Genomic DNA, 61335 nt, shown 5'->3' with positions numbered 1-61335 from the left:
AGTCCCCCCCCCCCCAAAAGACCTTCCCTTTTTTTCCTTTTCAACTAATGAAGAAGGAACAATCGGTATCGACCATGGCTATTATCTTATCGATATTATTAAAGCAAGGAAGGGTAAAGCAATAAAAGTATTGAACCAATTAGTTTGAAAAAGATTGATAGGTAAGTGTAAGGAGTGATAGTAATTATATGAGAAAGAGAAGCCTAAAAGGAAGGGTGGCTCTTGCACCGAAAATGCCATTGTTGTTGATTCTTCCATGCGCACTCCCATTGGTCTTTGTGCTGGTGTGGGAGCCACGCTGCCTTTTAGGGAACTTTGTCCCTAGAGGATGGCCATGCCCTAGCTCCACTTCCCATATGTGTGTGCCTAGGGTACACTAGGATGATATACTTATCCATGAATAAGATAAATCACTTCTCAAAACTGTATCAGATTTTCTTGTTTGTCCATTTTAAATTTTCTAATTGTTCACAATCCACTGATGATGTTGTCATATCATCATATGAATTTTCGAAAGGTTTTAAAGGAAAACTACACCAACACAAAATGGGGGGAAGGAATAGGTATGTCATCAATATACGATAAACTAGCGGACAACACCAATTGGAGTGCCAAATGAGGTATCATACAAGAGGGTAAGAAGGTAAGAGGGGTAGGAAAAGAGAGAAATAAAATAGATGCTAATTTATGATATACCAACCAAATGGGGATATAATATATATATATATATATATATATTGTCATTCCAATCTAACGACAGAGAATGATAACCTTTTATGAATGCTTATCATTGCCTTGAGAGTCAAAATAGAACCGCGTAAACCCTAGGCTAAAGTGGAAAAGAAAAAGATAATGAAAGAGGAAAATCAATTGCTAAAGATTCAAAAAGGCCGGAGGAGACGTCTCCCAATCCTTTATTCCGCGTCTCCCGCGCTCTTTGACGTTTTTCGAACGATATCAGTGGCGACCACATCCATCAAATTTCTCGGGAGTTCATGGGACCCACAAAGAAATGTAATGTCTTTATTTCAATACCCAAATTAAGAAAAGAAGCATAAAAACTGTATCTAATCAACCCGAGATTGATGTGGGGTGGGGAAGATGGAACCTACGGCGCTAGCAAACAGAAAGAGGAGAGAGAGAGGTTTTGACTTTTGAGTTTCTTGATGGGCAAAACAATTTATTTAATGACCCATGTGTCCGGAGTATTCCCATGGTTCATAGCGGACGAGATTTACTTAGGTTGTGTTTGATATGTATTCTTGGAATGTATTCTGGACCAAGAACACATTTTGGACTGTTAAAAGCATTTGTTTGGTAATTTTGGAATGGGATATTTTTCCATTTTGTATTCAACATTCTTCATTCTCCATTCTCCAGCTCTAGGCACAGTCCTGATGAAAATAGTTCCACCATTAATCTTATGAAAGGCATCTTCTTTCCTAAGAAATAACATCTCATTCTTACAAATCTCTAAAAGTTACTTTTCTTTTTCTCTCTAAAAATCGCTTCTCTTGCCCCAAATTTCTCTCTTTTCTCCTTAAGATCTCCTCTCGAATCCAAAATCTTAGAATCTCTTGTTTTCCTCGCAATCTTTATGAGTCTGATGTAAGCAATACTATCTAAGGAACCAATCAAAATTTAATATTTTTATTTGTGAGTTATGGATGTAATATTGTTTGGGATTTTCGCCAAAGAGATTCCTCCCATGAGGTGTTTGATAAAATGTTTGAGCATTCTAACATAAAAAATGTATTTTAAACAAACATTTTATCCAAACAATGCTCTCATTCTCAGTTAAGAACAGATTCTGTATTTTCAGAATGGAAATGCATATTCTCATAATGGGAATGCATACCAAACACAACCTTGGTTTTAATTATGCTCTCAAATGGCATACGAGGTGGGGCTGAGTTGGTGTGTGTTCTTGGAATGCGTTCTATGTAAATAAATCTTAATAAAAAAAATTATCAATAACTCATTCTAAGAAATCATATCAATCGTAATTTTAATTTTTCCCCTATAGTCTTAAACATATGAAACCACTGTCTATTCAACTTATAATCATCTCATCTTTTCAACCTCGATATTTTGTAGGTTTTGAATACCCCACCCCCTGAAGATATAGCTCTAAATCGCAATTAAAGAGAATGAGTTGTATAATTATACTTTAAAAGCATATAATGCATACCAAACACACTGTTAATTTACCGCCAAGGTTGCCAATAAGGTAGTCTAACATATCACAACGGTGAGATTCTCCAGTTGCCTTGGTAAATCCGTAGGAGCTTAATTAGATAATTGAATCATGAATTATATATGATAAATTTGTTTATCAGATCATAGTGGAAATTTAGGGGTGGAATCAAGTATTTAGAACATAGTAATGGAGACTGATCTTTGCCTTCTTCTAAGGTATATGCATGTATTGGTTGGATTAATGTTCGCTAATCTGATACCGGTACTCTCAGAATCCTAGGTTGGAATCTAGGTTTTAGGTGGCAATTTTTAGATATGTATTAATTAGGGGATATGTTTTCTGTCCTCGTGTGCACTCTGCACCCAGACACAGGGGATGCGAAATGACCACCATATCTCTCCTGGTCGATGCTTGAGCGAGTGCTCTTTCATTGGCCGAGATGTTGGTGTAGAGGCTATGTTCCTGGGCAGAATATTTTTTCAATTAATTAGTATTACTTCTCAGTTTGATGTGATTGAATTTGAGGTTAGTTTATAGTAAAGGTGTCAATCTATTCGGTTTCGATTTTTTTGTTTGATTTCAGTCCAGTTCATGATATAATATGCATAAATCGAAATGAAATAATTTTCATGAGAAAAAATTCTCTCGAAGATATAGCATGGAAAATGCCTAATCACATGAGTTTTTTTTTTTTTTTTTAATTGTCTTTTCTCTCTCATCAAAGAAAATATTTAAAAATGTCATATAATTAGGCATTTTGTACGCCTTATGTTCAGAGAACCCTTTCTCTTTCCACAACTACAAAATCGAATTTGATTTCGTTCAATTTGTATATGATCTCAGTTATAATTCAGTTTTAGTGGAAATAAACTACTTAAACAAATAAAGTTGGGAAGAGGATTACAACCCTCATGAAGATACAACCCCAAAACATCAAATCTGATATATATATATATATATATATTTTATCAAAAAAAAAATTAAATCTAATTTTTAACCATTTTTACACAGTTCAAATTATATCTGGTCCAATGCACCCCGGTTGGGTTTTGGTCTCTTTCGTGTTTGATTGGTCGAGGATCGACATCCTTAGTGTGTTTGAATTGGTCAGTTTAGGTCCAAACCAGAATTGAAGAGTGGGTGTATGAGATTTCTTCTTTCTTTTCTTTTGGAGTTGGGAATCATGATGACACTCCAGGGTTGCCAAAATAGAGAAAGTCCATATTCCTCTTGCTCTTATTGAACCTTTCTAAGCTATAATGGCATAGAGTCTTAACTAATTACCAACTCCCCATCACTCATAACTTTGATGAAGAGAAATATATATAAGCAACAAATGGGTTAGGAGAACAGATCAAGTCCTTGTACGAGAACTATTCTCGTAAAGGATTGATCCGCAGATGGAATCCACCTAATAATCAACTCTGTAGTGGATTCTGTTGCTGCACAATCCCGAGTGTCTAAGATCCTGCAAAACAAGAGTTAGAGGCTGGCCCGGAGAGAGCTCCGGGACCAAGCTTCGACGATCAAGTTAGACTCAGATATGCTTATTCTTGTGTAAGGGGTCTAGTAAATTCAGAGTCTTACCTCCTCTTCCGTATAACCCTCTTTATATAGGTATTAAAGGTCCTCCTCATTGGTCGAGAGGTTTTGGCATATGAACGCATGTCCTTACCTCATTGGGGAGATCTTCTTCTATGGTGGTTGAGCTGGTTAAAATCACAACGGTTAACTTGACCAGGGTTAGACATCATAACCGCTAACCTAACCGTGGTAGGATCCCCTAACCGTTAACCTGACCATGGTGGGGTTCTCCAACGGCTAACCCGACCGTAGTAGAACCCAAAGTCAAGTAACCGCCTGACTCCGGTTATTTTTCCTGGCCTTAGTTTAGGTTGACTACAATGCCTTTGTGGGGCGTAGGTTGGATGCTCGAGAACCTTCACTGATGCTCGAAGAAGTTGGTCCGCATCTATGCTTATGTTGATCAGGTCTGAGTATAGTTACCCGACCATTGACCAGTCAATGGTGTATATATATATATATGTATTTATGGTATATCAGATTCCATCTATGTGAATCGAGAATGGTTCTTATAGGAGAATCTGATCAACACTCATGGGTTAGTGTTGATTGACCTAATCAATTATCCCACTTCTCACGTTTCTTCATCCCATCTCTGAACATAAACAGGAGACACATGAAGAGGTCCCTTGTCAACTTGAAACTTATATATAATGGTTTAATAATGGATTTACAACCAAAACATCTATAAGTTGGATTGTCTTTATCATGGATTTGGATTTGGATTTTGGTTTATTTGGAAAGCAAGAGTAACAGTGACAGCAGAATGAGTCTTAATGACCGATAACTAAGCTTTCACATGAAATCTTATACCTTTCACATATAACTTGCGGAGGAAAGGCTTTGTCTAAAAGCAATAGTCACAGTGACAGCAGAATGAGTCTCGCATGCATCAGGCTTTTTCTCTGGAGAGCTCCTTTCCCCTCTTCCTGTTTCCGTTCCACGTGGATTAACTAAATGAGTTAAGGTGATAAAAGGTGACCTGAATTAGGAAATCAAATTAAATAAAAGATATCTCAACAGGTCAGTGAAGTTGCTACACAAGATAACAATTTTGTGGCACAAAAAACAAAGGAGGAGGGGGAGAGGGAGGGGAGGGGGTAATTACCTAATTAAGCGAGATCAATGAAATTGTTATACATATAAGTATTTTATATTTAAAGCAAATTTCAAAGTAACAAATCTCCTTATTTATTTTCACTTTTTACCCTTGAATTTGAGATTAGAGCTTAGAATACTCATATATGAAAAGACATCATTCATAGCGTATACATTTCATACCCATACATATAGGCATCTATACGTGGACAAGTAGTACCTATACATATATATATACAGGGTACTATCATTGGATACTATCACTGATAGTGTATATATAACGTTTCTCTCTCTCTCTCTCTCTCTCTCTCTCTCTCATATTGTATTCTGAGAAATTCTTCTTTGTAACGTGCCTAGCTTTACTGCTCTATTAAGTTCTTCCTCTATTTTGTCTGTATGCATTAAACATTTTTCAAAACCATACTTAGTGTGCCTGGCCTATCCCTCCCAAAGAATCAACATTTGTGTACAATCCGACTGTGATCAGTTGGTTGTTTTATCTTAGAGGTAAAATGCAAATAACCCCAATTGTACCTCTATAGAGGGTGTTTCAAACATTAAGGAGAGTAGATACTTCTAATACGATTCAACATGTTTGGTTCATTGGCTTCAACATCGTTGCGGGTTTGCTTCAACAATTCACCTACTACAATATAAGAATACATCTCAACAGTATCAGTCTTGTAATTCTCAACATCGGGTACTTATTTTCTAACAATGGATGTGCAATAATCTGCTTTGGCTCTATTTGTTTCAAAGTAAAATAGATGAAACTAAAAAGGAAGTAAAAACTTTTCATTATGAAACTTATTAATTATTGGGAATAATTTTACATTGGTTAAGTTTGTGGGTACCGTAGGTGTCTTCATGTACTAATTGAGCTCCTTCAGCTAATACTTTGAGCTTTTAGTTTTGATATGTATCAAAACTCATATCTTTATTATCCTCTCTAATTGTCTGTCCATAACACGTGTAGAGCCATATATGCCAAAGCTACATGCGTACGGAATCGAATATTAAGGTGGTAGGAGTTATAAAGTTATTGTACTACTTCGTTTGTTTATGTCCTTGTTATTGTACTACTTCGTTTATTTATATCCTTGTTTCATCGTGAATAAAATAAATGATGTAAAATTGTACAATGTAACTCACCATTTCATGCCATTGATTCCTTTTACATGTTAAAGTCCAGCTTTATACCCCTTTAGATGCATTGATGGTTTGGAGTTTGGACTTTGGACCAATGAGTCGGTGGACTCGAGAGGGGTAGGATTGTCCTATCCAAGGGGATGCGTGAGACAAATACAGCTTAGTAGCGTATCCAAACTTTTCCCTATATATAAGGAAAAAGAATATGGGGAAATGAATACTTCTTGGTCGTGCGGCCTCTGTGTCTAGACAAAGAGCACAATCAAAACGCTCCCTAGTCGCACGGCTCTTGTGTCTAGATGCAGATGGTGACGAAATGACATACATGCACCCTTGTGAAGCTCAAAAAACCCCATCCTCTCTTGATACCCATATGTATTCTTTTATTGGCTCATGCTGCACAACCAAAAAACGTTCTTTTCTCATTATATTATTTGTCAATTTTTTTTTTTTTCACCTGCTTAATTCAAACTTGACACCACGTCAAGTCACTTTTCTCTTCCCTTAAACTACTTCCACTTTTGTGTTCTGCTTATTTTGTAGATGGTTCCTTGGGGGAAGTCATCTTAGGCACTACCTTGATTTTATATTGTGCATAGAAAATATTTTTTTTGGGCAACCTGAATAGAAAACATTACTTCGTGAAGCCTTGTCAACCCTTCAAAAGGGTTGACCGCCATAGAGCCATGTAATTGTCTAGCTGAGCAATACCAGACGTCTGATCTCTGATCTTTCCAAACTTCTGAAACCCAAGTTATAAAATTTAAAACTTGTCATGATTCGTTCTTATGCATCTGGTTGTCAATATTAAATTAGGCAAAGAGATCGGGATTAACCCCTACACCAGCGTGGACTAGTGACAACGTATAAAACATCGCCATGAATGGAATTTTGATTTCACATCATAAGAGCCACCTGATCAGACAATGGACATATGAGATTGTTCTCGTACTTACACCTGGTCCGATCTCTAATTTTTGCATGGACTCATTGTTTTATTTATTCCATCTTTTAAAGATATAAGGGTCATACTGCTTCCATTGGAACTTAGGCCATTGGTCTAAAATTTTAATGATAAACTAATGGATTTATTCAACTTTGTTAATTCATATTAGTACATCAAGAACAATGTTGAATATACTATTAAAAAGTAAGAATGATTTTGGGGAAAGGTTGGTTATGCTCTCAGGGTGCTCAACATGTTATCCTCTCTCTCCACCCTTTGGAAAAGATCCCTTGCCTTCCTATGAGTTCTATGTCCAATTATGTGATTAGTATATCTCGTTAGCTTACCAAAAACTAGCGGTATACCAACCCTTTACTTATTCAAATTATTTTAACAATATAATGGGAAGAAGAATGCTTGGCCTCTGCACTAGTGCATGGGACAATATGACGTCGTATGAGGGCATCAACATGGGTGAAATTTTCATATTGAATAACGAGTCATCATTTCACCCTCCCCTTCTATGTTTGGACGTAGGTACTACACAACCTGGTAGGGATCTTCATCCCCAATATAAATCTTAGGCCACCTAAACACCTACATTTTGTGGACTTACCATTGAAGAATCAAAGGATACTTTACATATAACAAATTTCTTTATGATCAAAGTTATATTTATGTAGAGAACGTATATAGATACTTCTACAAAAATAGATTCTAATTATACAATAATATTTAATTTCATATTAAAAATTTATTTTCCATTTTATGTACCTCTATATGTACCTAGAAGATTGAGGTAAATAATCCAGGCTTGCATCTCTTCAGTTTAGACTCTAGAGCTTTTTCTATTTTACGTTTCACGTCAGTATGAATTTTTTTTTTATTTCCATTTTCAATATAAAAATAAGATTATTATTTTTTTTTGAAAATATAAAAATAAGATTGTCATGCCATATAAGTGGTGGAACATACTTACAATGTCAAAGACTTAAAGTCTCATTTATAATGGCAACTATCTCTTTACCAAAAGAAAAAAGAATGACCACTGGCTCGTTCGAAATTACTACCAATAGTACCATTAGTCTTAAATTTGACATATGTCCAAAAAAAAGTATTAAGACTTAAAAGAATATAAATGTCACAACAACCTTGCAATTGTTATAATGACAAAAGAACCCTTGATGTAAATGTTTAATAATAAATTTCTAAGATTCCTTTTATTATAAACTTTTAACTTTTACTTATTCTTCACATATAAACGAGTACCATTGTAATTTTCACAAAAAAGAAAAAAAAAAGAGTACCATTATAATCAACAATTTGTTGCCTTTTTTTCAACTCAAAGAAATTTATCTCTATATATATCTTGCCGTATCAGTATCTGGTCTAATTGATATAATACCGACATATACTTAGAACCATGATTGTAAAGCTCTCCTAGGTTAGATTTCAATTTCACGTTGGTATTTAAAAATACGAAAAGAGTTCTTTGTCCGTGAGCGTGGTTCCTATATCAGCACAAGGGGCTAATGAGAGCACACATGGAAACATTAATATGGTAGGCATTTTCACCTTCCATGGGGGTATGGTGGTTATCTCACCCACCTCTATGTATGGCGCAACCCTTGCACTCCTCGACAGTATTTTTTCCTTTAAAAATAAGTCAATAAATAAGTTTATGACAAAAAAAAAAAAATCAAAATTGCTTGATTACTTAAGGAATGCATTTTGGTTGGTGGAATGGGATGGACGAAGAAGGGAGGGAGAAGGGCTGAATAACAATTAGTTGCCAGGGGAGAGCTCATCGACAGCTGGTTGCATAAGAAGTAGGGAAGGGGGGTTACCAGCAAGGCAAGAATAAGTTCACAGGGAGCGAGATGGGGACATGGGAGAGGAAAAAATTTCACTGCTGCCTGCGTGCAGCCAATTAGCTGCAACCCCATGGTAGCAACTAAGAGAATGGAATCTCAGGGGCAGATTGGTATTTTCAAACCTACCCCTGAGATTCCATTCGCGTGCAGCCAATTAGCATGCAACCTACCCCTGAGATTCCATTCCCCTGACTAGTACTAGAGGTTGTAACTATTTGGCTACTAAGAGAATGGAATCTCAGGGGCAGATTGGTATTTTCAAACCTACCCCTGAGATTCCATTCCCCTGACTAGTACTAGAGGTTGTAACTATTTGGCTATAGCTACAACCCAGGCATTAGCCAAGTCTCATTCCATGGGCAAGGGTGGGCAAGGGTGGGGTGGGTATATTACTTTCAGTTTCCATAAATCTGGGTGCACAAATCATATTAAACATTTTCAGAAATTAAAATCATGGGGAGAGGTTGGCCAAGTTGCTAGTTTTTCCACAGCTAACGGCTCACCTAGTGAAAAACCTAGAACAGAAAGAGAGGCAGACACACTGCTGGCACAACGCAATCCTGCCAACATTTTCTCTAAAAAATCACACCTGAAAATGAGGAGTCAAAATTTATCCTTCCAACTCAAGTGGCTAAAATGGAAGGAGTCACAGAGAAGGAAAGATCATGGACCAGCCACCAAAAACAGGTAATACAGTTCAGCAAATAATAGAAGCAAAAATCACTTGCAATTGGGTTTTAGGGTTTTGCAAATTGAAAGAGGAAGTTTTACCTTTCTCTTTTTACCCACTCCATTAATAGATTTACCATACTACCATCTCCTTATTCCCACTGTGATTTAAGGCATTAAGCAATTAAGTAGGGTTAGATTAGTAATTTCATAATAAAGTAATTATTATAAAGAAATAATTATTTTAGAAAACTCAAACGAGATCGGGGGAGAAGACAACGGGACATAAACATCTATGAGAAAGAGGCTCACACGTCTAATCTCTTCATCACGTAAGGCCACGTGGAGTATCCAAGAGACGTGGATCCCACGATGACGTGGCAGGGGAAAGGCCTGTAAGAGTAGTAGATATAGAAACAGGCGAAAGAAGGCGCGTTGAGGCCATTCTTTGCCTTTCTTTCTCAACTGAAGTCGCGTTTTATTAGCCAAAATCCAATTCTTTTTTTCCCACTTCGAAGAAAAAAAAACCTTAAAACTACGTTAAAGGGGTGTAAAGAAAAAAATAAAAAATATAAACAGAGGAAGAAGCTCAAGAAGAGATTATACAGAGCAGCAGATTGGAAAACGAACAATCAGATCGAGCTGATTGCTGATCAGTCAATTAGAACGATCTGTTTGTTGACGAAGTAAGACTATTTATACGCAATTTGTGAAGTTTTTGGTGGAGGATTCGGATTGCGGAGCGGAAGACAGAGATTTTGGGCTTTGAGATCCTTCTAGATCGTGCTAAAGGAGCCTGATCTAGGGTTTCTGCAAGTGGAGATGAATATCCGGAGGAGGAGCTTCTTCGGATGACATTCTCATATGTTTCAGTCGTCTCGGTAAACGATGAAATGGGTTACATTGCTTAAGGACTTCAAGGAAAAGGTCGGTTTTTCTCAACCACCTACTACATCGTCGTCTTCACCCCCTGCCGCCACTGCTGAAGCTTTTGCGTCGTCAAGAAATGACTTTGCTGCGTCGTCCCCTTCAAGGTTCAAATTTTTTTTTTTCTTTTTGATGCACATTTTGTTATTTATCTATGGGAGGATGTAATTTTTCTTGATCAAATACACATTTGCAAGTACTTTGCCTTCTTCTCGGTTTATGTTTTGGACATCAACTGTTCAAGCGTTTATGTTGAGCAATGAGAACGTAATCAATAAGTTTAGACCATCCTGGGCGTAGGTTTGCTAAAAATTGAAGCAGGAATGGTGATTTTTTTTTTTTTTTTTTTTTTTTTTTTTTGGTACGTTACTTGATGATAAATTGTTGGAATTTGTTTCTGTTTAAAATATAGCCCATAGGCGGGCATTTATTAGTTTGAGGAGAGAGTAGAATAACTGAATAAGAACTAGGATTTGGTTCTTGTTCTTACTATCATTCATTCAGTCTTTGTTAAAGAGTTGATTCGAGAAAAAGAAAAGATAAATGAGGCCTTTTGGAGCTCAGCCAAAATGCATTGGGTGGAGGAGTCGGGAAAGGTGTGATCTTGAGATAGTCTGCCTTACACTGCCAGATTTGAGTTTTATTCTTGATATTGTAGATATGGCTTTTACTTGTATAGAAATGCTACCACCTTTCCCCCATAAAATATGCTACTTGCTTCAGTAACAGGAGGTATTTAAGGTCTGTATAGAAGTAAGTAATTTCACGAAATTGTGTTACCCTTATTATATATATGAAGAAAGCTTCCTGTCCGGGAGCCTGATTCCCATGCCTGCACTCGTGTATGTCTCTCTCCTCCTCCCTATGAATCACCTCCCTGCTCCCCATAGATTGATCCAAAAGGGAGGGTGCTGACTGGGTCTCGCGCAGGCATAGTAGCTACACTTCCGGACAGAGAACACTTCCCCATAAAATATATAAAAAAGGGTAATAAGTTAATGGTTAACATAACTTATCAACTTTCACATATTTATCAGTGGAGGGGCGTGATGGGGTGGGGGGGGGGGGGGGGGAAGAAAACACATACTTGAAGAACTACTGACTTTGCTGTCATTTTGGCACTTTGATGGATTCTAAAACCTTCCTTGGGTTTTCACGAGTTTGTGTATGCTGTGATAATGTTATAGGCATTGATCGAGCTGAATGGAATAGAATTATGTAGAAGTCTTCTTGTTTCTTAAAATTTATTTTCTCATATAATCTTTTTTACTTGGTAATCATATTTGAATATTCATTTTGCTATGTTTGAGTTACTGATAGTTGGCCTATACGAGAACCTATGTCTTTGTTCTTCTGCACTCTAGGATGATGTAAATTGTGCCTGTGGTTGTTCATGTGGCCATTTCCCATGAAGTTGATATTTCCTTTGGTTGGCGAGCTCATGGGTTCTTTTTGGGGTATGTAGTTGTTGTCCTAACAAAGTAGAGTGTCAATAATCTCTTAAGATTTTGTTAGGGATTAAGGTTGCCATAAGTCAGTGTTGCCCCTCAAGTTCTTTCAGGAGGTGGAGTCTTCTAGTGGAATTTCATAGCGCAGTTCACATCCGGTTGAAGCTGATGGTCTTGGAAATTAAATCAAGAAATTTGCCCATTTCAGAGTAATAGATTTTACTTGCATAATGTTTCCAAGTCTTTGTTGGTTGTAGTTTTCTTGGTCCTGGGCATAGTGCGGTTGATGGAATGATGGTGATGAATCTTTTCTTCTGCAGTGATTTTATGGTGCTGGCGTCTTATCCATCTTTATTTTAATCTTAGGGAGGGATGTTTCATGGAAGATTTGGGACTGCATTCATCACCTTTATGTTATGGTAGCAGGACTTAACATCATTGTTCTTTGATTTGACTATGTGTTCATTCTGGACTATCTTCCTGTGGTGTTATTTGTTTCTATTGTACTCAGAGTTGGGGTCACCAACTGATTTTAATTTATGCCATGTTCTCCAGATTTTTTGGTACTGGTCTGGTTGTGCTCTGTTTTGTTTGTTTAGGGCATGAAGTTTCGACCCTTTATCTGGGCTATGAGATTGTTTCGAATTATGTTCTTTTAACTTTGCAAACTCATAATTTGTTTTGTTCCTGCTACAATCTATTATCTCGTATCTGTGAATTCAAAGGTTCTGACATCTTTTGGTTGTTTGTACAATTCTTATGCGTTACATTGGAAGCAACTTATTTATTACTTTCTTTGTTAACATGCAAGTAGATAGACCATAGACTTAAGATTTTGTGTTGGAGTCTTTTCGCTTAAACGTTCATTATAGATGCCTAATGTTGTCAAGATTTTTATGTTTCCACGGGAGCAGAGACAAACATGAATTGGAGTTGGACTTCAAGAGGTTTTGGGAAGAGTTTCGCTCGTCCAGCTCCGAAAAGGTTTTTCCTTTAGACATGTTGATTGTTGACAACCTTTTGCCTCCATTATGTCTTCTACCGAAAATTATGGGTGCTAATGGCTTGTAAATATTCCTTGCAGGAGAAAGAAACGGCCTTGAACATGGCTGTAGACGTTTTCTGTAGACTAGTGAAGCAGCACTCTAATGTAGCTCAATTAGTTAGCATGTATGTAAATGGTTCTTCCCTTGCTTTATTGACTCTGTTTCTTACACTACACATGAAAATAGTTTCTTGTTGTGGAGCAGTTTTAGCTTTCACCATCATACATGCACATGCATACATAGATACAAACAGGTATAAATACACATAAATATGTGTATGCATATACTGATACAACAATAACAATTCGGACTTATCCCAACTAAATGGGGTCGACTACATGGATCCTTGCCCTCCAATCAGCTTTATTTGTGGTCATACTTGATCCAAGACCTTAACTATGCATGTCTTTCCTCACCACTACTCCTAGGTCTGCCCTGGATCATTTAGTTCCTTCAATCTGAATCAAATAACTTCTCCACACTGGAGCATCCAAAGACTTCCATTGAATATTGCCATGCCATCTCAAACGACTTTCTCATAGCTTATCATGTATCGGAGCTACTCCCAAATCAGCTCTAGTATTATCATTCCTTACTTTTAAAGTTGTAAGCATATACTGGTAAGGGTTGAAAACGGCATTTGTAGGATTCTGTAACTTACGAATATGTAATTATGTTCGTTATGTCCCTTTTATTCCCTCTGGTTTTGTACTATTCATTTGATGTCTTTTACATTTAAAGCTTTTTTGGTCTCTCATTATAAGTAAACCTATGATTTCCCACCCTCTCTATGCAAGAAAATGTTAAAGACATGAGCAACATCATAGTTGTCAAGGCATCGTCTGAGTGAGACCTTGGTGACAAGGTGGTCCTTGAGGCTTATGAAGACTAGTTCCTGTATTGTAAAAGTAACCAGAAACCTAGGGGAAAAGGTATAAAGTGGGGCGAAAAGTGGAAGAGAAAGGGAAGAACAGAGGGTTGGAGTAAGGAGGAATTACATATTTTCTGGATGTTGTCTGGGTTTCTCTCTCCATCATTCGGCAACATGAAGAAAAAGAAGATTCTGTGTAACATCTTCCCTTTCTCTGCTGAGCCTTAAGCCCTTCGGGTTTATTTCGTCCATCATATATTGATATTCATTATACTTTAAAGATAGTGAGAAACATATTTTTTTATATAGTGGCCTCCCATGGTTTAAACATACAAAAGGAAGGTTTTTATTTTTATTTTTAAATGTAATCCCTCACATATTAAGACTGAAAGGAAAATGCTTGCTATCTTATTGATAAACCCCTACCCATATGCTATGGTTAGGAAAACATGGCACCACCAAGGTGATGAGTTGTTGGGTCATCCTCTTGTCACCATAAAAATTATGAGCACAACTGAGTTACATGCCAACTGATATTTTGTGTGGGTAGTTATCCCTTTCAGTACTTTGGGGGAGGGGGTGTTGTATACACCACTTTTGGGCCCTATTTTTTGTTTTAACACGTACCCATTCTTTCTTGGGACTTTTATCCACCTTAATGAATTTAAAAGAGGAAGAAAAATAGGAGAATATAACTTTGTAGATTAGGCTGTGAGAAGATGAGGTAATTTGATTTAACCATGAGCTCAGTTTTCTGAGCCATGTGTGAGCTGTTGTGTCTTTTCGAGCTCTGCTCAGTCTGACCTCATCTTGTCTTGTTCAGAAAATTGTCCAGCATCCACATTCATGCTAAGCCTGAGCCTAGCCCATTAAAATATTAATGGTCTGGCCCTGAGCTTGGCATGCCAGACTTGTGAGGTGGCTGACTGAACCTTCGCCTGGCCATATAATGGCGAGCTGAGCTGCGCAATCTCAGTTGAGCTCGGCTTTTTTACAGCTCTATTATTGATTGGTCTACCAAGTATATAAGTATATTATCCACTTCTCCTGTCTAGCCAAAGATAGGTCTTATTCATGTTGACTGGGCTTTTTGTGCCTTGTGTGATGGGGTCAAATACTGCTATTACTATACTAGTGATGCAGCTGACAGGCTGAAAAAGGCTAGAAAATCCTAATTGATTTTCTATTCAGTCCTTTTCAGCAATATTCTAGTAGATTCCAGCAGCTGTAGCTTAAATTTTATTTTCTAACTTTGTTTTTAGAATTTTTTTACTTGTAAATCAAGCTATTGAGCTTAATTCGGCCCCTACAAGTAGGGATCAGTCTCTGTACTGTAATGCATAGTTTTTAACAACAGAATTGCTGTTTCTGTGTGAATTCATAGTGTTCGTTGTGGGAGAGGATACTCTTTGGTCTGTGCATGGAGGCCTTAGGTCTCTCAAGAGGGATTTTGTTCTTCCATTCTTCTGTATGACAAGTTCTGCTACTAATTGTTCCAGAGCTTAGCCACTGAATACTCCAATAGCTAAGTTAGTTTTCATCTTTTCTCTACACCCTGCAAATACTGTTTTCAGACATATTTCCAGCCACCTTCAAGCGTCCAAACTCTTTCAAATCAGACCAGATCGTCAAACTTCATCCAATGTCCCTGTTTACCAATCTCTCAAATACATCCATAAAAACTTGTTTCCAGACCGGTTTTCACACCTTACCAGAAACCATCCCTGTTCTGTCCCAGAATAACAAAACACCTAGTTGCACTCATCAATCCTTCTGTGATCCCAACCATAATAACATGGGATTTGAAAGGTCCCATCCAGGCCTCCACTTGGTGTAGTGGTGATGTGGTTCCAGCCCTTGGTGGTGATTCCATTCCCACAGGCCAGGTGGTGAAGCCTTGATCATATCATTTCTTGTTTCTCTTTTAATATGCAAAAAAATTAAAAAAAAGTGGAAAAAAATTTGTCTGACCCATATTGCGATGTTGCGATTGATCTCCCACTGGTTCTTCACTGGTTTGTGGTCGATTCTGCATTAATAATGATACAATCTGTGAATATAATGTAAAATGTAAACTCTGGCTTCCCAATGTTCTACTTGAATTGTGATTATGTCAATAACCTTTTGGAGAGAGCCTGCCAGAAATTCGGCACATAGATTGCCAACCTATAGTTCTATACAGCTGGGATGTTTCTGGAAAATGTTAAAGTTTAACTTCTTCACTTTCTTTCTTGCTTATTGTGGGTGTATCTAATTGATCAACAAATTGCTGGCAACTGACAGGTTAGTTGAGACACACATTTTCTCCTTTGTCATTGGAAGAGCATTTGTAACAGATATTGAAAAGTTGAAAATCAGTAGCAAGACTAGATCATTGGATGTTCTGAAAGTTTTGAAGTTTTTCTCAGACGTCATGAAGGTGTGTTTTTAAGCACTTTTCCCTACTTGTCTCTGAAGTTCTGAAAATGAAATGTTTTTTGAATTAACATTCATAGATACTCTTGTGCAGGATGGCATCAATCCGGGTTCAAATTTGTTATATGCGATTGAAGTTCTTGTATCTGGGGTATATATATTGTCTTTATTAAATTAAAGGAGATACTTTGCTGATGTTTTCCTTCAATAATTATTTTTTAAAAGCAATGGTGAATGTTTTGGATGCCTGTTGACTGCACTATTTTCAGAATTATGGATTAATGGGAACCCTAAGAAAGCCCCAGCATTTCCCTTGTGCTGTTCTAGACTTCAATAGAGACGGATCAAATGGAGTTCAAGTGAGAAACGTGGTTTTCTTAGCATCTCTTTTCTCCTTGTCTGAACTGTGAACTGGAAATGATCCTGAAAAACCTGTCCATTTTGTGAAAGTGATTGTGTATAACAGGCTTTGGCTATTTATAAAGCGCAAATGAGTGCTTTTACCCTCTCAATGGGAAACTTTTATGTCCTTGGGGTCATGTTCTTTTCTCATTTCTTACCGTTGTTGCCTAAGGGAAGAAAAGTTTTTCTGAAATTGTTGACATTTATAACTTCATGTTTGAAACATGCTTTCTTGTTATTTGTAATATTGCTTTCTTTATCCCCAAGTGGGAAAAAAAAAAAAATTTAAGAACTGAAGATGAAAAAAGAAAAAAAAGAAGAAAAACATTGCAAAAATTTCTCGAGCTTGTCTAGGTTGTATCTCTTGATCGGTGGCATGGACCTGTCATGTGGAGGGCTAATGTGGCAAAATCCAACTATTGGATGGATTAAGATCACTGTGCATTTTCTACATGTCAAAAAGTTTGTAGCATAGCTCTATCATGTCTTTCCCTCTACTAGGTTTTTACTCCCTTTGTGTTTTTGGCCGTCAAATCAGTGGATGACTTATGTGTCAAATCCAGCTTGACTTAGATAAATTGGCAATCTATGTGCCAATTCTAGGGCCCATTGGATTGTACATCTGTCACGTTTCAAAGACAAAATAAATCATATGGCCCACTATATGTTGAAACATTTTTCCTGGGTGTCCAAAATTTTATCAAAATTGCCCCGTTGATTGTACTACATGTAGTGCTTTGGGCTGAAGCTTACCACAAGTCAAGGGTGATCTGGATATTGGACACCTTGTCCCGAAAACTTGAGCTTCTATTCTACCATGTGGTAGATAGCATCCAGGGGTTCTTTCCTGGATATACTATTTAAATGAGCTCATGTAGAGAAGTTGTGCCAAGAGTAGACATATTGCAGTATTACTGCTGATTTGCTGCATTTTGCATTAATTGTATTGTATGAGGTTAGTTACATTAGTAACTGGTTGTAGGCGGAGGGAAAATGTTGCATAGACTTTCCTATTAATAAATAAAGTTGATCTCTCTTCCTTTTCAAACTTTTTTATACCGTTGTCTTGTTTACAGCCAATTGATAAACAATCTCTCCTTGATTCTGGGATTCTTTGCTGCCTTATTCATGTTCTCAATGCTCTTCTTAGCCCTGATGAGGCCAATCAAAGACAATTAGCAAATAACTCAGAAGAAAGGGCATTTGAAATGGGTGATGATGGAGGTATAGGCCATGTTCGCCAGCTTGAGGTAGCTTTCATTCTTTCACTGTTTGCATTACCAAATGCTCTGTCATTTGGCTTATGAAGCTCAAGCAGCTATGCATCCTAAGTTATGTAGCATTTTTTATTGTGGAAGTGTTTGTCTAACATTCGTCTATGTCTTAGTGATCATGTTGTTTGCCTCTATTTTTGTATTCTTTTATTTTAGAAGAAGTAATGTTCTTAGCTTTTAAAACACAATTGAATTGGAATAATAAGTTGTTTAGGTATGCATAAACTTTTTGTTGGGGAAATTATGAGATCTGAACCTTTTTCCTTGCTAAATCTAACTACAAGAGGTTCTGCTACTTAACTGATAAAGGCAATAAGTTTGCATAATTGTTTTTTGGGGTAATTATAGATCTGAACCTGTTTCCTTGTTCCAACTACAATCAAAAATAGATTCTGCATGCTCAGTTTGGCAATGGATTTGAAAGGAATTTTTGATTTTCCTGGGCAGTGCAGTGACGTAAAACTCAAAATATTGTTTCCTAAGTGAGGCAAACTTAGTTGCCATTAAGCTTGGAAATTGTAACTTGAGTCCCTAAATTATGAGTCAGTGCTGGGTTCTAGGTGCCCCTGGAAGCTAGATCTTAAGACATGGAATTAGAAATGCGATCGTTCTCGACCGGTCCTTATTCGAGTCCGATCAGAATTGGTTGGGGAAGAAGAAGCAAACATTATCACCTTTTTTTTTTTTTATCAAAAAGTTTGGCAAAATCTAGCTACAAGAGGTAAGTTTCATTGATTTTTTGCTCCTTAACTGATAAAGTCAATAAGTTGTTTAAAAGAAAAAAAAGAGCAACCCAGTGCATGAGGCTCCCACTATTGTAGGGTCTGGGAGGGGCAAGTGTACGCAGCCTTACCCATAGTTGTCACGGCGTCAAGGCGAACCAAGGCGGTGGAGGGTTGTCTAAGCGATTAGGCGAGAGAGGCGCACGCCTTGAGGCGAACAATTTTTATTTTTTATTTTTCCTATATTTTAACATTATTTAGTAAGCTATATATACCTTGTATCATAAAAAGTCAAGATTAAGCAACATCAAGTCATTAAAAATCAACATTTAGCCATATTAAATCATAAAAAATTAACATTAAGTCATATTAAGTTATAAAAAATAAAAATTTCGAGAAATGCTCTGGTTCTATAATAAGTTTGACTGGTCAAATGATATTATTTTTACATGAGACTTTTTGTATCAGTTATAATATAAAACCAGCTTTCCAGCAAGTCTAAGATTACTTAAATCTGAGTTGTAATGACAAAGTTATGCTCCGGTCAAACTTATTTTTAAGTGTGCGAATGTTGTTAAAATCGCTTGAATGAAAATAATTTTATGGATGTCAAAACAAAAAATTATTTTACCGGACTTTTGGTTTTTAGCAATGTTTTAATATGATAGAATTTATAAAATTTTCATAATTGAGAAAAACTCCAGCATTTAAAAGTTGAAAATCGCCCCTATAACCAAAATACAGTTTTTCTTCTTGGACTGGGGGGTTATTTTTTATCCTTTTGGAATTTGATTTTTAAACTAATTTTATTGGATTCAAATAGGGGGTATTTGCTTATTTATGAATAATATCTTAAGTAAATGAAATAACAAATAAGGCGACATGCAGTGCAATAAGGCGGCATGCAGTGCAATAAGGCGACTGTCGCCTAGGCCCTAGGCAAATCGCCTGGACGCCTAGGCGACACCTTGACAACTATGGCCTTACCCCCTGCTTCGCAAAAGAGGCTGTTTCCAAGTTTTGAACCTATGACCAACATGTTGCAATAGCACAACTTAACATGTTACATAAGTTGTTTAGGTATGCATAATTGTTTTTTGGAGTAATTATGAGATATGAACCTTTTTCCTTGTTCCAACTATAATCGAGAATAGATTCAGCATGCTCAGTTTGGCAATGGATTTGAAAGAAATTTATGATTTTTCTGGGCAGTGCCAGTGACGTAATACATAAAAAAAAGTATTGTTTCCTAAGTGAGGCAAACTTAGTTGCCATTAATAAGTTTGGAAATTGAAACTTGAGTCCCTAAATTATGAGTCAGTGCTGGGTTCTATCTGCCCCTTGAAGCTAGATCTTAAGACATGGAATTAGAAATTGGATCGTTCTTTATCAGTTCCTTATTCGAGTCCGATCAGAATCAGTTGGGAAATGGCTGAAATCCTAAAAAAATGGAACGGGGAAGAAGAAGCAAACATTTCCATTATTTTTTTTTTTATTCTAAAGTTTTGTAAATCTAGCTACAAGAGGTAAGTTTCATTGATTTTCTGCTACTTAACTGATAAAGGCAAGGCACGGGCCTTAGGGATTCGAGGCACACTATTTTACAGATAAATATTTACTCAAAATATATTGTACCATCTAAATATCAAATATTCATTAACAAATTGGCGCCAAGGTATAGCCAAGATCAATTAGAGGTGCTGAATCCTAAATGAGAACTTTAACATGTTCCACATTTGATTCAGAATAAAGAGAAGGGCAGAGTTTCTTAAATAGACCCTGGCTGTTGAGTTCAAATTAATATACATACTAAATACTAGAATGGTAGTACCGTAGAAGGTATAGTTCACATAATCATAAAGATAACTTAGAATTACTTATAAACACTTGAAGTTAATGTTAGAGTTGTGATAGGTCATTGATGACTTCCATGAGATGATAAAGAGTAAGACTAAGATGCAGGCTTTGGGGGGTAATTGAGAAGCTTTTGTTTTGCAGGTTGAGGGAAGTGTTGTGCATATTATGAAAGCATTGGCGAACCATCCTTCAGCTGCGCAGAGTTTAATTGAGGATGATTCACTTCAGTTATTATTTCAGATGGTTGCAACTGGCTCTTTGATTGTTTTTTCTCGATTTAAACAGGGCCTCATTCCCTTGCATACAATTCAGCTTCATCGACATGCCATGCAGGTGGTTACATTACATCAATATTCAGCAGATAGTTGTTCAGTAGCAATTAAATTCAAAGTGGCAAGTTGCATGGATGCTCATGTTTTATCTCATTGTGCATCACTTATTGTTGCAGATACTTGGCCTTCTTTTGGTCAATGACAATGGAAGCACGGCAAAGTATATACGGAAACACCATCTAGTATGTTGTTTGATCTGTGTGTGTGTGTGTGTGTGTGTGCATATATGAGTATCGTGCAATGCTGTTCAAATCTGACAACTTTTGATATGATCCATTTTCTGATTTGTGAATCAAAGGAATCTCACTCTTACTCTTATCCTTGGATCATTTTCTGAACTTCTTTCGCTTTTCTTTTTGAATCACCTTATATATTGTTCCTTATTGTATGCATGGGTTCTTCATTTGAATAGATTGGATTGTTGATCTCGAAGACCGAATGTCTGATGTAGTGAAAGGGGAATATTTCAAAAGAAGAAAGTTGCGATTTAGGGATACAGAGTTGATATGGTGAAGGGCAAAAGCCGGATCAAAATAACACAAACTTAAAGAAACAAACTTAAAAATACATGTACTAGGGATTGTCACCTCATTCGGCTGTAGGGTCGATTTTTCACCATTCCTATGATATGAAATGTGGCCGATATGGATGGATTTCTTAAATGATAGACCTACTTCTTCATTATAAATGTCCATTGGTCTGCAAGGAGATCAATAGGAAGCAATAGTTTGCGAGCACCATTAATTATGGCTTAAGATCTTGGCGTGATCTCGCTGAGATCTTGCTAATATCTCATTTTTTCAAAAAGGCGAGACGAGATGCATGGCGAGTTATAAATTGTACAAAAACTCGACCGAGATCTCGAGATTCGCCGAGATCTCGCCTCTCTACTTTTTTGAGGAAAAAAACAGTAAGGAGCAAGGACTTTGGTGCCTTTGCTTGAGGATCTCCATTCCTACACTCATTGTAGCTTAAAGAGTAGAGAATATTACCTCATGATCCACATTTGGAGTTACTTTTCCTCTCAAGAACCATGTTAGATAAAAAAAAAAAAAAACATCTTCTCAAACCCATTTTTTCATGGAAACATCATCAATACGTGTTGGTTAAATTGGGTTTTTTTATATGTGATTTATATGCCATTGATCTATGGATTCATGGTGGGAAATATATTTTTCTGTTTTTAATTTTTTTTTAATTTTTTAGATTTCTGTTTAAATAAATGATGCATATAACACTGACCTTATGTTGTCATGTAGCTTATCTCAATATGTCATTTCAAATTTTTAATGTATGTGAATGTGACTCATCATCAATGTTAATTGTTAAACAATTAAGTAATTGTTTATGATGTCTTTTAAATTCTTATGATTATGTTGTGCGATGTGTTGATTGTGGAATGTGGATTGTAGAATATAGCATACTAGCCTAGGGTCCGAAGAGTCGGAGACTACTTACATAAGGTACGAAGTCAAAGTACCATTTTAGGTTTGATTTTTAAAGAACTGATCTCTCCATTGTGTTTAGAAGGCCTAAAGTAGGGTAAATACCAAGTTTCTGGGGTTACAAAGACCATATGGGCATCGAGACCAACCACCGAGTCGACCGGGAAAAAATAAATGATCTTGGCTAGATCTCTCTTTTTTGGATTAGCAAGATGGGGGGGGGGGAGAGCGAGATCTTAAACCTTTCCATTAATCTCAACTGAATTAGTGATGGAAATAGTGCTTGAAAGACGAATTCAAGAAGTTGATTGATATGGATCAGTGCCTTAATTATCGCAGATAAGGATTTGAAGAAAGTTATGAAACACATTTTGTGATAAGAGGGAACTAGAAATCAGATCCGGAAATGAGTAAAGGATTAGGACAATAGTCAAAAAGTTGCAGGTCCTATAGGTTGAAGTCATGAAAATTCAGATCAAGAAAGAATTGGGCAACGAACAATAATGGGAGTATGAAAAGAATTCACCTGGAACAGATATTATCACTTAAAGTGAACACAATAAGTGATGCAGTTGGGTGATGGAAGGGATCTCTTTGATTTAGAAATATCTTTTATTTACTTTCCTTTTTTAGAGTTAGTATTAGTATGGTAGATTTTCAATTGAGTGAGATTTTATTTCTATCTTAGTTTAGATGCAATATTTGTTCCAGTTTCAATTAGGAAAGTAGGTTTATTTTCAGTCTTTAAATAGATGTATTGAACTCAACTAAGAATTAGAATTGAATGAAATTGATTAAGGTTTTTTTTTTTGCTTTGAACCATGGATGACAATATGCCTGCAACTCCATTCATCTCTCTCTTCTGATATTTCTCCTCTCTTTATCTCTTCTATATTCTTCTCCCTTCCCCATCGATCTGTTACAGCCTTTTTTTTTTCTGTTCGGTTCCTCTAACTAGCGACAACACAGCTTGAGAGGAGTGGTCAGATCTTCTTTGATCCCCTTCCTTTCCTCTTGGGATTTTGTGTGGTGGTTCTCCACCTGAGGGCGACTGAAAATCCAGAGTTGATGGTTCTCCACCTGAGGGCGACTGAAAATCCAGAGTTTTGGCTCTAGTTGATATTCCTAAGTGAGAATCGAAGACAAGAATCAGATCTGGTTCTAGGTCGCTTGCAGTTTGAGGGCCCTATCTGCCGGAATCAAGAGGTCACGGGTTGGTAGCCTTCGTCTGGAAATTCAGGCCAAATCGTGAAGTGTTAAAGGAGCTCTCTCTCCCTTTCGTTTCCTTGGTTCAACCGCCCCTATGATGGGTGTCATGAGGTTGAAGATAACCTCTTTAAGTGAGTGTTTTAAGTCTTTTCTCACTTATTTCCTAACGTGCCCCTACCTCTTATGTTTAACTTGATTTGCCCTTATTTTAGTTTAAATTCCTAGTTTGTCCTTGGCCATACGTTTGCTCTCCACCCAAGTCATTTTTTTTTGCTTCCCTTGGTTAAGTTCCAGTCAATTACAAAATTGCCATTCTGTTAATTATTTGCAGAACTGCCATTATTCTTGGTTTTATTTCAGTTTAACCCCACTACTATTTTTATTTCCAGAATTGCTCCTTTCTCTTTGAAGTTAGTTCCTGTTAAGTCCTTAGTCACTTATTTCTCTCTATAAAGCTCCTAAATTTTACCAGAAATTACATTATTGCCCCTGGTTTGTCTAAAGTGAACTATTTTTTTTATTGGGCCTTAAATGATTCGATTTCAGTCCTTGGGATCCGGAACTGCATCAAGTGGTATCAGAGGAAAATTTCCTACACTTCTCTAACCATGACAAGTAACGTTATCAATGATGAGTTGAGCAAATTGTATCGTGAGGTGCTTGAAAACCAACAGAAAACTAATGCTAGGATTGAGAAGAATGAGGCCAAATATGACAAGTTCATGGACGACACTCCAGGTGCCCTCGCTAAGATTCTTGCCTTTATGCAAAAGTCTGAGATGCAAGTTGATGAAGGACCATCTACACCACCTCCTCAGTTTTATGCCCTACGGATTGAAGATACACCTCACCAAGTGCAACGTGATCCTGTTATACCTCAAGATGTTACCCGGCAATTTTCTGACAGAGATTATGGCATCAAAGTTGACGTTCCAGAGTTTAGTGGTGAAAAGGGACCTGAGGAATTTCTTGACTGGCTTACCAAAGTTGAGAGGATTTTTGCATATAAGTCTCTTCCAGACGTGAAGAAGTGTGAACTCATCCTCACCAAGTTTATTGGGTATGCATGTTCATAGTGGGATGATGTACTGCATGCAAGGTTTGTCAGAAGACTTGGATCCATTACCAACTGGGAGGTTATGAAGCAGATCCTGACTGAAAAATTTGTTCCTCTTAATTATGAGAAGGTAATGTTCCATAAACTGCTTAACTTGCAACACGGTAACAAGGATGTGGATTCCTATACCCTTGAGTTTCACAAGCTGTCTTCAATGTGTCGACTTCAGGAAACAGACCAGCAATGGGTGATGCGATATATCAGTGGGTTAAGTACTGAGATCTGACTCGAGTTGGCTAACACTGATTTCAAGTCTGTTGATGTGGCAGCGGCGCATGCCAAGACGGCTAAAGGCAAGTCCATTTATTGAAAGAGTGTTATGAAGACTCCTTCAGTTTATAGACCTCCACCACGTATGGAGGAAAAGAAGCCTGAAGCTCGCAAAGTTGAAGAAAACAGGTCAGAGTTCAACAAGAATAGTGATGGCTTGAAGAACATCAGATGCCATAGTTGTGGCAAGAAGGGTCACTATTCCAACAAGTGTTCCTACAGGACTCGTTCTGTGAACGTAGCAGAGAAGCAACCGACAAGAATAGTGAAGATGAATCTCATTTATATCCTTATTCCCTTGAGGACGATGATATTGTCGATGATGAAGATGAGGATATCGAAGCTCATTCAGCTAGCCTTTCATCTTTTTCAAATAGACTAGTTGATAAAGCTCCTCTCTTCAGACAAAAGGGTACTCTTCTGTACGGTTCTGAACCTACTGATGTTCATACAGTTGTTGATACTGGGGCAAAAGCAAATTTTATATCTGCTGAATTTGTTCGAGCAACAACCTTTCACAGAAGCAGCTTTTTAATAAGATTCATGTGCGAGGTTTTGGATCCACAGCTCGAGAAGAGGCCACTGCAGTTGTTTGAGTACACTTACAATGTGGGCTAGTATGGTACCGTGTAACTTGCTTGGTCACCCCATTGGCACACTACGATATTCTTCTGGGGCGACTTTGGCAGCGACATGCAGGCATTCTCTATGATGGTGCACGGAACACCATCAAGGTGAAGCAAGGAGGTCGTACGTATTTGATGAGGCCTCACGCATTATCAGACATGCCACATCATCGATTGACTCATGCTCCAGACATGCCACATCGTCGATTGACTCTTCCACTACTCTCCCTCCTCTTGGAGTTATGTTTCCGTCATCTCCTTCGAGATACATGCCACCTCATCGAAGAACGAATTTCAAGAGTATTTTGGGAGCACAACCTAACTCGACGGAGTCGAGATCTATTAAGACCGAGAGAGCTGATGCAGTTGGGCGATGGAAGGGATTTCTTTGATTTAGAAATATCTTTTATTTAGTTTCCTTTTTTAGAGTTAGTATTAGTATGGTAGATTTTCAATTGAGTGAGATTTTATTTCTATCTTAGTTTAAATGCAATATTTGTTCCAGTTTCAATTAGGAAAGTAGGTTTATTTTCAGTCTTTAGATAGATGTATTGAACTCAACTAAGAATTAGAATTGAATGAAATTGATTAAGGCTTTTTTTTTTTTTTTTTTTGGGTTTTAAGCCATGGATGCCAATAGGCCTGCAACTCCATCCATCTCTCTTCTGATATGCCTCCTCTCTTTATCTCTTCTATATTCTTCTCCCTTCCCCATAATCTGTTACAACCTTTTTTTTTTCTGTTCGGTTCCTCCAACTAGCGATAACACAGCTTGAGAGGAGTGGTAAGATCTTCTTTGATCCCCTTCCTTTCCTCTTGAGATTTTGTGTGGTGGTTCTCCACCTGAGGGCGATTGAAAATCCAGAGTTTTGGCTCCAGTTGATATTCCTAAGTGAGAATCGAAGACAAGAATCAGATCTGGTTCTGGGCTTTGCGCTGAACTGAGTTGCAGGTACAGATGTCCAGGTCGCTTGCAGGTTGAGGGCCCTATTTGTCGGAATCAAGAGGTAACAGGGTTGGTAGCCTTTGTTTGGAAATTCAGGCCAAATCGTGACGTGTTAAAGGAGCTCTCTCTCCCTTTCGTTTCCCTGGTTCTACTGCCCCTGTGATGGGTGTCGTGAGGTTGAAGATAACCACTTTAAGTGAGTGTCTTAAGTCTTTTCTCACTTATTTCCTAAAGTGCCCCTACCTCTTATGTTTAACGTGATTTGTCCTTATTTTAGTTTAAATTCCTCGTTTGTCCTTGGCCATACGTTTGCTCTCCACTCAAGTCATTTTTTTTTGCTTCCCTTGGTTATGTTCCAGTTAATTACAAAATTGCCATTCTGTTAATTATTTACAGAACTGCCATTATTCTTGGTTTTATTTCAGTTTAACCCCACTACTATTTTTATTTCCAGAATTGCTCCTTTCTCTTTGAAGTTAATTCCTGTTAACTCCTTAGTCACTTATTTCTCTCTATAAAGCTCCTAAATTTTATCAGAAATTACATTATTGCCCGTGGTTTGTCTAGAGTGAACTATTTGTTTTTTTATTGGGCCCTAAGCGATCCGATTTCAGTCCTTGGGATCCGGAACCACATCAGTAAGGCATAATAGGATTATTAGCACAATAATGATAACAGAAATTAAACATATTCCAGAAATGTATTGCAGTTTTCAGAAAATGGATTATTCTGGATTTTTTTAAACACTACCCAAAGATTGCAAATAGCTTACTGATTTTATAAGTTAGAAGGGAGAAGATGAGATAGTAAAACATGGATTTGAAATGGTGACTGTAACTTCCTGAAGGCAAGTCAAAAGAGCTGTAACTTGGAGATTTGAATCCCCCATCCCTGATGATTGTTCAAAAACCAGAAAATAATAGTTCAAACGAATTTTAGTTTGGTTGATAGTTCTGTTGCAGAGAATTCCAGGATTGGAGTGTAGTTTTCAAAATCCAATCTATAGAAGATCAACCTTGGATCTGAACCGCAACACTATATCTAGCAACATCATTCTGTGTTTGAGCATTAAAACAACATTGTTTAGAGGGTAAAAAAGAAATGGAAGTAAGAGAAGTGAAGTAGTGAAGATAGATTTCTTTTATCTTTCTTAATTAATTAATTAATTTATTTTGGGTACTAAATGATCCCATGCTTCTCACCTATACACAAACTTGTGCACAAGCCAATCAAAATGTTAGAAAAAAAAATTTTCAGAAGAGGTCTTTTTTTGTTCTCCACGATGCTCTACTCCAACCAAGGTTCGAAATTTCGTTTCGTTTCAGTGTTTCGATGGGTACAGAACATAGTTTTTAAGGCGATAAGGCGATAGAGGCGTTTGAGGGTCTTTCGGAGCGCCTTAGCGATAAGGCGGGCATAAAGCGTCGCCTTATCGACTAAAGCGTTTCTGTGTAATTTGTTTATAAAACCAATCTATTTGACTCAAATCCTAATTGAATCCTATTACTTATATGTCAAATAAATATTAAAGGTTCATATTCATACCAATGTAAGATATCAAGAAAACAAATCAATAAAGTGAATAAACTAAGTTCATCTTCATCAATCATCAATCATCAATCATTATGACATATTAACATATAATATAAATACATAATTATGAAACAAAATTATAAATATAAAGAAAAAAAGACAAAAAATACAAGTATTTATATACGTACCTCTATGAGCCAAAATGAGTGCCTAAGCCCTAAGGTCATCCACTATTTTTCACTCCTGTCAAAGAAGAATGAAGCTCACCGCTGCCGGAGCAAAATGGTCGCCTGGATCAATGGTTCTTCCTTGTTTTTTGATTTCTTCTCAAAGCCCTTTCTTAAAATCCTTGACAAAATCCAAACCCTGTTTGTGATCGTGTTTTTGTTTTGTTTGTTTTGGTTATTTTTGGTGGAGTAAAGCTGATCCCATACATCTCAAGTGTTAACAAAACCACACCTACCAATAAAAAATCTATATTTGGAATCTTCATCAAGTAATTTTAAAATATGTTTAAAAAAAAAAAACCCATAAGACGCCACTTCACATAAGGCGGAGCATTGCCTTACCATCTCTATACTGCATCAGCGCCTAGCAGCGCCTTAAAAACTATGGTACAGAAACTGAAATTTCGTTTCGTTTCGGCCAAAATAGTGTATTTTTTTTTGTTTCGGTTGACTGTTTTGGTGGTCAAACGGCCATATTTTCACCTGAAACTTGGTGGGTAACTTATTTTAAGGTCAATAAAAGAACATAAAATTGCAAAAATATTAGGACATGATATTGTTTTAGAGTTGCACCTTTGTTTGGTAACAACCGTCGAAATGTTTTGAAAATTTTACCTGGTTTTGGAGAAAGAACTTTACCTTTCCTAAGCTTTGAATGTGTAGATCTTGTAGGAGTCCAGTGGAAGTCAAAATGTGTGATGATGTGGCTAATTACAGTCTTGTTGTAGTGTTTTTCCTTCAAAATATGAAAATGGAACCAAAACCACCGAGACAGGCGAGACAGTCGAAATTTCGACCGAGATATGGTATTTATAACACATGGAATGTACCGAGACAAGTGAGATACCGAAATTTTGTACAAATGTTATTTCGGGCGTTATTTTGTTTCGGCAAAAAAAAAAAAAAAAATCTAAATTCCGAAATTTCGGCGAGATTTCGAACCATGACTCCAACAATATCTATATTTGTCGATGTTATGAAAGAGATATCTTCTATGGAAGAAATAGATAGATAAAAATCCGTTAAAAAAAAAAAATGGCCGCTCGGCCACCTAGGCATCCGAAAGTGCCTGCTTTCTTAAGTTAGAATAAGGTCGGCGACCGCTTAGCCCTTGGAAACCTGCCTGGACGCCTAGGCAGCGCCTTGACAACTATGGTGGTATATACAAACAAAATTCATGAAATATTCCCTGTATTATTTGTATAGTAGCAACAGCTACTTTTGGGCACCACATGTAGGTCTGTGCAATTGCATAATATATATTTGCCAGTATTCATGCATATACCACCTAATATCATGATTCTAACATCAAACCGCTAAAGCTTTGGATAAATTCAGATTTCCTTTGTTTGAGATGGTTGTACTCCCCAAAGGTTGGTTTGATAGCTTGAATCTGTGGTTTTATGCAAGTAGAATGACCTAATCAGGTAAGAGAAGTACTTTTTAACTGGTATTTCTTTTTGATTGGGAAAATTTCTAACAAATTTTTTTGGGGTTAAAAAGAGAGAGCAGACTAGGTGTTTAGGGTGATTATGGTTGATGTGGTCCTTCATGCTAAGCATGATTTTGGTTGGAATGGTGATGTTTCAATTGAAACAATGTATTTTATATGACGGTTTGTTACTCTTCCCTACCGTTTCACCAAAAAGTTCGAACTGTTAGGGGAGGGATTAAGGGAAGCATCAATGTATACATCAACTTTAACATTTCTACCATGGCCACCAAGATTACTGAAATGCAGATTTTTCTCTAAATATTTGGAAGTTTGGCTGGAACTTTGTGGCCTTCATGTTTTTGAGATTTTCCTGTTGGCCCTGAAAAACATTTTGCTTGAAATTTCAGCCATCAAGTAATATGGAAAACCACAGATGGTAGAATGCCAATTATGTTAGGGACATTGGTGAGGGTGATTCTTCTACGGTTTAACTACTCTCCTCTTGCACAGGTTTGAAGATGACATTTAGTGAGAACCACAATAGCTTTTAAGGTTAAAGGGGACTTGGGAAACTCTGATTGGGCTCCACAAGGTGGAGAATGTCCGGGGAGATTTTCACATATTGTTTGCCAGATTGTCTTAATGTCTGCCTCTAGCTCCGTAGTTTATGAACCTGCTACATGAGTAGTTAGCGTGGGACTGTTAATATATACCTCTTTGTTGTTTGTGTTGGATTGTTAGTCTTAGTCTCAGTTGTTCCTGTTCTTGCTAATTGGTTTGCACCTTGTTATTTCCTGGTTACAATGTGGTTAGATTTTCCTTGATATATCTATTTCAGAATTTTATTATCAACATCGGTTTCTTACTTAGTATGGGATCTGTTTCTGGGTTTTATAGCTCATAATGGGTTTTATAGCTCATAACTTGCTTCAGTATCTTTTTTGTCTATAAGAAATATTTCTCACCCTCATGGTTTCCTGATGTTATGACCATTGACCAGATAAAAGTTATTTTAATGGCCGTTAAGGATTTCAATCCTGAATATGGTGACTCTGCATATACGATGGGCATTGTGGACTTACTACTTGAATGTGTGGAGTTGTCATATAGACCTGGTAAGTGCAAAATTATCTTCTTATGTGGATTGTTTGAAGGTGCCATAGTTCTAATGACGAAGATAAAATTTTTTCATGTGTCTGTACCAAATTCCACAGCTATGCATGATTACCTATACTATCTTATACTCCCCCAGATTCATTTCATGTGTCTGTACCAAATTCCACAGCCTTGCATGATTACCTATACTATCTTACACTCCCCCAGATTCACAACTATCTTATACATTCAATGCATCTAGTTGTATGAATTGATCTTATGTCCATGTGAAAGTAGTTACGGTTAGAATTACTGCTAACTAGGGTTCAACTTTTTTTGATGTGTAGAGGCTGGGGGAATCAGGCTTAGGGAGGATATTCACAATGCCCATGGCTATCATTTTCTTGTTCAATTTGCATTAGTACTGTCGAACTTACAGAAAAATCAGGGGTTTGAGTCTGTCCAATCCCACTATGGTTCTGAGGAAAATTCTGCTTCAGATGGTTCTTCTATATCCGATTCTTCCAGAAGTCAGTACTTCACTGGAAAAGGTTGGGCTACCTCGCCACCACATCTTTCCCCATCACTGTCCAGGTTACTTGATGTGCTTGTTAATCTAGCACAAATTGGCCTAACTGAACCCACTATATCTGCTGGAGGCAAAGGCACCAAATCTTCACACAGCAAGGCCAGTGGCCATGGTAGAAGTCGTACGTCATCTTCTGATAGGCTTGGTGATGAAATGGGGGAAAAAGGAAATGCCAAAATTAAAGACCTTGAAGCGATTCAAATGTTACAAGATATTTTTCTTAAAGCAGACAGCACTGAACTTCAGGCAGAGGTTTTAAATAGAATGTTTAAGATATTTTCAAGCCATCTTGAGAATTATAAGTTGTGCCAGCAGTTGCGCACGGTGCCTCTCTTCATCCTAAATATGGCTGGGTTTCCTCCTTCATTGCAGGAGATAATCTTGAAAATTCTAGAATATGCAGTAACTGTTGTGAATTGCATTCCTGAACAAGAATTACTTTCACTTTGTTGCTTGTTGCAGCAACCAACAACATCTGAATTAAAGCATACCATTCTCTCTTTTTTTGTGAAACTCTTATCATTTGATCAGCAATATAAGAAGGTGTTGCGAGAAGTTGGTGTTTTGGAAGTTCTCTTAGATGACCTGAAGCAGCACAAGTTTTGTTCTGAGCAGCATAATCAACTGGAAAGGAAGTCCAGTTCAAGCAGCTTCAAGAAACATATGGACAGTAAGGATGCTATAATTTCTTCTCCCAAGCTAATGGAATCTGGTTCTGGAAAGTTTCCTCTTTTTGAGACTGAGAGTACGATAGCTGTTGCATGGGACTGTATGGTCTCCTTATTGAAGAAGTCTGAAGCCAATCAATCATCATTTCGATCATCTAATGGTGTCACCATCATTCTCCCATTTTTGGTAGCTAGTATCCATCGACCTGGGGTTCTTCGGACATTATCCTGTTTGATTATTGAAGATGTTGCACAGGTTTGTGGAGCAATTAATTTTCTTTCTGTGTTACACTGCTTGATAGATTAGAATTCAGAGGGCTATTGTTTCCAGAGAATTGTTTTTTCCCCTTTACTTGTATTACCAATCAATTAATGTCATAAAGGTTGAGAAGATTGACTTCAGACTTTAAATTTTCCTTTTTGGGTGATGGATTTTGAAGACCTATCTTTACCACAAAGATCACATTTTGCTTTAGTGTACTTTATCATATCTTGATTATTTGAACATACTTATTTTTCTGATGGATGATTGGATTTTCATTTTTTCCAGGCTCATCCAGAAGAATTAGGTTCACTAGTTGAAGTTCTAAAGAGTGGTATGGTTACTAGCATTTTGGGTACACAGTACAAGCTTCAAAGTGATGCAAAATGTGATACTTTTGGAGCCTTATGGCGCATCCTGGGAGTCAATAGTTCGGCTCAAAGGGTCTTTGGCGAAGCCACTGGTTTTTCTCTTCTACTTACCACACTCCATAGTTTCCAGAGTGATGGTGGACCAATTGATGGTGGACCGGTTGATGATCAATCTTCTTTACTTGTTCAGATGAAGGTTTTCACATTTCTATTGCGGGTTATGACAGCTGGAGTGTGTGGTAATGCTGTCAACAGGACAAGATTGCATACGGTTATATCATCTCAGACATTTTATGATCTTCTGTCTGAATCTGGGTTACTTTGTGTGGATTGTGAAAAGCAAGTTATCCAGTTGCTGCTGGAACTTGCTCTTGAAATTATAATTCCACCATCGAGTGTGCCAACAACAGATAGTGTTCCATCATCTGATTTGGTTGAAGCTGGGTCTGCTTCTTTTCTTTCAAGTGCTTCATCAGGTTCTTTTAGTCCTTATAAGGAGCGGGTATATAACGCTAGTGCCATTGGTGTTCTGATCCGCTCATTGTTAAATTTTACTCCAAAGGTGCAGTTAGAAGTGCTAAGCTTCATAGAAAAGCTTGCTCAAGCTGGCCCTTTCAATCAGGAAAGCCTGACTTCTATAGGTGCGAGGTGGAGAGTTTTGTGATTCTGTATTGTTCCCCTCTAATGTAAATAATCCTCTTATTATTTTCTATTTATATGTGTATAGGTTGCGTGGGCCTTTTACTGGAGGCAATCCTCCCATTTCTTGCAGGCTCATCACCATTTCTTAGCCATGCATTGCTAATTGTGCAAGTTCTAGGTGCTTACAGGTAGCTACTTTTGTTCATTCTACGTGTATAGGTGGGAGAACTAAATGTCACAAGGCGTAGTGGCATTTAATGATTCACAATCTCTCACATGGTAGGACATTGGTGGGTCCATGTTATACAGGGCCCCACTCATATCATTGGTAAAATTTCAGCCCAAAATGAGAGTAGGTGCTCAAAGTATAGAGGTAGCATTTTATAATTTTTATATTTTTCTCTTGTGGCAATTTCATAGTTTATGATAAAACTATGAATCACTTCGCTTACTCATTTTTGGCTGGAATTTTATAAATAAGATGGTTACATGGTCCCTCTATCACATGGACTTACCCATAGCCCAGCTCATTGCTGGTTATGAAGTGCTAAGTATCATTAGGCACAGGGACATTTAAAAGGTCTTTTTATTGATTTGTGTACTCTATTATCTCATTATGGTTGCTATGAAATCCGTAAACTGAAAATCATGCTTTTTTGGAACAGGTTGTCGTCATCGGAGCTACGTGTGCTTGTCAGATATGTTCTGCAAATGAGAATGATGAATTCAGGTCATATTCTTGTTGACATGATGGAGAGATTAGTTCACTTGGAAGATACAGCTTCCGAAAATGTTTCTCTGGCACCATTTGTAGAGATGGACATGAGCAAGGTCGGGCATGCTTCTATTCAAGTTTCTTTAGGGGAAAGATCATGGCCCCCTGCTGCTGGTTATTCCTTTGTCTGCTGGTTTCAGTATCGAAATCTCTTGAAACCCCAAGCAAAGGAGCCAGAACAACTGTCCAAGACTGGCCCTTCTAAAAGGAGGAATTGTTCTAGTGCACAGAAGCTTGGGGCCCATGTTCTCCGGTTGTTTTCAGTAGGTGCAGTCGATGATGGAAATACATTCTATGCAGGACTTTTCCTTCAGGATGATGGTGTTTTAACTCTTGCCACTAGCAGCTCCAGTTCGTTGTCTTTTTCTGGGTTAGAACTTGAGGAAGAGAGGTGGCATCACCTTGCGATTGTTCATAGTAAACCTAATGCATTGGCTGGACTTTTCCAAGCTAGTGTAGCATATGTATATGTTAATGGAAAGCTGAGGCACACTGGGAAGCTGGGATATTCACCATCTCCAATTGGGAAGTCATTGCAGGTAACCATTGGGACACCTGCTACTTGTGCGAAAGTTAGTGAGTTGTCCTGGAGGCTCCGCTGTTGCTATCTTTTTGAGGAGGTGCTGACTGCAGGTAGTATATGCTTCATGTACATTCTTGGTAGAGGATATAGAGGGCTGTTCCAGGATACAGATCTTTTGCAGTTTGTTCCTAACCAGGCCTGTGGTGGGGGTAGTATGGCAATATTGGATTCATTAGATGCTGAAATACCTTCTTCATCATCCAATGTACAAAAGTTTGACAACACTAGCAAACAAGGAAACCCTAAGCCAGATGGCAGTGGAATTGTTTGGGATCTGGAGAGACTTGGGAATCTCTCATCACAGCTCTCTGGGAAGAAGCTTATATTTGCATTCGACGGAACATCTTCGGAAGCTTTTCGAACATCTGGGAGCCAATCCTTGCTCAATCTAGTTGATCCATTATCAGCTGCTGCTTCCCCTATTGGGGGTTTGTAAAATCTCAACTTCCTTTTTTAATCTACTTTTCTTTTTACTCAGAAAGTCAGTTCCTACTAAATCTCTATTTATTTTTTTCCAGGTATACCTCGATTTGGTCGTCTTCATGGGGATATTTATATCTGCAGACAATATGTGATTGGGGATAGCATCCGGACTGTTGGTGGAATGGCCATTGTCCTGGCTCTTATTGAAGCTGCTGCGACCCGGGATATGCTGCACATGGCTCTGACGTTACTTGCTTGTGCACTTCATCAGAGTCCGCAGAATGTGCGAGATATGCAAGCTTACAGAGGGTACCATTTGCTTGCTCTCTTTCTGCACCGTAGAATGTCATTGTTCGACATGCAGTGTCTTGAGATCTTTTTCCAGATTGCTGCATGCGAAGCTTCGTTTTCTGAACCACAGAAGTTGCAGGAGACACATATCATTCCCTCATCTGCTGGATCCATTCATGATGCCAACTATGAGGATCTTACTTTGTCAAAGTTTCCTGATGAATTTTCATCAGTTGGATCTCATGGAGATTTTGATGACTTTTCTTTGCAAAAAGATTCATTTAGTCATATTTCAGAGCTTGAAAATGCTGATATGTCCTCAGAACCATCAAACTGTATTGTTCTCTCAAATGCAGATATGGTTGAACATGTTCTGTTGGACTGGACCTTGTGGGTGACAGCTCCTGTTTCTATTCAGATTGCTCTACTTGGATTTCTCGAGCGCCTTGTATCCATGCATTGGTACAGGAGTCATAACCTTACAGTCTTGCGCCGAATGAACCTTGTCCAACATTTACTGGTGACCTTGCAGAGGGGTGATGTGGAAGTTCCTGTGTTAGAGAAACTGGTTGTATTGCTTGGGGTTATTTTGGAGGATGGCTTTTTGGCTTCTGAACTGGAGCATGTGGTCAGGTTTGTGATTATGACTTTTGATCCTCCTGAATTGACACGACGTCGTCAAATCATCCGAGAGTTGATGGGAAAGCATGTCATTGTACGAAATATGTTGCTGGAAATGCTTATTGATTTACAAGTGACCATAAATTCAGAAGAGTTGCTTGAGCCATGGCATAAGATTGTTTCATCCAAGTTGATAACTTATTTTCTTGATGAATCTGTTCATCCTACCAGTATGAGGTGGATCATGACTCTTCTTGGTGTTTGTCTTGCTTCTTCTCCTACTTTTTCACTTAAATTTCGCATCAGTGGAGGGTATCAGAATCTGACACGCGTGCTTCCTAGCTTCTATGATTCCCCAGAAATATATTACATCCTCTTCTGTCTTATATTTGGTAAGCCTGTTTATCCAAGATTACCTGAAGTCCGCATGTTAGATTTCCATGCCCTTATGCCAAGCGATGGAAGTTATGGAGAACTCAAGTTTGTGGAGCTGTTGGAATCTGTAATTTCTATGGCAAAGTCAACATTTGATAGGTTGAGCATGCAGGCTATGCTTGCACAGGAAACTGGGAACCTTTCACAGCTGAGTGCTAGCCTTGTGGCAGAGTTTGTGGAAGGAACCACAGACATGGCAGGGGAACTTCAGGGTGAAGCTTTGATGCATAAAACATATGCAGCACGTTTAATGGGTGGGGAAGCAGCAGCCCCTGCTGCAGCAACTGCGGTATTGAGATTCATGGTTGATTTGGCGAAAATGTGCTCTCCTTTCTCTGCTGTATGCAGACGGGCAGAATTTCTTGAAAGTTGTATAGATCTATATTTCTCTTGTGTTAGGTTTGTGTTGGAAAGTTTTATGGTTATGGATTTGTTTTATGGATTCCTTCTAAAGTTTGCTAGGAAAAATGTTGCCTAAATGTATATATTTTGTCCTTGTAGGGCTGCTCGTTCGGTGAAGATTGCGAAAGACCTCTCTCTGGGAATAGAAGAGAAGAATTTGAATGATTCTGATGACGCCCACAGTTCACAGCATACATTCTCCAGCTTGCCTCCTGAACAGGAGCAATCTGCGAAAACTTCCATTAGTGTTGGAAGCTTTCAACCAGGACAGGTAAGTTCAAGTTCTGAGGATATTCCGGAGCCCGAGAATTATTTGGCTGGTGATAAAACAGAAGATAAACCAACTGTATCCCAGAGGGAGTCAAACAAGCAATTCAGTCAAGAAGATAGCCAAGCTGCACATGGTTTTGATGGTGAAAGTGTTGATCAGATTTCTACAGTTACTTCCAGCACTAATGAATTTAATTTCCAAAACGTAAATGGAATGGCAGATTCAGCTTGTTCTGGATCTTTTACCGTAGTTGATTCTCCCATTTTGTCTGAAAAATCTAGTTTTAAAGTTCCACTCATACCCTCTCCAACCCCGATGATTGCTTTGGCTTCTTGGATTGGCAGTGCGGGCAATGGTGAAAGAAAATCTCCATTAGTTGCTACACCATCCATGGGTTCTTCTGTGTCTATGGGTGAATATGATGCATTTCAAGATTTAAAATTCAGTTCTCATGGTTCATCTGCTTCAAACACATTCTTAGCTGTAAATCCAAAGCTTTTACTTGAAATGGATGATTCTGGTTATGGTGGTGGTCCATGTTCTGCAGGAGCTACTGCTGTTTTAGATTTTGTGTCAGAAGTTCTTGCTGATATTGTGACTGAACAGGTGAAAGCTGCACAGATCATAGAGATCATTTTAGAAACTGTTCCTTTGTACGTTGATCCAGAAACTGTGTTAGCTTTCCAGGGTCTTTGCCTAAGTAGACTGATGAACTTCCTTGAAGGGCGTCTATTGCGTGATGACGAGGAAAATGAGAAAAAACTGGATAAGAATAGGTGGTCTGTGAACTTGGATACATTGTGCTGGATGATAGTGGATCGCGTATATATGGGTGCTTTTCCTCAGCCAGGCGGCGTACTGCGAACTCTGGAGTTCTTGCTATCCATGTTACAATTGGCTAACAAATATGGTAGGATTGAAGAAGCGGCACCTATGGGAAAAGGGCTATTATCGATAGCAAGAGTGACCAGGCAGCTTGATACATACATACATGCACTTTTGAAAAATATGAACCGCATGATCATGTACTGTTTTCTTCCCTCGTTCTTGACCACAATTGGTGAGGATGACCTTCTTTCCTGCTTAGGCATGCAAATGGAATCGAAGAAGAGTTTATCTTCAAGCTTTTCACAAGACGATTCAGGGATTGATATCTGTACAATCTTGCAGTTATTAGTTGCTCACAAACGAATTGTATTCTGTCCAAACAACCTGGATGCTGATCTGAATTGTTGTCTCTGTATAAATTTAATCTCTGTTCTCCATGACAGAAGACGAAATGCACAGAACATGGCAGTAGATGTTGTCAAATACATGCTGGTACATCGACGTGCTGCATTAGAGGAGTTGCTTGTATCTAAACCTAACCAAGGACAGCATTTCGATGTTCTACATGGTGGTTTTGACAAACTGTTAACTGGAAGTTCATCTGTATTCTTTGAATGGTTTCAGAGTTCAGAACAGGTAGTTAATGAGGTGTTGGAGCAATGTGCTGGTATTATGTGGGTGCAGTACATCTCTGGATCAGCAAAGTTCCCTGGTGTGAGGATAAAAGTGATGGAGGGTCGTCGTAAGAGAGAGATGGGGAGAAGATCACGGGATATTTCGAAACTTGATCAAAAACACTGGGAGCAGGTGAATGAGCGGCACTATGCACTTGAGTTGGTTCGTGATGCAATGGCAACTGAGCTGAGATCTGTTCGTCAAGATAAATATGGTTGGGTTCTCCATGCTGAGAGTGAGTGGCAAACTCATCTCCAACAACTAGTACACGAGAGAGGAATATTCCCCATGAGAAAATCCACCTCTCCTGAAGAACCTGAATGGCAACTTTGTCCCATTGAAGGTCCATACAGGACGCGCAAAAAGCTTGAGCGTTGCAAATTAAAAATTGATACCATTCAAAACGTTCTTAGTAAACAGTTTGAATTGGGGGAAGCTGAGCTGTCTAAAGGGAAAAACGAGAACAGCCTAGATGCTTCTGAAACTGATTCTGGATCATTCTTTCATCTTTTACCTCATGGTTCCAAAGAGAAATGCTTTGATGGTGGTGATTACAATGAGTCTATTTTCAAAGAAACAGATGGTGTTAAAGAAGGGGATGCAGCTTCTGCTAGGCTGGGGTGGAATGATGACCGTTGTAGCAGTATAAATGAAGCAAGTCTTCACTCTGCTCTTGGGTATGGTGTGAAGTCCAGTTCCATTTCTATCCAAATGACTGATAGCATTCATGGGAAATCTGATCTAGGTTCTCCAAGGCAGTCCTTTTCAGGCAAAATTGACGATACAAAAGTTACAGAGGATAAAGTGGAAAAGGAACTGCTTGATAATGGTGAATATCTTATTAGACCTTATCTGGAACCTCTTGAAAAGATACGGTTCAGATATAATTGTGAGCGTGTTGTTGGTCTTGATAAGCATGATGGTATTTTTCTTATCGGGGAGCTCTGTCTATATGTTATAGAGAATTTCTATATTGATGATTCTGGGTGCATATGTGAGAAGGAATGTGAAGATGAACTCTCTGTGATTGATCAGGCTTTGGGTGTGAAAAAGGATGTTACTGGAAGTATGGAGTTCCAGTCAAAATCATCTTCTTTGTGGAGTACAACAGCAAGGTCTTGGGCTGGGGCAAGGGCGTGGGCATACAATGGTGGTGCTTGGGGAAAAGAGAAAGTGTGTACTAGTGGCAATGTGCCTCATCCTTGGCGTATGTGGAAGCTTGATAGTGTTCATGAGATTTTGAAACGTGATTACCAGCTGCGCCCTGTTGCGGTTGAGATATTCAGTATGGATGGATGTAATGATCTCCTGGTTTTCCACAAAAGAGAGAGAGAGGAAGTGTTCAAAAATTTGGTTGCCATGAATCTTCCAAGGAACAGCATGTATGTATTTGAACTCTAGTAGTGATTCCATTTTGATTTTTTACTGTTTGTTGATTTGCTTATTCTATTTATCTTGTGATTTTTCGATGCTTTAATTTGGACAAAACTTTGGAGCAAGACATTGGGCTCTATGTTGAAATACATATGCTCGTAGAATTAAGTATTCTGTTGTTAATGGACAGTGCTTGATAGCATTTGTTTAAATGTATAAGCCGCTAAAATTGACTTCCTCCTTATTTGTTGTCATAATTCAATTTTCCGTAGTTTTGAGTCATCAAAATGAGATGATGCTTGAATTATTTTGTGCACATTGTTTGAACTAGCTAATTTTCAAAAAATAATTGTGGCATCGTGGTTAACACTGCACCTAGCTAGGTTTTAGTTCTTGATTTCAAACTTAAAAGAGTTTTTCTATATGTACTTGAAGAAACTGCATTTGTCTTGACTGTTTTCCTATATGTACTTAAAGAGAATGCTTTTGTCTTGATTATGGACCAGTGACCTCCAACCAAACGGTCTGGTTGATCATAATTCATACCAGATGGTCAGCTGACCAATCAATGGTTTTAAACCATGAGTGCTTAGGCCAGTGGTTAACAGTTTTTATTAAAAACCCGACTACCAGTCGAACTGAGCAATCTGTCAACCAGTGAACATGGTGGTTGAAACTTGACAACCAGTGAATATGGTAGTTGAAACTTTTCAGGGAGTGGCTTGGCAGAACTAATCATCTTTTGTTGCATCATTGAACTGGTGATTGCTACTATTATGTTATGTACTTGGGTTTTTACCTTTGGTTCTTATTGTAGTTATTCATGTTGATGGTGTTGCCTTCTGTTTTTCATATTTTTCAATGCTTCATATTATTGAACTTAAGATTATATGTTCATATTGTGCATTCATGTAAACAGGTTGGACACAACTATTTCTGGATCGTCCAAACAAGAAGGGAATGAGGGAAGCCGTCTTTTCAAGATTATGGCTAAATCCTTCTCAAAGAGGTGGCAAAATGGAGAAATTAGCAATTTCCAGTACCTTATGCACCTCAACACTCTGGCAGGACGTGGATATAGTGATCTCACCCAGTATCCAGTGTTCCCATGGGTTCTTGCGGACTATGAGAGTGAGACTCTTGACTTTTCTGATACTAAGACATACCGTAAACTTGACAAACCAATGGGATGCCAAACAGCTGAGCGGGAGGAGGAATTTAGGAAAAGGTTGGCTTTGTTTGTATTCCATTCCCCATCCCCCCTCTTTTGGACATATAATCCATGTTCCCATGGGTTCTTTTGATTTAGTTTCATTTTCTCTCCCTTTTTTTTTTCTCATCTATGGTAGTTGCTTGCTATTGCTGTTAGTGGGTCAACTTACTTCACTTGCTTGCTCTCCATGCTTTCATTATTGATAGATTGATATGACTAATATGACCTCCTTTGGTACTTTCCTTTAATCTCAGATATGAGAGCTGGGATGACCCAGATGTCCCCAAGTTTCATTATGGTTCACATTACTCTAGTGCTGGAATTGTTCTCTTCTATCTTATACGCCTACCACCATTTAGTACGGAGAATCAGAAACTACAGGGTGGTCAGTTTGACCATGCAGATCGCCTTTTCAATAATGTGAGAGACACATGGTTAAGTGCAGCTGGGAACGGTAACACATCTGACGTGAAAGAACTGATTCCAGAATTTTTCTATATGCCAGAGTTCATTGAAAACCGGTTTAATCTTGAGCTGGGAGAGAAACAATCAGGGGAGAAGGTAGTCTGGCTTGTCAATATACAGTTGTTGTTGACTATTTACCATATTTCTTCGCTATGTCGACAGTCACTGTTACTCGCTGAACTTCATTTTTTTGGCCTATTTAACTGAAAATGTCATTTGGTTTTGTTTTAGGTTGGTGATGTTGTATTACCTCCATGGGCCAAAGGCAGTGCCAGAGAATTCATCAGAAAGCACCGGGAAGCATTGGAATCAGATTATGTTTCAGAAAATCTGCACCAATGGATAGACCTAATCTTTGGATATAAGCAGAGGGGAAGGGTATGTATGGGCATTCTTTATCTTTGGCTAAATTATCTGGTTGAAAAATTGACAATCGTTTTTATGATTGATTCTGTGGAAACACTTCTTTTGTGAATTTATTCCTAAGGTAACAACAGAACATGTACTAAGTACTAACTCCACACCAGTATGGATAGTTCACATGTAAAGTTGTGGGCTACTTTTCTACATGTCATTCAGTGTAGTTATCCTGATGTGAAATAAAATCAGAATTAGATTTGATCCATACTGTCAATGATGTTGATATTTGATTGAACTATTCTTGTTTGCTAGACATGGTTTAAGTTCCAGACCAGACCTAGGAGATCTATGTTAAGCCCGTCAAATTGTTTTTTTTTCCCCTCCTGTAGTTTCTATAATGCTCATCTTACATGCATTTAATTCTGTCGGTTGTTATTACCTTCTCTCCCCCCTTGGTCTTGTCTTCTGCTCCTCATTTTGTGTTTGGCATATTTTATTTTTGTCTGTTTATCTTGTAGGAATAAGGTAAATGCTTTCCTTTCATCTTCTGTTTCCATTTCTAACCCTTAAATAATTCACAGGCAGCTGAAGAAGCCTTGAATGTCTTCTATCATTACACATATGAAGGGAGTGTGGACATAGACTCTGTTACAGACCCTGCTATGAAGGCCTCTATACTAGCACAGATTAATCACTTTGGGCAGACACCGAAGCAATTATTTCCCAAACCTCATGTAAAGAGGCGGGTTGATAGGAAGCTTCCCCCTCATCCACTTCGGTTTTGTAACCATCTTGTTCCGCATGAAATCCGTAAAAGTGCATCTCCAGTTACTCAGATAGTCACTTCCCATGAGAAAATTCTTCTTGCTGGGGAAAATCAACTGCTTAAACCCAGAACATATTCAAAATACATTGCATGGGGTTTCCCAGATCGGAGCTTGAGGTTTATGAGCTATGATCAAGATAGACTCCTATCTACTCATGAGAGTCTTCATGGGGGTCACCAGATTCAGTGTGCAGGGGTCAGTCATGACGGCCAGATTCTTGTTACTGGGGCTGATGATGGATTGGTTTCAGTCTGGAGAATCAGTAAAGGTGGACCACGTAGCCTTCGACGGTTAAATTTAGAGCGCACACTCTGTGCTCATACTGCAAAGATCACATGCCTTTATGTCAGCCAGCCTTACATGCTGATAGTGAGTGGGTCAGATGATTGTAGCGTCATTTTATGGGATCTCAGCACCTTGGTCTTTGTGAAGCAGCTTCCTGAGTTTCCTGCTCCGGTTTCAGCAATATATGTTAATGACCTGACGGGAGAGATTGTGACCGCAGCCGGAGTTCTGCTTGCTGTATGGAGCATTAATGGTGACTGTCTTGCAGTGGTCAATACCTCCCAGCTTCCATCTGATTTCATTGTGTGTGTGACAAGTGCCGCATTTTCAGATTGGCAGGACACAAACTGGTACGCTACAGGACACCAGAGTGGGGCTGTGAAGGTGTGGCACATGGTGCATTGCTCTGATGATGAGATGAGTAGTCAGAGCAAGTTGACTACTCACGGAATGGGAGGGATAGGGCTGAACGGTAAGGCTTCAGAATACAAGTTGGTCCTCCACAGGGTACTGAAGTCCCATAAGTATCCAGTTACAGCACTTTATGTTACAAGTGATCAGAAGCAGTTGTTGAGTGGGGATTCTGGTGGGCACCTTTTCTCATGGACCTTACCAGATGAGAGCTTGAGAGCTTCATTCAGTCACGGGTGATATTTGCATGGATGATACATGGTTGAATTGCTACTTTTGTCCAGTTGGTGGCGAATATTGATTCCTTGCCCCCAACACAGTTTGGTTTGTCCTTGTGAAGAGATGTAACAAGGGAGCAAGAAGCAAGACACCAGGGCTGGCGTGGTGACAGAATGACAAATCGGGATGACAAGGATGAAATAAACATCATCCAGAAGTTCGTTTCTGTTGATACTAAGGTGATGATGATGATGAATTGATTTGTCATGTGGCTGTCGAGGGTTGCAGGTTAAGGTTTTTATTTTTCGGATCTGCTGAGCCACGGTTCTGGGTGGTCTTGATGTAAATAGGTGGATGACTAACACATGCAAAGAAGCAAATTGTATAGGACAACCCTTCTCTTTCTCTGGGAGTGCATTGTTGGGTGGAAATGATTGTACGCAATACATGCGATGGACGAAGGCTGATTGATTGAGTGAGAGCTTCTTTGTCTAATTCTTTTTTATTGTTGTAATTGGGATCATGTTGCGCTATTTTAGCAATGGAACTATATGAACAATCACAGATGTGTGGATAGATATCCCGTCAGTCTGTAACATGGTTTGAAATCTTAGCATTTGTGACATTCTGATTTCGAGGGTTGGTGGTAAACCCTACATTACCAAGTCACGAAATCCAGATCCAAAATCAACCTCAGTGGTTGCCTTTGCGTTTGTTAAAACTATTTGTCAAAATCACCCAAGGAGCCTCCAATTGTGATCTGTGGGCTTGATGGTGATGTAGTAGAGTGGGTGACCTTGTGGCACAAAGATTAAGGTGCACTATAGCAACATGTTGGTTACATATTCAAAACTTGGGAACCTCTCCTTAGAAACAAAGGGTAAGGTTACATATAATTGCCTTTCCTAAACCCTGGAGTAGTGGGAGTCTCAGGCAATGGGTTTCTCATTCAATAATGATATAGCAACTTGAACATGGCATCCAATAATGATATAGCAACTTGAACATGGCATCGTAGTTATTAAAAAAAAAAAAAAAAAAAAAATCAATTTCACATGTAAATCAAAGAATTTTGATAAACTACAGATCTGCGTTCTACCTGCCCAACAGAAAAGCAGAAAAGTACGAATTAGAAAATGCTAGATCTCCAATTTTGTGGCCTATACCGATCAAATGGTCTTAGTGTTCTACCCCCAAAATATATATATATATATATATAGTCTTGGTGAATTTTTTCCCTTCATTGGTGGACATTTTTTAAAAATTACACATCCATTCAAAATTCAAAAAAAATTAAAATTAAAATTAAAAAAATAAAAAATAAAAAAATAAAATAAAAAAATAAAAAAGAATAAAATAAAAATAAAATAAAATATCTTAACCGTTTATAATTGTTGTCCCCGTCGATCCAATGTCTTTTTTCCTCTTATTCTTCTTCTAACTTTCCCCTTCCTTCTCCTTCTCCGACTCTACTTCGCTTTCATTTCTCTGGCCTGGTCGTCTCCTCTTGCAAGAGAGCAACAGGATTCAGACCAAGATAGATGATGATCTACCGACGGAGATGGTCATTGACTCTAATTCTTGTATCTGTGACGTCTACCATGAATAATTCGGCTACACGGTCGTCGGTGTAAAACCCCAAATTTCAGAAACCTCTAGTCATAACTGTAGTGTTAAAACTAGAATTTCACCTTAGGGGTATAATGGTAATTATACTGGGCTATCATTTTCAAATTCATTATCTAGTAATTTGAAATAAAAATAAAGTACTATCTTTGATAATACATATGTAAAAATTCATACATATGAAGTTGTAGCATGTTGGAATGGAACTAAATTTACAAGTGGGAGGTATTAGGTTCAACTCTCTTATGCACCATAATTATTTAACTTATCTATCTTAGATTTTATAGCTTATGAGTGTGTCCTTTTTAAATTTTAAATTTTGAATTAGGGAAAAGGGGAAAATCAACCAACTCTTATATGAGTGGCACATAATGCCATTATTGGAAATTAGAAAGTTTTATTTTAAAAACTAAATTAAGGAAGGGAGATTTGATTTTTAAATAGAAGATTCAAGGGTGAGAATTTCTCACGTTTTGGGAGCCTCTCAAACCTCAAAAACGTGGGAGAAAGAGGAGAAAGAAAGAAGAAGAAAATAAAATAAAATAGGAGGGAATAAAAGAAAATTAAAATCAAGGGGAGGGGATTCCACTCACGTTGGAATCTTGGAGACCTCTTCCCAGCCCAAGTGAGAGAGAGAGAGAGAGAGAGAGAGAGAAGAAAAAGGAAGAAGAAGAGGATAAGAAAGGAAGAGATTCAAGGAGGGCCATACCTATAGGGAGCGGATCGAGATTGCAATCAAAGAACCTTCTGGCTGCCATTGAGAAGACGAGCTAATCGCAACAAGGTAGGAAACCGATACCCCCTTTTAATTAGGATATGTATTTTTAATTTTAGGTTTGAGGAGTAAGATATTTTAAAGCTTATGATAAGAGGGATTTTTCTTTAGTCATATAATAATACATTTCATTTATATCTTATAAATACCTCTACGGAGTGTTTGTATTTTTTTTTTTATTTGAAGAACCTCATGATTTAAATTAGATTTTGAACCTTGTCAAGGGGACTGGTTTGATATGTAGTGCATATTAAATTCTTATAAAATTATGTGATAATAATTAGGAGTTATAAATTTTTATTTAAATGGTTTTCATATATATATATATATATATCTAGACCTTTGTAAAATTTTATTTCATTTTGAATTCGTTTTCTATAACAAAAAAAAAAAAAAAAAGATTTTGGGACTGTTCTGTAAAAGAGAAGTTTTCTCCATTGAAGTATGGAGGCCTAGATGCATCCATTCCTTCAGGTGGTCGATTAAATGTGATCATGGTCTTTGACTCACTTTAAGACAAATTAGTCTTATATATTGAACTCCCGCTCTGATACCAATTGAAATAATCTAGAGGGGGGTGAATAGGTTATACTAGTGGAAATTTTAACTCTTTTCGATGCATAGGCTCCAAGTGTGATTGCAAATTAAAAACGATGCGGAATAAGTAAAATAGGCACAATCACATAACATAAGATTTATAGTGGTTCGACTCAATCCGAGTCTAGTCCACTCTCTACAAGAATCCTCTTGTAAGGTATTCCACTAATGCTCCCTTTCAGTTCAATAGGTAGGGAAAAAAATCTTTACAATCTTTTTATAGATAAGAGTATCCTAACAAATCCCCTTTATAGGCAGAGAGACATTTTTACAATCTCTTTTAAAGTAGAGAGACCCCTTATACTCTTTTAAGGATAAGAGGATCCTTACAATCCTAAGTACATGCTAGAATTGTAAAAACAAAAATAAATAAGTGGAATAAAAGAGAATTACCTCCGGTGTGATGCAAATGAAGTATGCAATGATGATAGAATGAATGCACCTTTTGAAGTTTTCTTGATGCTTGTAATGTAAATGCCAAGATGTAGATTAATACTTATAAATGGTCTTGAGTTCCTCTTGAATGTAAAATAAAGAACTTGAACTCAAGAGATGGTGTAGACCAATTCTCACTTCTAATACTCAAATAATGCTTCTCTAAAGTTGGGATTAATTGTTAATTAATGAGTAGCATTAGAGGTATTTATAGGTGAGCTTAGGAGAGCATTATAGGCAAGAAATCAGGCTCTAACAGTTGTATTCTGGGACCACCGATCGACCACCATTGGTAGCCGATAGATTGGAAAGAGCCGTTATAGAAAAATATAGCCATTGGGGCACTTTCAGGTAGTCACCAATCGATTGAAACTTTTTATCGATCGACTGTCTATGGTCTCGGACAGTTCTGATCGACCGGTGCTTCCAGCCGATCGACCGCCAATATGACAGACTCTGTTTTGACAGAACGTTGTCATACTGACCAGTTGTTAGTGTTTTGATCATAACTTTTTGGTCCGACATCAGAATGACCTAAAATTAGTTGCGTTGAAATTTTGACTCGATTTTCTACAATGTCTGTGAAGGTTTCATCTCCTGATACCAAATTTAAGATTATCCAAAATACCCTTAAGTCAGGTTAATGTGGTTTTCACAGAATTTCTCTAGAACACATTTTTCCTCATATGTTCCTCACCACTTAGAGACTCTCCATACTTGGTCAAGGTATGATGATACAATGCACATGCATATGGTGAGTACACATATATATGTGGAAGTTTTAAATCACATTAAAAAAGACCAATCTATCCTAGTGGTCTTCTTCTTCACTTGAACCTTTCACTCTTTGGCACTTCATCTTCTTTTCTTCTTGTTTGCAATTCCATGTCTTTAAGCTTCATGTATTGATATCTTGAAGTTTAAATTCTTATGATATCTTCTTCTTCAAGCATTGATGCCAACTTGTTGATACTCTTCATTTGATGACTTCAATCTTCATTTCTTTATTTCATTCACCAAATTCGATATTTGATATGAAGTCTCTATAAAACAACACTTGAAGGAAAATTATGAAATACCTTCATATGTTTGTTATCATCAAAACCAACTATAGGAGTGTGAGTATATCCCTAATATACGGAAGAGGAATTAGAGATTTGGTAATTATATACAAGAAACCAAGGTAAGTTAATTCATAGACTTAACATGTTTGATATGCTTCTTATATTATTATGTCAATTGATGTAAAGATTCCTCTCATGCTAATATGTTGTGAATGTTGTTATGATGTTTTGAAAGATTATCATATATCATCTCATACTTTGCTATTAAATGTGATGTTATTCCATGACAGAACATGATAGAACCTCATTAGTGACATGCATAAAAGAATTAGAAATATGTTCTCATACTTGGACTTTTAGCTTCAGAACCAGAACCCAGACTGCATCCCTTTCCAGCAGGGGGTTACGTGCTGGATGAGGATACTAGAACAGAACTGAGGATAAGATCTCCACAAGGAAAGTACACTATCCTCCATAATAGAACAAGAATGAGGGTAAGGATGGGAATTCCCTTACTCTTCCAGAACCAGATTAGAAACTCCCACAAGGGGAGCTCGTATGATCCAGACCGGGTCTAGTTAGCCGGGGTTAATGAAAAATGGCTCCCAGTGGTATTCAGCCGGGTAATGCAAGAAATGATAGCCGTCAAATCAACAATTATGTTCCTCACTCTTATAAAGCATGCACATAAAGTAGAACAAAGAGAGACTTACATGATGTTAATGCTTTTAATATCATATTGCATATAATATTCTCACCTGTAAGATGTACTTAATGCATGTTGATTCTATGCTTTAACTCATTAAACTGTTGAGCTCACCCCTTTAATATTTCTCACAGACACAGATGATAGAGTATGTGAGTGTGTGGACTGCACTAGAGGCCAGGAGCAACATGATGTTGAAGAAGACACATGTTAGTTCTTTTTTTTTTATTCTAATGATAGAGACATTTAATTAGTTATTATGAGATATTAAATAATGGTGTTGGATGATATATCTTGAGTTGATTTTATTTTTTACCCTTTGAATCTTGTTTCGAAATATGAAATAAATAGTTGACGCCACCACCAGACATTGAAGTATTTAAATATTTGAGTTTGTATTTTGATGTGTAATAGATTTCCACGTATGTAAGAGAAAGAACCGTTTGGTTGTAAAAAAAAAAAAATATATATATATATATAATCATCTTTTAGTCACATGCAAGTTAGGAAAAATGTGATCGCGAGATCACCGCCCGCGAGGGCGGGACTCTTACCCTTATCCTAGGTTAGGGTCATCATAGTGTGATATCATAAACACTACAGTTATTACTAAGGGTTTCTGAAATCTGGTATACAAATTTTAATGAGAAAGGGGTATCGATTTCTTGCCTTGTTGCGATTAACTCGTCTTCTCAATGGCAGCCGGATGGCTCTTTGATTGTAATCTCGATTAGCTCCCTACAGGTATGTCCCTCCTTGAATCTCTTCCTTTCTTCTCCTCTTCTTCTTCCTTCTTTCTCCTCTCTCTCTCTCTCTCTCTCTCTCTCTCTCTCTCTCTCTCTCACTTGGGCTGGGAAGATGTCTCCAAGACTCCAACGTGAGTGGAATCCCCTCCCCTTGATTTTAATTTTCTTTTATTCCCTCATTCTTCTTTCCTTTCTTCTTTCTTTCCATTTTTTCTTCTTTCCTCTTTTCTTTCTTTCCTTAATTTATTTTATTTTCTCCTTCTTTCTTCCTCCTCTTTCTCCCACGTTTTTGAGGTTTGAGAGGCTCCTAAAACGTTAGAAATTCTTCCCCTTGAATCTTCTACTTAAAAATCAAATCTCCCTTCCTTAATTTAGTTTCTAAAAAAAACCTTCTAATTTTTCTTATATTCTACCCTATATGGTTATGGTAAGTTATGATAAGGATCAATCACCTCACCTTCTTGCCAATAACGGCATTCCATGCCACTCATATAAGAGTTGGCCAATTTTTTTCCTTTCCCTAATTCAAAACTTAAAATTTAAAATTTAAAAAGGACACACTCATAAGCTATAAAAATCTAAGATAAATAATTTAAATAATTATGGCGCATAAGAGAGTTGAACCTAGTACCTCCCACTTACAAACTTAGTTCTATTCCAACAAGCCACAACTTCATATGTACAATTATTTACATATGTATTATCAAACATAGTACTTTATTTTTATTTCAAATTACGTTCGTTGACTAAATAATGAATTTGAAAATGATAGCCTAGTACAATTACCATTATACCCATAGGGTGAAATTCTCATTTTAAACACTACAATTATGACTAAGGGTTTCTGAAATCTAGGGTATTATATCCTCCCCACCTTATATAAATTTCGTCCACAAAATTTGGTTGTATAATCCTATTAAAGGTAGTTTAACTTATACCCGTTTATTCTTCTAGGAAAGTAAAATTGAAAGTAGGAAAAATGTGAAAGCATATCCTAACCTTCCGGTTTCGTTCCTGAACTAGTGGATTATGGGCCTCTATTTTTTTACACTAACAAATTGGAAGTGAAAAAAATATATATACTTAAACGAAATAAAACATACCTCAGTCTACAAACATCTCAAGATATTGGGCTCACATGTCTTGTTCTCACTCCCAAGATGCTTCAAGCTTCTTAAGTGTCCTCGAAAGTCCTGTAACAAAATCCATGGTGATTGGCTGTCACTTCCATTCTGGAATAGGTAGTGGTTGCAACAACCTAGGTGGCCTTTGATGTTCCACCTTAACTTGTTGACAATTTAAGCACTTCTCTACATAAAGGTCAATTTCTCTCTTCATGTTGTTCCACTAGCATGTAGTTTTCAAGTCTTGATACATCTTGGTGCTTCCATGGTGCACTATATAGGGAGTACGATGAATCTCATCCAAAATTTCCTACTTCAACTTGGCTTTGTCTGGCATATGATTTTGATCACCATATCTCAGAGTCCCATCTATCTTCAATGCATGATAAGTACATCTCAATAATGCTTTAAACTAAAAGTTTCTTGCACGATGAATATACTCCAACCTTGTACACACTACTCCAATATCATTAATATTTCTCATTTTGGATATATAATTTCAATCTATTAATGACTGATAAAATTTGCATCTACCCCCTTTGGTAGGAGCTACAGTTCTTACAATTCTAACAAACTTTGAACTTGGATTAATCTGATTATATAGGAGTAGCATCCACTCTTCTATTTTAGGAATAGAATCTTAAGAATACATTCATGAAATATCCAATTCCCTTATATCAGATCTTCCACCATTTCAAACCAAAGTGTTTTTTCTCTCCAAGACAACACGGGATACCTAAAATTTTTTAACTCACTGAAGTTTCTAAATAAGCACATTAAATCACTAAGAGACTCTTTGGAATCAAAACAAGTATATACTAAAGAATCCAAACGTCCTTAATAACTATTCAGCTATTCGTCGCAAGGGTAAAATGACCACTCCATAGTAGAATCTATCCAAAAATTATTTACCTTTTTATTTATTGATTTACCTCAACATGTGTTATAAAAACCATGGCATCCTCTAGTGTTGTCCAACTATCTACTAAAACCCCAAAGTCATAATGTTATCAAATATCCCCAAATAACACAAAAAATATACTATGGTTCAAGATATCTTATATGCACCTACGGTTTGAGCTTATTTTCTCCTGATTCATCAATCTTTTTTTATATGAACCTCTATTGCATCACTAATGTTATTGATGTATTGGATTTTCATTTCCTTTAGGCATCCATAAACATTTGACAAAGAGAGCATCACTTAACTCCAAACCTTCATAATTCAAATGGTATTGAAAATTTCTGACATTCATATAACAAAATTTAATAGAGGACATCCATCTTACACAAACTCTTACCCCAACTCTGAAGGATACTACCCTGATAAACATAGTAAAATATTTTAAATTTGTTAATTGGTTTTGCTATTTCTAGAGAATCCTAAAAGTGTCGGTGATTTATTCATTCATTTCAAGAATCTTAATGAGTGATCATATGTATTAAATAAATCAATTAAATGTTTGTGCATTATATTATTCTTAATTAGCTTATGTTTGGTTTAGTGATTTATGCAGAAATAGAGAATTTTTTTATTGTTTATTTATTCATTTATTATGTCTTCCTATGCCACTAGTCTTTAAGTCCAAATTTCGTAACATTTCCTCTGTTACCACACTGTGACGATCCAAACCCGGAATAAGGGTAAAAGGCTCACCCTCGCGGGCGGTAATCTTACAATCACATTTTTTCTAATCTTGCATGCGACTAAAATTTTTTTTTTATTTTTTTATTTTTGAAATCCAAGCGGCTCTTTCTCTTAAATATGCGGAAATCTAATTTACATCAAAATATAAACTCAAATATTTAAATGCCTCAATGCCTAGTGGCAGTGTCAACTATTTATTACATATTTCAAAATATAGTCTAAGGGGTAGTAAATGAAACCAATTTAAAATGTATCAGCCAACACCATATTTAATATCTCACAATCACAAAATTAAATGTCTCTATCATCAAAAGAAAACAAAACTATCATGCAACTTCTTCAACATCCTGTTGTTCCTTGCCTCTGGTGCAATCCATGCACTCACATATTTCATCATCTGTGTCTGGGTGTAATAATAAAGGGGTGAGCTCAACAGCTCAGTGAATCAAAACATAGGAACAACATGCATTAATATGCACATCTTACTCATAAGAACATTATATGCAATATGACATTAAAAGTATTAACTTCATGTAGGTCTCTCTCTTTGTTCTACTGCATGTGCACACTTTGTAAGAGTGAGAAACACACCCATTGATCTGACGGTTGCCATTTCTTGCATTACCCGATTGAACACCACCGAGAGCCATTTTTCATTAACCTTAGCTGAATGGATCAGGTCTGGATCATGTGAGCTCCCCTTGTGGGAGTTTCCGATCTAATTATAGAGGAGTAAGGGAATTCCCATCCTTACCCTCATTCTTGTTCTATTCTGGAGGATAGTGTACTTCCCTTGTGGGAGATCTTATCCTCAGTTCTGTTCTGGTGTCCTCATCTAGCACCTAACCCCCTGTTTAAAAAGGGTGCAGTCTGGGTTCTGGTTCTGAAACTAAAAGTCTAAGTATGGGAACAAATTTTCAATTCTTTTATGTATGTCACTAATGAGGTTCTATCATGTTCTCTCATGGCATAACATCATATTTATATAAATCTAAGCATATGGGACATATATGGTATGTCATTAATAGCAAAGTATGAGATGAATCCTTACATTAATTGACATAACAATGTAAGAAGTATATCAAACATGTTAAGCCTATGAATTAACTCACCTTGGTTTCTTGTATATAATTACTAGATCTCTAGTCCCTCCCACGTAGAGTCTATAGTCCCTAAATATGCTCATCTAACACATTACATTCATATTTTTTAGATTATGTCCGATTCTATGTTTAACTTTTTTCTACTTCCATAACATCTAATATAGATAATAGATATAAAATAAATTATATATTATTAAAGTAGAGTTAAAATATAATAAATTACCAGTAGGACTTATCTCTAGATTAGGTCTTTGAGATCCTTCAAAATAGGTCTCAACATAGGGTATTGCATTATGACCATTTCTGTTAAACCGAAATGACCATAGTGCATTAAAAACTACTTTTCCCCCTTTTCTAGAAATCAAATGGGTCTAGAATTTTTATGGATAGCACTAGAAAAATAGAGCTACAAATCATTGGAAGGGTGTATAATCTAAATCAGTTTTTAAAGCTCCCAAAATAAAGACACAAGGATTGGTAAATGCACTGGACAGATTTGACTGCAGTCCAGTAAAATATATTTTTCTCTATCTTTTATAGATCAAATGGATTGGAGATTTTTATGGGTGAAACTAGACTAATAAATATATAAATCATTAGAAGGGTTCATATTCGAAATCAATCTTCAAATCATTCAAAATATATATACAAGTACTGATATATGCATTGAACCTATGTACTGGACAGATTTGACCATAGTACAATAGAAATTCATTTATCCCTCTTCTGTAAATCAAAATGATTGAAATTTTTTATAGATAAAATTGTACTTTTGGGGATACCATATGTAAGAAAATCAGATGAAAACAACATTCCTAAATTAAGTATTCCTAAGGTCCAATCTCAGTATCCAAAACCTATCAGATTTTAAGGTATGGTAAAAACAAATCCATAACTATACTCTACGAGAGTCAAACGGAGTCATTCTTTCTCATGGGTGACTATAGTTATTTTTAAATATGTTCAAAAAATATCATATCCAAAAATAATTTTTAAAGAGGGTAATGAGTCCACCCAAAACCTTGTCCTAAATCTGTCTCCAAACCTTATTTTTTTGTTATAGAAAACGAATTTAAAATGAAATAAAATTTTACAGAGGTCTACATATTATGAAAACCATTTAAATAAAGAATTTGTAACTCCTAATTATTATCACATAATTACATAATAATTTAATATGCACTATATATCAAATCAGCCCCCTTGACAAGGCTCAAAATCTAATCTAAATCATGAGGTTCCTCAAATAAAAAAATACAGACATTTCCTAGACTTATTTATAAGATATAAATGAAATGAATTATTATATAACCATAGAAAAATCCCCCATATCATAAGCTTTAAAATATCTTACTCCTCAAACCTAAAATTAAAAATATAAATCTTAATTTTTTCAAAAACCCAAACCTAGGATAAGGGTAAGACTCCCACCCTTGTGGGCAATGATCTCGAGATTACATTTTTTCCTAACTTGCATGTGACTAAAATATGGTTATATTTATTTATTTATTATTATTATTTTTTTTTACAACCAAACGGTTCTTTCTCTTACATATGCAAAAATCTATTATACATCAAAACACAAACATTTAAATACTTCAATGCCTGTTGACAGCGTCAATTATTTATTTCAAGTTTCGAAACAAAGTCCAAAGGGAAGAAAATAAAATCAACTCAAAATATATCATCCAACACCGTTATTTAATATCTCATAATAACTAATTAAATGTTTCTATCATTAGAATGAAAAAAAGAATTGGCATGCGTCTTTTCAACATCATGTTGCTCCTGGCCTCCAGTGCAGTCCACACACTCACATACTCCATCAACTGTGTCTGGAGTAACATTAAAGGGGTGAGCTCGACAGCTTAATGAGTCAAAGCATATGATCAATATGAATTAATAAGCACATCTTACACATGAAAACATTATATGTAATATGACATTAAAAACATTAACTTCATGTAGGTCTCTCTTTGTTCTACAGCATGTGCACGCTTTGTAAGAGTGAGGAACACAACCGTTGATTTGATGGTTGTCATTTCTTGCATTACCCGGCTAAACACCATCGGGAGCCAGTTTTCATTAACCCAGGCTGACTGGACCTGGTCTGGATCATAGGGCTCTCCTTGTGGGAGTTTCTGATCTGGTTCTGAAGGAGTAAGGAAATTTCCATCCTTACTCTCATTCTTCTTCTATTCTGGAAGATAGTGTACTTCCCTTATGGGAGATCTTATCTTCAGTTCTATTCAGCACCTAACCCCCTGCTAGAAAGGGATGCAGTCTGGTTCTGGTTCTGAAGTTAAAAGTCTAAGTATGAGAACATATTTCTAATTCTTTTATGGATGAGGTTTTATCATATTTTGTCATAGCATAACATCACATTTATATAAATCTAGGCATATGGTGCATATCATTAATAGCAAAGTATAAGATAATATATGATAATCTTTCAAAACATCATAACAACATTCACAACATATCAACATAAGAGGAATCTTTACATCAATTGACATAACAATGTAAGAAGCATATCAAACATGTTAAGCCTATGAATTAACTCACCTTGGTTTCTTGTACATAATTACCAGATCTCTAGTCCCTTTCTTGTAGAGTGTACAGTCCCTAAATATGCTCACCTAACACATTACATTCATATTTTTCAGATTATGTCCGATTCTATGTTTAACTTTTTCTACTTTCATAACATCTAATATAGATAATAGATATAAAATAAATTACATATATATCATTAAATTAGACTTAAAATACAATAAATTATCAATAGGACTTATCTCTAGATTAGGTCTTTGAGACCCTTCAAAACATGCCTCAACATAGGGTACTACATTATGACCATTTATGTTAAACCGAAATGACCACAGTGCATTAAAAACTATTTTTTCCCATTTTCTAGAAATCAAATGGGTCTAGAATTTTCATGGATAACACTAGAAAAATAGAGCTACAAATCATTAGAAGGGTGTATAATCTAAATCAGTCTTCAAAGCTCCCAAAATATAGACACAATGACTGGTATATGCACTTGACAAATTTGATTGCAGTCCAGTAAAATATTTTTTTCTCCATCTTTCATATATCAACAGGATTGAGGGTTTTTATGGGTTAAAATAGGCTAATAAATATATAAATAATTAGAAGGGTTCATATTCTAAATCAATCTTCAAATCATACAAAAAATATATACAGGTATTGATATATGCATTAGATCTATATACTAGACAGAAATGACCATAGTTCAATAGAAATTCATTTTATCCCTCTTCTGTAAATCAAAAGGATTGAAATTTTTTATAGATAAAATTATAATTTTGGGACTACCACATGTAAGAAAGTCAGATGAAAACAACATTCTTAAATTGAGTATTCCTAAGGTCCAATCTCGGTATCCAGAACCTATTAGATTTCTAAGGTATGGTAAAAATAAATACATAACTATCATCTACGAGAGTCAAATGGAGCCATTCTTTCTCGTGGGTGACTATAGTTATTTTCAAATATGTACAAAAATATCATTCCCAAAAACAGTTTTTATAGAGAGTAATGAGTCGACCCAAAACCGTGTCCTAAATTTGTCTCTTCTGTAGAATAGTCCCAAAACCTTATTTTTATGTTATAGAAAACGAATTCAAAATGAAATAAAATTTTACAGAGGTCTACATATGTATAAAAACCATTTAAATAAAAATTTTTAACACCTAATTATTATCACATAATTTTATAAGAATTTAATATGCACTACAAATCAAACCAGTCCCCTTGACAAGGCTCAAAATCTAATTTAAATCATGAGGTTCCTCAAATAAAAAAAATACAAACACTCCCTAGAATTATTTATATGATATAAATGAAATGTATTATTAAATGACTAAGGAAAAATCCCTCCTATCATAAGCTTTAAAATATCTTACTCCTCAAACCTAAAATTAAAATACAAACCCTAATGAAAAAGGGGAATCGGTTTCCTACCTTGTTGCGATTAGCTTGTCTTCTCAACGGCAGCCGAAAGGTTCTTTGATTGCAATCTCGATCCGCTCCCTACAGGTATGGCCCTCCTTGAATCTCTTCCTTTCTTCTCCTCTCTCTCTCTCTCTCTCTCTCTCTCTCTTTTCTTTCTTTCACACTTGGGCTGGGAAGAGGTCTCCAAGACTCCAACGTGAGTGGAATCCCCTTCCCTTTATTTTAATTTTCTTTTATTCCCTCCTTCTTCTTTCCTTTCTTCTTTCTTTCCATTTTTCCTTTCCTCTTTTCTTTCTTTCCTTATTTTTGAGGTTTGAGAGGCTCCCAAAACATGAGAAATTCTCCCCCCTTGAATCTTCTATTTAAAAATCAAATCTCCCTTCCTTAATTTAGTTTCTAAAATAAAACCTTCTAATTTTTCTTATATTATACCTTATATGGTTATGGTAGGTTATGATAAGGATCAATCACCTCACCTTCTTGCCAATAATGATATTCCATGCCACTCATAAGCTATAAAAATCTAAGATAGATAAGTTAAATTATTATGGTGCATAAGAGAGTTAAACCTAGTACCTCCCACTTGCAAACTTTGTTCCATTCCAACAGGCTACAACTTCATATATACAAATATTTACATATGTATTATTAAACATAGTACCTTATTTTTATTTCAAATTACATTTGTTGATTAAATAATGAATTTGAAAATGATAGCCTAGTACAATTACCATTATACCCCTAGGGTGAAATTATCGTTTTAAACACTGCAGTTATGACTATGGGTTTCTGAAATCAAGGGTTTTACATTCTCCCCACCTTATATGAATTTCGTCCTCAAAATTTGGTGGTATAGCTCTCGTAAAGGTAGTTTAACTTATACCCATTTATTCTTCTAGAAAAGTGAAACTGAAAGTAGGACAAATGTGAAAGAATATCCTAACCTTCCGATTTCGATCTTGAACTAGTGGATTTTGGGCTTCTATTTTCTTAGACTAACAAATTGGGAATAAAAAATCAAATACTTAAAGGAAATAACACATACCTCAGTCTACAAACAGCTCAGAATATTTGGCTCACATGTCCTGTTCTCGGTCCCAAGATGCTTCTTCGATTGCATGATTTTTCCAAAGCACCTTAACTAGAGGTATCGATCGATTTTGAAGCACTTGCTTCTTCCGATCAAGAATTTGAATTGGACTCTCTTTATAAGTCATATTCACTTTCAGGTCAAGTGGTTCATCACTCAAAATGTGTGAAGAAGGATCATGAACATATTTCTTTAGCATTAATACATGGAATGTGTTGTGGATGTTCTTCATGGCAGGTGGGAGAGTCAACCTGTAAGCTAGACCGACTAGTTCTAGAATCACAAATGGCCCAATGTACCTAGGGCTTAACTTGCCTTTCTTTCCGAACCTTATCACACCTTTCATGGGTGCCACATGAAGAAACACCAAGTCACCTTTCTCAAATTCAAGGTCCCTTCTCCTGTTATCTGCATGGCTGTTTTGTCTACTTTGTACAACTCAGATCCATTCATGGATCAAAGCTATCTTCTCACAAGTCTTTTGAACTATCTCTAGTCCCAAAATACTTCATTCACCAATTTCATCCCAGTGTATAGGTGACCTACATCTTCTACCATAGAGTGCCTCATATGGTGCCATACCAATAATAGCCTAGTAACTATTATTATAGGAAAACTCTACTAGTGATAGATGCCATTCCCAACTTCCCTGTAACTCGAGTACACAAGCCCTCAACATATCCTCGAGAATCTGAATAGTCCTCTCAAATTGCGCATTTGTCTGAGAGTGATAAGAAGTATTGAAATTCAACTTTGTGCCCATAGCTTTATGTAGACTCTGCCAGAATCTGGAAGTAAATTGAGGATCTCTATCTGACACAATGGACACCAGTGTGCTGTACAATCCGACAATCTCATCTATATAGAATTGGAAAAACTTATCCATGTCATAAGTCACTTGGACTGGTAGAAAATGAGTTGACTTGGTCAGTCTGTCCACTATAACCCATATTGCTTCATGCTTCTTACGTGTCCTCAGAAGTCCTGTAACAAAATCCATGGTGACATGCTCCCACTTCTATTTTGGAATACATAGTGGTTGCAACAACCCAAGTGGCCTTTGATATTCCGCCTTAACTTGGTAAGTTAAGTACTTCTCTATATCATAGGCAATTTCTCTCTTCATGTTTTTCCACCAGTATGTAGTTTTCAAGTCTTGATACATTTTGGTGCTTCTAGAGTACACTGTATAAGGAGTACGATGAACCTCATCCAAAATTTCCTGCTCCAACTCAGCCTTATCTAGCACATAATTTCAATCACCGTATCTCAGAGTCCCATCTATCCTTAATGCATGATAAGTACATCTCAATAATGCTTTAAACTAAAAATTTCATGCACAATGAATATTCTCCAACCTTGTACACACTACTCCAATATCATTAATATTTCTCATTTTGGGTATGTAGTTTCGATCTATCAAGGACTGATAAAATTTTCATCTATCCCCTTTAGGTAGGAGCTATAGTTTTAACAAACTCATGAACTTGTATTTATCCGATCATATAAGAGTAGCATCCACTCTTTTATTTTAGGAATTGAATCTTAAGAATACATTCATGAAATACCCAATTCCCTTATATCAGGTCTTACACCATTTCAAACCAAAGTGTTTTTCTCTCCATGACAACACGGGATACAGAAAAAACTTTCCACACACTGAAGTTCCTAAATGAGCACATTAAATCACTAAGAGACTCTTTGGAACCAAAACAAGTAATAATAAAGAATCCAGACGTCCTTAATAACTATTTAGTCATTCTTCGCAAGGGCAAAATGACCACTCTATCATAGAATCCATCCAAAAATTATTTATCTTTTTATTTATTGATTTACTTTAACAAATGCTAGAAAAACCATGGCATCCTCTAGTGTCGTCCAACTATCTACTAAAACCCCAAAGTCATAATATTCTCAAATATCCCCAAATAGCACAGAAAATATACTCTGGTTCAAGATATATTATATGTACCTACAATCTGAGTTTATTTTCTCTTGACTCATCAATATTTTCCTATATGAACCTCTATTGCATCACTAAACTCCCATGCTATGGATGTATTGTTAAGGGATTTTCATATTCTTTAGACATCCATAAACATTTGACAAAGAGAGCTATATTTAACTCTAAATCTTTCAAATCTAAATAGTATAAAAAATTTCCTATGCTCAAACATTACTAAAGGCCATTCATCTTACAAAAACTCTTAGCCCAACTCTCTAAGGATACTATCCTGATAACCAAAGTAAAATGTTTTACATGTTGTTAATTGGTTTTGTTATTTTTAGAAATCCTAAAAGTGTCGGTGATTTATTCATTTATTTTAATTTTTTTGTTAAGTGATCATATGTACTAATTCAAGCCCTTAAATATTTGTGTATCATATTCTTCTTAACTACCTTCTATTTGGTTTAGTGATTTATGTAGAAATAGAGAATTTTTATTATTTATTTAATAATTTTTTTTGTCTTCCTATCCCACCAGACACTAAGTCCAGAAGTCGCAACATTTACTTTGATGTAAAACCCCAGATTTCAGAAATCCTTAGTTATAACTGTAGTGTTAAAACGAGAATTTCACCTTAGGGGTATAATGGTAATTATACTAGGCTATCATTTTCAAATTCATTATTTAGTCAACGATCATAATTTGAAATAAAAATAAAGTACTATGTTTAATAATACATATGTAAATATTTGTACATATGAAGTTGTAGCCTGTTGGAATGGAAC

General features: G+C 36.8%; 1 protein-coding gene and 1 long non-coding RNA gene across 3 annotated transcripts; one reads left to right on the top strand and one right to left on the bottom strand.

Annotated features, from left to right (window-relative positions):
• The first annotated feature begins 9960 nt into the window (after positions 1-9960).
• On the top strand, positions 9961-44271 carry LOC122069944 (protein SPIRRIG-like). Of its 2 annotated transcripts, XM_042634029.1 has the most exons (19): positions 9961-10554; positions 12810-12879; positions 12980-13065; positions 16096-16231; positions 16322-16378; positions 17706-17879; positions 20624-20815; positions 20931-20996; positions 30623-30737; positions 31065-32230; positions 32525-33248; positions 33335-33437; positions 33915-35035; positions 35126-36776; positions 36879-39935; positions 40847-41155; positions 41395-41701; positions 41837-41983; positions 42547-44271. In XM_042634029.1, the coding sequence occupies exons 1-19, from the start codon at positions 10409-10411 to the stop codon at positions 43726-43728; spliced, it is 10809 nt and encodes a 3602-aa protein (XP_042489963.1). In that variant the 5' UTR covers positions 9961-10408; the 3' UTR covers positions 43729-44271. The 2 variants fall into 2 exon arrangements, with proteins under 2 accessions (XP_042489963.1, XP_042489964.1); XM_042634030.1 differs by lacking the exons at positions 9961-10554; positions 12810-12879; positions 12980-13065; ... (1 more) ...; positions 16322-16378; positions 17706-17879 and having other exon boundaries at positions 20746-20815; positions 31067-32230.
• Positions 44272-55119: 10848 nt separating this feature from the next.
• LOC122069938 lies at positions 55120-57815 on the bottom strand. Its single transcript, XR_006137607.1, has 3 exons — positions 57522-57815; positions 56097-56170; positions 55120-55366 (listed from the first exon to the last, which is right to left on the bottom strand). It is a non-coding gene; the product is annotated as an uncharacterized LOC122069938 (long non-coding RNA).
• Positions 57816-61335: the final 3520 nt, after the last annotated feature.

Source organism: Macadamia integrifolia, unplaced genomic scaffold, assembly GCF_013358625.1.
Source record: "Macadamia integrifolia cultivar HAES 741 unplaced genomic scaffold, SCU_Mint_v3 scaffold773, whole genome shotgun sequence".
Taxonomy (NCBI): Eukaryota; Viridiplantae; Streptophyta; class Magnoliopsida; order Proteales; family Proteaceae; genus Macadamia; species Macadamia integrifolia.
The sequence above is the reverse complement of the archived record's forward strand: the minus strand, read 5'-3'. Positions and strand labels throughout refer to the sequence as shown.

Excerpts from the sequence above, each read along its gene's own strand:
- LOC122069944 (XM_042634029.1), top strand. The coding sequence starts at position 10,409 with ATGAAATGGGTTACATTGCTTAAGGACTTCAAGGAAAAGGTCGGTTTT. Across the intron at positions 20,816-20,930 it reads TTCATCGACATGCCATGCAG|ATACTTGGCCTTCTTTTGGT; the intron begins GTGGTTACATTA and ends TTATTGTTGCAG. Across the intron at positions 20,997-30,622 it reads ATATACGGAAACACCATCTA|ATAAAAGTTATTTTAATGGC; the intron begins GTATGTTGTTTG and ends ACCATTGACCAG.